Source organism: Salmo salar, chromosome 29, assembly GCF_965601325.2.
Source record: "Salmo salar chromosome 29, fSalSal1, whole genome shotgun sequence".
Lineage (NCBI taxonomy): Eukaryota > Metazoa > Chordata > Actinopteri > Salmoniformes > Salmonidae > Salmo > Salmo salar.
This window is the reverse complement of record NC_138319.1, coordinates 15,582,383-15,654,471: the sequence shown is the minus strand read 5'-3', so window position 1 is coordinate 15,654,471 and position 72,089 is coordinate 15,582,383. Positions and strand designations below refer to the sequence as shown.

At 42.9% G+C, this 72,089-nt stretch overlaps 1 protein-coding gene across 1 annotated transcript; it reads right to left on the bottom strand.

The window, feature by feature from the left end:
• Nucleotides 1-11,912: 11,912 nt before the first annotated feature.
• Nucleotides 11,913-17,202, bottom strand: LOC106590194 (dermatan-sulfate epimerase-like protein). Its single transcript, XM_014180933.2, has one exon. It carries the CDS (start codon nucleotides 16,068-16,070, stop codon nucleotides 12,411-12,413), a length of 3,660 nt encoding a protein of 1,219 aa, XP_014036408.1. The 5' UTR covers nucleotides 16,071-17,202; the 3' UTR covers nucleotides 11,913-12,410.
• Nucleotides 17,203-72,089: the final 54,887 nt, after the last annotated feature.

The window sequence follows — 72,089 nt, the reverse complement described above, 5'->3', positions numbered from 1 at the left end:
TGGGTACACTGCAGCATCCACCGAGAGGCTCTTGCTGCCAAGGGAATGCCTGACAGATTGAAATACGTTTTGGACACTACAGTGAAAATTGTTAATTTTGTTAAAAGTATGGACCCTGAACTCTCGTGTATTTTCTGCACTATGCAATGGTATGGGCAGCGACCATGTAACACTTTTACAACATACAGAAGTGCGCTGGTTATCATGGGGCAAAGTATTGACACATTTTTTTAAATTGAGAGATAAGCTTAAAGTTTTCTTTACTGAGCATAATTTTCACTTGTCTAACCGCTTGCATGATGACGAGTTTCTCACACAACTAGCCTAACTGGGTGATGTTTTTTCTCGCCTGAATAAACTGAATCTAAGATTACAGAGACTCTCCGCAACTATATTCAATGTGCGGGACAAAATTGAGGCTATGATTAAGAAGTTGGAGCTCTTCTCTGTCTTCATTAACAAGGACAACTCACAGGTCTTTCCATCATTGTAATATTTTTTGTGTGCAAATGAACTCAAGCTTACGGACAATGTCAAATGTGATATCGCGAAGCACCTGAGTGAGTTGGGTGGGCAATTACGCAGGTACTTTCCCGAACGGATGACACAAACAACTGGATTCGTTATTTCTTTCATGTCCTGCCTCCAGTCCACTAACCAATATCTGAACAAGAGAGCCTCATTGAAATTGCAACAAGCGGTTCTGTAAAAATTGAACAGAAGCCACTGCCAGATTTCTGGATTATCCTGCCATGGCAAACCACGCTGTTAAGACACTGATGCCCTTTGCAACAACGTACCTATGTGAGAGTGGATTCTCAGCCCTCACTAGCATGAAAACTAAATACAGGCACAGACTGTGTGTGTAAAATGATTTAAGACTGAGACTCTCTCCAATACAACCCAACATTGCGGAGTCAAGCGCACCCTTCTCATTAACCTGTGGTGAGTTATTCACAATTTTCGATGAACAAATAACATTTTATATGTAAGATGGCTAAATAAAGAGCAAAATTATTGATTATTGTTATTTATGCCCTGGTCCTATAAGAGCTCTTTATCACTTCCAATGAGCCAGGTTGTGATAAAAACTCCCATTCTTATGTTTAATTAATGTATCGTATAGTGTGTGTGTGGCAGGCTTACAATGACGGCAAAAAACATTTGAGAATGCGCTGACCCTGGTGCTAGAGGGGGTACGCAGCTGGAGGTTGAATGTTTGAAGGGGTACGAGACTATAAAAAGTTTGGGAACCACTGCTCTACACTATACCTGCTTGTTGTCTCACAAACTGAAATTAGGCAAACTATTCGAATTTTAGCAATCAGGAAATAGCTGAGCGATTTCTGCATAGTCCATCTTCAAGACAATACATGACCAAAAGTATGGGACACCTGCTCGTCGAACATCTCATTCCAAAATCATGGGCATTAATATGGAGTTGGTCCCCCATTTGCTGCTATAACAGCCTCCACTCTACTGGGAAGGTTTTCCACTAGATGTTGGAACATTGGTGTTGGGACTTGCTTCCATTCAGCCACAGAAGCATTAGTGAGGTCGTCAATGATGTTCGATGGGGTTGAGGTCAGGGCTCTGCGCAGGCAAGTCAAGTTCTTCCACACCTATCTCAACAAACCATTTCTGTATGGACCTCGCGTTTGTACACAGGGGCATTGTCATACTGAAGCAGGAAAGGGCCTTCCCCAAACTGTTGCCACAAAGTTGGAAGCACAGAATCATCAAGAATGTCATTGTATGCTATAGCGTTAAAATTTCCCTTCACTGGAACTAAGGGGCCTAGCCCGAACCATGAAAAACACCCCCAGACCATTATTCCTCTTCCCCCAAACTGTACAGTGGGCACTATGCATTCGGGCAGGTAGTGTTCTCCTGGCATCCACCAAACCCAGATTAGTCCGTTGGACAGCCAGATGGTGAAGCGTGATTCATCACTCCAATGGCGGCGAGCTTTACACCATTCCAGCCGACGCTTGGCATTGTGCATGGTGATCTTAGGCTTGTATGTTCGGCCATGGAAACCCATTTCATGAAGCTCCTGACAGTTATTGTGCTGAACTTGCTTCCAGAGGCAGATTGGAACTCAGTAGTGAGTTTTGCAACTGAGGACAGTCAATTTTTACTCGCTACGCGATTCAGCACTCGGGTAGTCCCATTCTGTTAACTTTGTGTGGCCTACCACTGCACGGCTAAGCCGTTGTTGCTCCTAGATGTTTTCACTTTACAATAACAGCACTTACAGTTGACCATGGCAGCTTTAGCAGGGCAGATATTTTACAAACTGACTTGTTGGAAAGGTGGCACGTTGAAAGTCACTGAGCTCTTTCTTCAGTAAGGCCAATCTACTGTCAATGTTTGTCTATGGAGATTGCATGACTGTGTGCTCGATTGTATACGCTGACAGGTGTGGCTGAAAGAGCCAAATCTACTGATTTGAAGTGGTGGCCACATACTTTTATATATACAGTATATATACAGTATAGCGTATTTCTTAAGTCCATTATTTGAGGGCCTAGTTTTACCCAATACAGTGGCCTGAAACTCATATTTTCCAGGTCACATCAGGCCTGCAAGTGCATTATGCTGGCTTGCAAAGTGATGTGTAATTCCTATTGGAATCCAGCCAGAATGGGATTACCCAACATTTAGAAGTTTTATTCACCCGTAACCTGCAATCAGAATGACTGCTAGGGTTGAGAAGACTAAGATATGAGACTGCCTTAAACAGGAACCACCATTTAAGTAACAGGTTAAATGTAGAAGTAACAGATTGGAATAGTTTAGATAAATGTACAGTTGAAGTCGAAAGTTTACATACACCTTAACCAAATACATTGAAACTCAGTTTTCACAATTCCTGACATTTAGAACGCGTCTCCTTCCTGAGCAGTATGACGGCTGAGTAGTCCTATGGCGTTTATACTTGTGTACTATTGTTTGTACAGATTAATGTGGTACCTTCAGGCGTTTGGAAATTGCTCCCAAGGATGAACCAGACTTGTGGAGGTGTACAATTTTTTTTCTGAGGTCTTGGCTGATTTCTTTTCATTTTCTCATGATGTCAAGCAAAGAGACACTGAGTTTGAAGGTAGGCCTTGAAATACATCCACAGGTACACCTCCAATTGACTCAAATGATGTCAATTAACCTATCAGAAGCTTCTAAAGCCATGTCATCATTTTATGGAATTTTCCAAGCTGTTTAAAGGCACAGTCAACTTAGTGTATGTAAACTTCTGACTCACTGGAATTGTGATACAGTGAATGTTAAGTAAAATAATCTGTCTGCAAACAATTGTTGGAAAAATTACTGGTGTCATGCACAAAGTAGATATCCTAACCGACTTGCCAAAACTATAGTTTGTTAACAAGACATTTGTGGAGTGGTTGAAAAACGAGTTTTAATGACTCCAACCTAAGTGTATGTAAACTTCCGACTTCAACTGTATGTTATTTATATTTGAGTAGCTTGAGATTAATAAAAAAAAACATAGCATACTCTACCTGCAGTAGAGTATGTTGGGAAATATGATAATGATGGGCATGGTTTTGGTTCAACTCTAGTTATTATTTTACACCACTGAGTGTTAATTTAACTCTTTCCATTGTTAATTTTACTCTTGAATCAACACTGAAAAATCAACACTCGTTAACACTGGCCAATTTAATGGGTGCTATGACAGGGACACATCTGCAGGCTTCCATACATTTAAAGAACCTTTTAGAATTCTGAAGAACCGTAGATGCCACATCAAGAACCCGACATTTAACTCAAAGTTTATTTATTGGGCAAGAGTTCTCCAAGGAACCTTTGGAGCTGAGGAAGAACCATTTAAGAATGTTGATTTTTTCCAGCGTAGGCATCTGCACCTGCACTGTACTTGACAGTGGAAACCACAAAATGTGGAAACCACAAAATGAAAAAGACAAATTCTCCAATGGCAGGTTCATAGATACACTTCTGTGCTGAGTGGGATTTTCCTGGCCGCTTGTCTCTTTCAATATAGATTTCTTTACTCATAATTTCTCACCACTCTTGCATATGGAGCCAGGGGACGGGAGAGGTGGTGTCGGAGGAACAGAAGCAGATGACTGCAGAATTCGACCATCTGGCTTCTTCTGCTGCTGTATATAGCAGGGGAGTAGGGGAGAGTGATGAACGTCCCTCCATCCCTCGTCTCTCACCAGCCTGGCTGTCAGTGGCACGACGTCTCTTTCACTATAACATAGTGCTGTTACTAGACTTGTTTGGGAACATGGCTACATCCGTTTAGATGAGCTTTGAAACGGATGCAGCATCTCCACCTGTCTTTATGAGTATGCCAAGTCCTGTCATGTGTAACTGTCACCCAAGGATATTAGATACATTTTTAGAGTAATACAAAAAAAATATGTTGTGGTCAGGTGGTTGTTTACTCTAAAATCAAGCGTCTTGTCCAATGTGTATTCTTTCCATTGGACCCGACAAACATCAGTTTGTATAGAAGGCAGTGGTGTCTGGTGTACGCAACAATAAAGGTGTGCAAGTGCCCTTACCTATAATCATATTTAGAAGGCCAAAAGCAGAACCAGCCTTGTCACTGCAAGAAACAATGCCCTTGTTAAAAGTTAAAAGTTTTTCCACAGAAAGTCACCACAGTGTCTCGAAAGTCGAGAAAAAAGTAATCTTAAGCTGAAAAGTGCCTTTGCACTGTGCCAGAGGTGTAGATAGCACGAGCTGGGTGGGAGGGTTAGAGGATGGATAAGAGAAAGTCTATGGTACAGTATAATGATTGGCTTATCTGAAATACTCATAGGGCAAGGATTCCTCTGCCACTCTGGTCTCCTGTCAATTTCTTATCAGGCAAAGTACCCTTAGCAGTATCCTCGAGACAGTGATATGGGGATATTTGAGGTGATAGAAAAAATGTAATGACTCTTAAGCTTCACATTGGTTATATCTAGCTTCTTTACAACAGCCTTTTATGGTATTGCCAGTTCCACGGCTCAGTTGGTAGGGCATGGCACTTGCAACACCAGGATTGTGGGTTTGATTCCTGGGGCAAACCATACATAAATGTAATGTCGCTTTAGATTAAAGCGCCTGCTAAATTACATATATTATTATGTCACACAGGCCATTATAGTTACTACATCTAAATAACACTAATGAGAATCAAAGATTTGTGTTTGAGCAAATCAACCCAGGATGGGGCTCCTCCGCAAGACAATAGAGCTTGTTTTCTCTGTCTGTCGGTCTCTGTTTATCTCTCTCTGTCTCTCTCTCTCTCTCTCTCTCTCTCACTCTTGCCAATACTATTGGTCTGACAACTCAACCATGATGGTTGTTTTAAAAGCCTTCAAATGTCTTCCAGACATGAAACCAAAGTGGTCGTCGTAGTAGCCATATGACAGCGCGTCGTTATGGTTTCCTAAATCCTCATAATGAAAGACTACTGAGTCTGTCGTCCAGGAACGGCCTCTCCCCGTCCCGTCCCTTCTGTCTGTCTGTTGGCTAGCCAGCTGGCCAGTTTCCCTCACTCCGGAAAAACAACACAAGCTCTGAGGTCTCGCTACTGTAGTATGGCAGGCCCTTAATGGGCAGAAACACCTCATTAGGTTACGCTATTGGCTCGTCCCGTTAAACAACTCCATTTCGCCCAGAATGGGGTCAAGTCCAGTTTAGGCTGACATTGCCATGTTGTGTAGTTAAATCAGTCAGTTGCCAGCACAGTAAATGCTTTCAGTTGAAAATCTTTTTTTCATTTTCATTTCTAAACACGTCATCCTGCTTCGTTTGTGCTTGGTTAGCAATTGAGGACAAGCCACAAGGGTTGAAACATGAGGAACAGGCTTCAGACAGACATACCACCACTCTGTTTCCTAGAGTCACAGAAGTGCAGCTAGCTTGCAAGCTTCGCCAGCTACACAAACGAACGAAGCAAGAAAGAGGATTTAACACGACTGCACAGACAGACAGGTTAAGCTGACAGGCCGCTGACAGGAACTATAAGGTTTCACTTTCAAAGTCAAAAAGTCATCAGCTCTTAAAAGCATATATGTCCTGATTTATATACCGCATGTGTATTGCTCCCAAGAGGAAGATATTTTTATTTACTTTAGAGTTAGAGACGCATTCATGATAGGAGGGTCAGAGATACTGTAGGCTTTCAGGTTTCATGGGGAAAATACATTTCTCTATGGCTTTTAAATTGGTGATCCTCTCGGAATGTAAACAAATGGAAGAAAGGGAAATTATGCTAATGAAGGCACTGAGTGGCCTCTTCCATTAGGGCTGTTGAGATAAAAGGCAAACCACTTTGAGCACAGCCACAAACACAAACCCCATAGACAGGGATATGTAGTACTGTTTGTCCACTTCACCAATTAGAATGGCAGTCATGTTCACGTTTAGACTCAAAAGCAACTCCGTGTCAACCATATTTAGATTTAACTACAGTACAGAAAAGAAAAAGGCATTTTTTTTTTCAGATAGAAAAATATCAACATGCATTTTAGACTTTTTAGACCAAAACATTCTAATGTGCATCATCCTCTCTCACTTTTATATGAGCAATACTGTAATGCTCAGCTCAAATGAGTGGTGGTGTGAATATAGTTTACATTTTAGTGCTATATTCTGTGTGATTCAGCGATCATGCCTGAGTCTTGTGGTCTTATCTTGATTAGTGACTGCCGCTCTGCTTTATTGGCATGAAGGATTTCATTTTCACCGCAGACGTGACTTGTCCTCAGGCGTAAATTGACAATGCCCCCTCATTTCCTCTCCAGTCAAGTTCCATTAATACCAATCGGAATGATCCATGCCGCCCCATATCCAAACAGAGAGCGGCTCGCTTACTCTATCACCAGTGGGTAAATATGAACAACGACAGCCGCCGAGGAGGAATCTGATGGCCGGGTATTATTCTGCCAAGGTGAAAGTGACCCATTGGGAACAATAGGTATGCCATCAGCTTTACACCTTGTCAATAGATAATGAACATTTAATTTAAATTACCTTTTTTGTCCCTGTATCCTCTGTACCCTTGTCTGTTCAAGGACACCCATGCAAAGATTTTGATTTGTGTGGTTGTTGGTTTAGCTTTCTGTAACTTTGTAGCAAGTACGGTCTGCATTATGTACAGTAGGTGCATATTGTGTCATGATTGCAAGGTGTCCCGATATATTTTCCAACAGTCCATTATCTGGTTTTAATGTCCATTCTAAAATGCCCTTCCAGCCAATCAGAAACGAGTATTCAACAATGTAAGACTATAATAATTGCTATATTATCTCTCTATACTGTAGCACACAGCTATAGCAAACACACTACATAACAGTGATCCAGCTCCCCACTAGAATAGTTCCTAACTGATGGCGGCTGAAGTAAAGGTTAATTAATGAGTGTTGGCAGGGCTGGTGGCTGCCAGGAGAGAGAGGACCCCCTGGGACCAATACTGGGCTGGTGGAGGATACGGAGGATACAGATAGCAAGGAGAAGAGTACAGCTATAGTCGGTTACTCAGCTGAAATTGAGTCCCTCGACCGTTCCATTTGGTTAACCTCTGCTTAGTGTGATACAGTGGATCACTTACTCATACTGCATTATAGGGCCGCAATCACATTATATCAGTGTATCTGGTCTCCTGGACTACATTGAGATTTAATATGATGAATAAGGTATGCCTTAGCCCACACAATACGAGCTGAAGTTGAGCAGAATGCTTTTCAGTTATATTATTTATCACTGTCCTCACACTATTTTCACTGCAATCAGACATCAAAGGATTTTGCATAATATAATTTGGCTTGGTATAAATATGAGAGGATAGGTGTGGGAATTGAATGAGTCAGAAATAAATACTTTAGGGATTCTCCATCAAATAAGAACTGTTTGAGATACTGACTTGACTTAGACAAGGAAGTAATTCCTTCTTATATAATATGCATAGTTGAACTAATTGGCTTTGATTTTGAATATTTCATTTTCATTGGTTGACATTAAATGTTTATTCCTTCGCTACACACGATCAGCATCAAAACACTGTGTTTTGATTTTAATGTAAATCGTAAGTTCTCAAGATACAATATCAAAGCAAAAATATTCATTTTATGGGAACATTTATTAGCCTAATAATCATAGTATTTCCTTGACTAAAATGTGTGTGTGTGGGGGGGGGGGGGGGGGGTAATCAGCATAAGTACAATTAGGAATAGCTAACTTTGTTTGATAGCATTTACTATATAGATGTTTGTTCTATATTAAGGTTGCTTCTTTAACAGAAGGGGGATTATGAGCAGAAGGCTTTGCCAGTACCTCAGTGTTAGTAGAGGATGGAGTGTCATGGAGACGGAGTAAGAATAAGGAATGCTAGCAGGCTAACTACACAGCTCCAGTTAAGACATGTTTTATGTGGCTCAGGGCTCGTTAAGGCAAAGAGGTGACAAGAGCATTTCTTTACAGGATTTTAATGGCTGTTCCATGTCATGCATGGCGCACATACAGGCAGTTAGGTTTCTGTCACCAATTTCCTAGAAAGAGCTATAATAGACCTTGATTACCATATATAGTGATGAAGCAGCCTCCGTTTTTGGAACTACAAAAGAGAACCACAAAGTGAATCAATGATGCAATGGATCAGATTAGTCACTGGTTGTCAATGTACTGTATTTATGAATGTATTATTTTCTTTTACATTGTCTCAGCATCCTGCTCTGGAGCCCATTAAAACCAGATGTAGAGAAGTATGTTTGTAATTCAAGGCCACAGAAGCAAGGAAACACATCCCCACAAGCAAATACAAAACAGAGTTGGTAACAGGATTGCAACACCAAAGAGAGAGCATGGCTGCCAAGTTACACACAGTCAAAGACCACAACATCAAACAGGTTTTCCAAGCAATCACAGGTTTCAGTGTTCATAGTGGAAAACCAAGACAGTTTCTGGCTGAGAAAGGACTGATATTTCCGTAAGATATGATACGTATATTTCTTTACATACACAATGGCAGTTTTTGAGTGTGTATTTTTTCCATGTTGTTAAATATCCAATTATTTAAATGTATATTAAGCATAAAACATAAACTCAAAAAGACTCATACATTTTGTCCACACTGGTGGCTTATAGAATAGAACATAATGACCAAGAAAACTAAAACTTCTAGACTTCCTTTTAATACACATTTAATATTCATAACCAGTGGAGGCTGCTGTCTAGTGAACTGTTTAAGGACAAAGTCCTGAAAGATCATTAGATATCTGATTGAGCGCGACAGGAAATGGAAACTTGTGTTGTTTGCATTTCCTCTAGGGCCTAGTGAAGATAACGCAGCAACAGAAACAGAGGACAGAGCCCCAGTTATGGTGTTTTGCAGATTAATATAGGAAGCTGGGGGCATGCTTTGGAATAGCTCAGACTGAAACTGTGTCAGGGCTGTCGTTTAGCCCAGTTTGATCTCTATGGAGCTGACCCTCTTTGGATTTAACTCAATCGATGCCATGAAAGGGTTAAACATCATGTCATGATCATGGTAATAATTTCCATGTTCATTTGTTATAACCTTTGGGGTATGTGTGTTTGTAACAAGGCATTGCTTTTCTTTTCCTCCAGAAAACCGACAACCTAAGATTACCATTTGAATAATTACTTCAACTTGATTTTAAAGGCTTAAAATGTACAGTCTTTCACAGATAATCGGAGGGAATCCCTGCAAAGTGCTAAACCATTAACATGTCATGACATCTTTGAACTTAAAACATTTCCAGTATACATTTTTATGAAAATACAGTCCACATTATTCATAAACATATTTATATAAGCACTAGGAACACATTATTCATATATATATATATATATATATATATACAGTTGAACTCAGAAGTTTACATACACTTAGGTTGGAGTCATTAAAACTCGTTTTTCAACCACTCCACAAATTTCTTGTTAACAAACTATAGTATTGGCAAGTCGGTTAGGACATCTACTTTGTGCATGACATAAGTAATTTTTCCAACAATTGTTTACAGACAGATTATTTCACTTATAATTCACTGCATCACAATTCCAGTGGGTCAGAAGTTTACATACACTAAGTTGACTGTGCCTTTAAACAGCTTGGAAAATTCCATAAAATGATGTCATGGCTTTAGAAGCTTCTGATAGGCTAATTGACATCATTTGAGTCAATTGGAGGTGTACCTGTGGATGTATTTCAAGGCCTACCTTAAAACTCAGTGCCTCTTTGCTTGGCATCATGGGAAAATCAAAAGAAATCAGCCAAGACCTCAGAAAGAAATTGTAGACCTCCACAAGTCTGATTCATCCTTGGGAGCAATTTCCAAACGCCTGAAGGTACCACGTTTATCTGTACAAACAATAGTATGCAAGTGTAAACACCATGGGACCACGCAGCCATCATACCGCTCAGGAAGGAGACATGTTCCGTCTCCTAGAGATGAACATATTTTGGTGCGAAAAGTGAAAATCAATCCCAGAACGACAGCAAAGGGCCTTGTGAAGATGCTGGAGGAAACAGGTACAAAAGTATATATATATATATATCCACAGTAAAACGAGTCCTATATTGACATAACCTGAAAGGCTGCTCAGCAAGGAAGAAGCAGCATCATGTTGTGGGGGTGCTTTGCTGCAGGAGGGACTGGTGCACTTCACAAAATAGATGGCATCATGAGGACGGAAAATTAGGTGTATATATTGAAGCAACATCTCAAGACATCAGTCAGGAAGTTAAAGCTTGGTCGCAAATGGGTCTTCCAAATGGACAACAACCCCAAGCATATTTCCAAAGTTGTGGCAAAATGGCTTAAGGACAACAAAGTCAAGGTATTGGAGTGGCCATCACAAAGCCCTGACCTCAATCCTATAGAACATTTGTGGGCAGAACAGAAAAAGCATGTGCGAGCAAGGAGGCCTACAAACCTGACTCAGTTACACCAGCTCTGTCAAGAGGAATGGACAAAATTCACTCAACTTATTGTGGGAAGCTTGTGGAAGGCTACCCCAAACGTTTGACCCAAGTTAAACAATTTAAAGGCAATGTTAACAAATACTAATTGAGTGTATGTAAACTTCTAACCCACTGGGAATGGGATGAAAGAAATAAAAGCTGAAATCAACCATTCTCTCTACTATTATTCTGATATTTCACATTCTTAAAATAAAGTGGTGATCCCAACTGACCATAAGACAGGTAATTTTTACTAGGATTAAATGTCAGGAATTGGGAAAAACTGAGTTTAAATGTATTTGGCTAAGCTGTATGTAAACTTCCGACTTCAACTGTACATATATTTATATATATATATACATATACTACCGTTCAAAAGTTTAGGGTCACTTAGAACTCTCCTTGTTTTTGAAAGAACAGCAATTTTTTGTCCATTAAAATAACATCAAATTGATCAGAAATACAGTGTAGACATTGTTAATGTTTATTTCAAATTGTTTAACTTGGGACAAATGCTGATGCTCCAGACACTCCATTAGTCTAAAGGCCAGTTTTATTGCTTCTTTAATCAGAACAACAGTTTTCAGCTATGCTAACATAATTGCAAATGGGTTTCCTAATGATCAATTAGCCTTTTAAAATGATCAACTTGAATTAGCTAACACAACGTGCCATTGGAACACAGGAGTGACGCTTGCTGATAATGGGCCTCTGTACGCCTATGTAGATATTCCCTAGAAAATCAGCTGTTTCCAGCTACAATAGTCATTTACAGCATTAACAATGTCTACACTGTATTTCTGTTATTTTAATGGGCAAAAAATGTGCTTTTCTTTCAAAAACAAGGACAGTTCTAAGTGACACCAAACTTTTGTAAGGTAGTGTGTGTGTATATATATATATATATATATATATATATATATATATATATATATATATTAAAAAGCAATTAAGCACTAGGAACATATTGTATTTCTAAGCTCCAAACAGCTTTACAAAAATAATCTGTTTAGACATTGCCGTTTTTTGGGAGACTTTTTAAGAGACAACACATCAAAGGGTGGAAATCTCACTCCAGCAAAGAGTGTTTAAAGTAATTGTCCAGGGATAATAGGGAGAAAACACAATCAAATACTTTCACTTTTAAAGTTCCCCTTCAACTAATTTTAATGTAAAACATCCCTCACTTGCAAACACAAGGTATCATGTGTGAGTAGAACCGCCCACGTATAATGTAACAGAGTAAAACCCAGAACACAGTTAAATAATTGGGCTTAAATAATTGTTTTTGTCCCGTGTTACTACTTCCCATCAGTGACTCAGTGATGATATCACTTCCATTACCGGTCAGTGCAAAATACAACATTAGAGATGATTAAAGTAAAAGATTGACAGCTACAAACAAGACAACTTGATATCAGCTGACCTGCAGCAGTAACATTAACTAGCTGATAAACCTGGAGTACCCAAGTCTTTTCATGACCACCCCACATGTGTCCTCTATCAGTCTGATGTCCTTGCGAGGCATGTTCTGCCTCCATATGTTAATGTTTGCTGGTGATATGTCCCCCTCGTACATCAGGTTGTACAAGTTTGTGGAGGTGGTGAACATGAGCTGGTTGAGGGCCGCCGGTGTGACCGGCACCCCTAGGAACCTGTGGATCCTTTCAGCTGTCTCCTGGGGGAAAGTGACTATGTCCTCAAACCTCACCTGGAGGTAGGCCTCTGCCTGGAGGCTCCCACTAACCCGGAGCACTGCGGCAGTGTGTGCCAGCCACAGGTGAGCCAGCAGGAGGACGGCGCTGGCCTCCGAGTGGGACAAGAGCCTCCGGATCATTCTGAACTCAGGGGCTGAGACTGGGCACCGGTCCCTGGTACTGCTACTGTTACCGTCCTCCTTGAATATCAGGGACAGGTGTTGAGGAATGTTTTTAAGGGAGTAAAAGCTGGGCTTACTGTTATAGAGCATGAGATAGATCCACGCCCGGGGGTCTCTGACTACATTGATGGCCCTCAGGGACGGGCCCACCACCTCCTGAAGGAAGGGGAGTTTGAGCCCCCAGCTTCCACTCCTCATGTTGAGGACCACTCGGGCATTGGGGTACTCACTGACGTGGCGCCTCATCTCCCTGACGTACTCAGCATCCCGGTCAAGGCTGCCCCTCATCTTGCCCCTCAGCTCCGCGGCAGGCTCCTTCCTCCTGGTCCTCTTCCTCCTGTCACTGCCGGGGCCTGGGGCTCTCTGGGGCAGCTTGGCCCTGCTACTCTCCACTAGCTGGATGTTCTGCAAGTGCAGCTTGGTGTTGTGGACCAGAGAGTGCAGCCAGCCCTGGATGATTTTAAAGCGTCCACGCAGGGCGTCCATTCTGGACCACTCACAGGCATCAACCAGCGAGTCAAATTCGAACTCGGTCTCTGGAATGTCTACATGCTCCGTGGGGACCCGAATGTAAACAAAGTCGGAGCTGTTGTCAAAAAGGTTCTTAAGTATTTCAGATCCTGAGCCAGGCAGGGTCGTTATGACAACGGTTGGCAGGGCAAAGCGATGCTGATCATAAAGTCTGATTTGTTTGCTGACCTCTGGGTCAGTGCTGACACCTTTCCATTTGACCCCACATAGGAGTTGATCGCAGGTGTTTGACACGAACAACAACGCAGCTATCCACAGTATGAGCACCGAGAACAGAGCATAGCGCATCAGTCTACTGAAGCACACATAGAACTTTCTCTGCAGGGTCAAAAAAACAATAGCAACACAAAGTATCACCCCCGCTATCACATTGACTGTGAATCCAAAATCAAACAGCTGATTGTCCACTGTGTTTTGTTTCGGAACCAGGTGAGTCCCCAGGCCATATCGAATGATCTGATGTCTGTCCTCCATTTTGGCATAACCCCCAAATCCTAAATAACTTAATCTTGTTCCTATGTCTTTATAGTTTGTAACAACTGAAACTATTTTCTCTGTGTTGTTTACAACTAGAGATAGTCTGACACCATTTTTGCTACTGTCCAGAAATCGACAGTTGGACACTTTGACATAAGGTCCATGCATCACATAGGCCACTCGGCTTACTGTGCCCCTCATGGGGAAAGTGACGTTAACATACTGTGTCCACCTCTTTTTGAACTCCGCAGCCTGCTCGGCCTCCTGTATCCTAGTATCTGGGCTGAGACCCTGACTGTCAAACCAGAACATTTTATAATGAGCATCCCACACATCCATCAACGCCCCATTGTACTTGTCCATGAATTTATAGGGGACATATTTAAAGTCAATGTCGAGGTTGTGGAAGAACGCACTCTGCGAGGTGATGGGCGAATCGTCCAGCTTCTCAACATGGTCCAGTACTAGCAAGGTCTGGGAGTCGAGCAGCACCAGTGCCCTGTACACACTCTTCAGCCGCATGGCAGGAGAGTAAGCTGGGGCTGCCTCCCCGCTTACAAACATAGTGTCTCTATGGGAGGAGGCAGCGATCAGCTCCCCAGCAGCATCCCCTACCCCTTCATCTGTCCAGCGCAGCCATTTAGCACACTCCCCCAGCTGGCCCTCCCATGGAGCGTTACACTGGCTGCTGGGAGAGGGGCCGAACACCAGCACATTGTTCAGATAACTGTACTTAGGCCCATAAAGTGCTTCAGACACAAATACCTGTCCATTAGGGGCAAAAGTGAAGGAGTTTTGGTCCGGGTGCTCATGGCCTGGGTTGAAGCTATTCCAGCCGTCCAGCCATGAATAGGGCTTTGCATGAACGATGTCATACACGGCACGGCCACCCAGCTTCCCGGATTTAAAGGAGACAAATGTGTTTCCCTGACTGTTGGGCAGCCCGGCTCCGTACGTCACCACACCCCAGTTGGAGAAAATATGCATCCTGGCTTTGCCAAAGCCATGGGGAGGTTGTGCCGCGAGATGGGCATTGTACCAGATGTACTCAGTGTGTAGGGTAGTCCAGCGCTGGGCAGAGGACTGACCCATGGGACCGTCCTTGGGCCTGTGCTTTCTAATCTGCTGGGCTAGCCAGTTCCCAGTGCCGTTTCTTATAACAAATGTGTCTAGGAACACCAGCTGGCTCTCTGGGCCATAGAACCAGTTGTAGTTGGAGTCGGCTATGCCCACAGTCCTCTGAAAGCCAGGCAGCAGAGTGGCATAGTAGAACCAGAAGTGTTCCCGCAGCCAGTTGTTCTGTGTGTTGTCAATGTTGAAATGACGTTGCGCTAAGAAAACATACTGCGTGATTGACTTGGCTGTATAGCTCCCGTATGCCACGCCCTCATCTAGTGACCCGTCCACAATGTGGTTTAGGAGAAACATGGTCTTCTCCATATAATTGACTGACACCTGTTTCCAAACCATTGTTTCTGGGTCATCGTGGGTGCCGACCACAATAGCCCCAGTCAAGATGGCTAATATATTAGTGGTTTGATGATTTTGGAGATACTGCTTCCCCCAACCCCTATACTTAGATGTTTCATACAGCTCCTCTGTCTCAGAGAGAATTCTCTTGAGGTAAACATCCCGTCGGTGCTCGTCCAGGAACGAGTAAATAAAGTCATATGCGGTGGCAAACCCAGTAAGTGAGTGTGCCATGGGCACCTCATCATTGGGCGCACTGGTCACCTTCCAGTCCGGGTAATTTGCCATTCGATCCATAAACTTCATAAGAAACTGCAGGGCACCTGAGTCCTCTGGGCACAGCAGGCAATACAGAGCAAGGGGGGGTAGGTTGTTCCCGTAAATCTCATTCCACTTGCTAGTAAACTCCTCATGTTTTGCAGGGGGCATGTAAAGGGGCACATTGGACAGCATGGTCAAGACCGCTGCTCTGATTACTTTGAAAATGTGGCTGTGTGTGCTGGATGATCTTTGCCTCATAAGCTGTACATCAACTTGGTTGAAATACAGGTTGGGGTGAGAATCGGTAGATTGAAGTTTTCGATGCTCTGATGCTTTACCCTGGGTGAGTTTGAGCGGCACCAAATCATCCGTAAAAATATATTTTTCGGACGCGTTGAATACACCCGAAAAAGCCATTCCCACTGCCATGAGTGCCAGTAAAAATATATAGCACCCTATCCACTTTTTTGCCATGGTCCAAGACATCTTGTTGTTGTGTTGTTTATATTATCATCTCTTTTTTGAAGCTGAATGGCAAACGTAAGTATTTTTCAAAAACTTCAGAAATGTATTTTGGAGACATATTCAAATATATATGAGATGTGTTTTCTGACAGTTCAATCTCACATTCTCTATAAAAAAAAAAACGACAGACTATATTCTTTCACAATAAAATAACATGCATTCTACAATACCAGTCAGCGTGAATAATTGCCAGGAGGCCAGAGCTTGACAGCACTAATGTTCTGTCTACTGTATAGGCTACTCCAGTCCAATACCGTACAAAACGCACAATGTCCATCTCCACTTGGAAAGATTTGAAAACGCAGCAGCCAGATAAAGTTGTGGAGGTGTGCACATCTGTTCTAACCCATAAAATAAAAGTACAATCAAACAACAATTTTACATAAATAATTTAGAAAAATTAAACATAGAATTATCCATGAATCTGTTCGTTTTTGCCGGCACGTTTTCAACCCTCACTGGAGTGTGGCGCATGGAGTGACTGGTATCTCTCCTGCTGCGTGCAGCAGCAAACTCCTTTTCATCTCTCCCCAAAAAACATTTCCTCCTGGAAAAACATCAGTCAGCCCCAGTCCGTGTCCGGTCCAATCACAGACACCCAAAGGCTTTTTATTCTCCTCGATCGAGCTGAAATATCCACAAACCAAAGAAAATAGCGCATTTCCGCATTTAACATTGCGAGCTGTCGCGATGATGTACTGTCCCAATCCAAGGTTTAGTCGTTTTCCATTCTAAAATGATGTATTCTCCCCTATTCGCAGTTTGTCTTCTTTCCCAAACCAACGAACGTTAGATTAAGTGGCTAGTTAAAAAGGGAAAGTTGTCGTCACTGCCAAGTATTCAAAAGAGACATAACATTGTCAATAAAAAAATTAAAAATACATTCCCAGAAATAGACAAACGTTCAGGCTGGAAAATCATTGCAGCCTAATCAGCTGCTTTGCGCTCGCTTATGCCACTCCGGCATATATACTGCATCACACAACAATTGCGGTTGAACATGTATGTATCTTGCTGCGTCTGATGTGTCCGTCCTACTTACTGTATTACAGTGTGATATTGTTTTCTAGCAGTCAGTGAAAAATGTACACCTTACTACCTGTAGAGGGAGCCGTGATTTTGGAAGCGCGCTCTCAGATTTCCCTGCGCGAGAATGCAGCTGTGAAATGTGAAGTTCAATGAGTTGCAGATTATTGTGTAAAAAAACAACAGCACAACGGCCGCAAATTGGAATTACTCTATCGTGAGTTAATACTTTTAGCCTACATCAAATTAGTAGAAAACCTATATGTCCAAAAACCTGTTGATGGATCTTGCCAATAATGAATGTCAATCACACCGACAATAGTGTGTAAATGTTTAATTACAGCGTCATTGAAGTCTAATAACAATCAGCATTATCTAATTACTCTGCCACTGCATGGGCACCTTAATCAGTGCCGGGATGCCATGTACTTTAGAAAATCAGAAAAGTAATTAGCCTACTGAAAGGACCATAACAGTAAACAACACGTGAGAATATGAGACATGTATTCACTGTAGGAAATTTTGTGTTTTTATTTCACTGTGGCTGCCTTTTACTTTTTACTCATTGCCAGACTCATACAAGCTCATAGTGTCTACATGGAAGATATTCTGTGGGAACCACCTCACTGAGTTGCACTTTCAGACTACATGTAAAAAAAAATGGACCAACAGTTACCCTTATCAGCCCCTTTGCAGGAGTCATGCATCTAGATCTCCCCAAGGACACAACTCTCCTCTTCCAGCAGGGAGAGAGAGAGAGATGGAGGCTCCTGTGCCACATCCACTTCCCTTCCTTGCCTTTCAATACCATTAATTGTCCATCTGTTCAGGTTCCAGGTCTCTCAACAGTATACCGGTGACTCATTTAATCTCCATTAAGCGTCCCCCTCCTCCTTCCTTATTATAATTTTTTTTTTCTCAAGAGAATTCGTCTTCAAAGATGGCTAAATGAAAGTGAAAAGCTAGATTTCTCTTGCTTCTGATACGCAAGGATAAACGTAATCCCTTGTGTTTGCTACAAACACTTCCCACTGGGCAGAAACGTCAATTCAATGTCTATTCCATGTTGGTTCAACAAAAATGACGTGAAATAACGTTGATTCAACTAGTGTGTGCCCAGTGGGTTTTGCCTTACAGAACACGCCTTGAGGGAGAAACAAATAACATTCTTAAAATGAGATGAAAGGCAACAACTTACAAATGTCAGATATGTATTTTAGACGGAGCAACATTGGATCGACTGAGCTGCCTAATTGCAAGAGTCTTCTGCATACTGTGATGATGGAGTCCCATTACCACGAGATAAAAACACTCTAATCACTATTATCCACAGCTGTCGGTGCCTACGGCCCTGAACAGGAGGTCTTGAGGTTGTTGCTTGGCACGCGTTGCCTAGTGACGTTTCAAACACATCAGATCAGAAGAGGTTGAATGCTATAGCTCTTTGTTGCCAAAGATGTGTCAAACATGGCAACATGGCATCCACACACAGAGAGAGACAGATTCTTGACTGACAAGCGATAGGTGGCCCTTTGCCATTCACTACTGTTCGTAGTGGTTGTTTGAAGTATCAGAAAGCTCAGGGTTTGGCTGGGGTTGGGGTAAAAAAGGTCTGGTCATGCATATTGAACAGGGAGGTGTGAACAAACAGCCGGTGCCCTTATTAAAACCGTGGCATGCTGGGAGCAAAGGGAGGAGTGAACCAGGGTCCTATGAAAGACTCCTCTCAGTCCCTGCAGAGAATATCAATTCCTCCCCCAGAGTCTCGGGGTAACACAGCATGCCAGCGTCCTGCATGATGGCCTCTGGGTAGAGTCTGACTGAAAAAATGTGTCTGTTTCACTTTTTTAAGAGCGTTGCAACACTTTACCTTACCATGAGGTCTGGCTGTCAATCATGTCGGTCTGAGAACTCGTCTCTAGGGTGGTTTCTCTAGCTAATAACACATACTCTCTCCAAATGATCTGTTGGCTGTCAAACCATCAGCCGTAATGTTTAGTAGCCTACTATCAGCGTAAGAGTTTCGTTTATTATTATAATAACTAATTGAAACCAAAGCCATTAAAGCAGAGACTGCCATTGTACTCTGCAGAAATTGAATTAGGAAATACACTGAGTTTACCAAACATTAGGAGCACCTTCCGAATATTGAGTTGCACCCCCTCTTTTGTCATAAGAGCAGCCACAATTCGTCAGGGCATGGACTCTATAAGATGTCGAAAACGTTCAACAGAGATGTTGGCCCATGTTGACATCAATGCTTCCCACAGTTGTGTCATGTTGGCTGGATGTCCTTTGGGTGGTGGACCATTCTTGATACACATGGTGAACTGTTGAGCGTGAAAAACCCAGCAGTGTTGCACGTCTTGACACAACCACCTGGCACCTACTACCATACCCTGTTCAAAGTCACTTAAATATTTTGTCTTGCCCATTCATCCTCTGAATTCCACACATACACAATCCATGTCTCAATTGCCTCAAGGTTTAAAAATCCTTCTTTAAGCTGTATCCTACCCTTCATCTACATTGATTGAAGTGGATTTAACAAGTGACATCAATAAGGGATCATAGCTTTCAAGTGGATTCACCTGGTCAGTCGATGTCATGGAAAGAGCAGATGTTCCTAACGTTTTGTACACTCATTCATTGGACACACAATATCTTAAATACATTATTGAACTACATGGAGGCCTAAACCAATTCAAGTGTTACCTATTGTGAGTAAAATCTTTTGTCAAACTCTCAGTGTACATGATTAACCACTGCACCAAAATGATCTAACGGTGATATAATGTTATTCTAATGACCTTGAAAGCAGTCTTCTGTAACAGCTGAAGGTATGAGAGGAAAATGTTCCCTAGAAAAGATTCAGTTATATGTATTTCAGTACATGAAATCCCTTTCCAAGTCAAAAGTGCCCCTTTCAAACTAGTTCTTTCCTCCACTCCATACGTTCTTTTGGTGACTCGCTGTCAAACTTCTACATCCGTTAAACAACGCGAGACTGCTGCGTTTGACATAGCATTCAAAGAAGATAAATAGGAGGATGATTGAGAACAAACACATTCTGATAGCGGGATCAACCTAGCAGACCTTGAGTGAAGGAGACTGATGTGATGTGCCAGGCAGGCAGCCTTTAATGTGGGAGACGTTCTGAGCTGGGAATACGCCGGGCTGTGATCATGAAACATTTACCACACATGCTGCGTTGATACCTGTTCTACTATGAGGAAGTGCATGGTACAACCCTGCTCCTAAAACCCCCATGAATATTTCAAGATGCAAATTTCATAGTCCCCCAGGGTAATTTGGTGCTGAGAAAAAAACTAAAAGGAAAAAGAATGAATGCTTTTAAGTGAGAAGGTGGCAGAAAATAGATGGAGATATTATGAAAGAGTGTGAGCGAAACAGGCACACTACCAATTAAGATCTGTGGGAATATGGCTATGTTTCAAAGGTCCCTGTCACCACCGTGTCTGCACCCATGATACAGTATAGTGCTTCTACTAGAACTGATTGTATTTTGTTGCTTAATGCTCCTCCCTTTGCTCACATTGCTTATGCAGATGATTGGTTTGTATTATATCATACATGACATAATCGTACTGTGTGGACAAGAAAACACAGTTCCCAGATGTAATTCCAATTTCGTCGTATGACATCTGATGTTCTCCCAGTGGTGTAAATGAAACCTTTCTGTGTGATTGATATTGCAACAACTGGTTGTGATGTGATTTGGCTCTGTGCACTGCAAGATTAGAACTCACAGTGTTTCTGTTGCTTCTACCCCTCCCCACTTTCAGAGACAGAGGTTTAATTTGACACTGTCAGGAGTCGTCTCTTTGCCGCACACACTTCAAACGGTCTGGTAAGGAAATCTGTGTTCTCCAAGGCTCACATTATTCAAATGGGCCCGGCTTCCATCTCGCAAATTTGGATTCTTTGCATCCTCCTCTGCTTTGACAGTATTAATGTTGCCACCGCAAAGTGGGGGAGAACCTTCCAAAGCAACTCACTGCAATGTCCGCTGGGAAAGTGACAGGCTTCTGTTGAAATGGGACTGAAGCAGAAATGAGCAGTGATGCACAACTGACTGAGTCCAACGTCCATCATAACAGATTTTGGCATGAGAAAACATGAACTACTCCCTCCCTGCACAAAGCTTGCATCACTGGGCTGGGCTGGCCCTCCCCCCTAGGCCACTGTGACGTATGAAGGCATTACATAAATGAATTAATTCACCCTAATTAAAATCATGCTGTGTATTAATTCTCTGAAGAGTAAGTTCATTAACAGTTCACAGCAAAATGCCTCATTGATTTCCCATTGCTGTGTAATAGACATATGAGGATTCCCTATAAATCCCAAATGAGAATCCTAACCAATATCATTTCAGATGTGATTTTCCTCTAGAATGTGCATTCAAACTTACTGTGTGTTGCCTATCATTCATATGTGTCTTCTTGTTTCGGTATGTGTGGTCTTACAGTTTTGCTGCCTGCAGTCTGCCAACTAAACCTTGATTATTGGTGTTTGTTTGTTGCACCTTAGGCAATGTCATACTTGAATAAGCTGTCAAACAAAGCAAACCTAACCTCCTCTGTGGCTCAGTTGGTAGAGCATGGCGCTCACAAAGCCAGGGTTTTGGGTTTGATTCCTACAGAGGAAAGGTATTAAAATCAATGCACTCTAAGAGTCTGCTAAATTTCCAAAATGTAATCAAGTAGGTTAGCTGTGCCTTCAATTGATTTGAGATGGAAAGGCATAAGAATGTATTTTCCTGGTCAAATTCAATATGGAAAATCATCTCCTACATTTTCAGTCTTTCTTCATTGCCAGGAATGTCTTAACAGAAGGACCACATTTCTTGCCTTGCAGGCAAAGCATGGCACAGGGATCCTCCAGGTATACAGTAGCCTGAGGGCTAAACCAAGCAGGCAACATAGATATGGCTTCTAAGAGTGGCAGTGTTGGATGCCTCCACTGCCATATCCTGCTGTGTTCAACCCTCTAGCACCAGGCAATTTGTACCTTATTTGACTCTAGCTAGACCTGAGCCTCTCTACCTCGACAAGGAACTGTTATTAGAAGGCTTACCCCCAAAGTGGCCGTAGTCTGCAGCGAAGAGGCATGTCACAAGAATCATGAGACAGACATGTACAAAATAGGGATGTAACGATTCACCAATATGCATCAGATCAAATGTAAGTTAAGAGTGCAATGTTCAGGTTCACCATCAGCAATAGTTTTGGGAGTTTTGCTTTTCGCAATCAGAGCATATGGTCATTTTTAGATGTACATGGCAAAGTTGATAATTTCATAACGAGGACAGCAATCACTTTTGCGAGCAGCACTGCGTGGCCCGAAGCGAGAAGAGAAGAGTAGCTCACTCTGGTTGTGTTCCCCTGCTCAGACCTTGCATGCATCAACCAATGGTTGCGTGCGACATCATCGACAGTGTCATTGACTGACAGATTGCTAAAACATATCATGTGGTTAGCTGATATGTAAAATACCTATCCAGGCGTTGTAAGATCTGGCATGCGTCAGCAACGCCTGGGCAGAGGAACGTAAAAACGTCCAAACAATCACAACCATTTGATTTTAACACGGTAGTGAAGTCCAAAGTGCTATATATCATATTTTTTTTTTAAAGATAATTATTGATACATTACTAGCACAAAACACTTATAATCTACAAAAATGGGTGGGTGATGGAGTTTTCAGATCAAAAGTGGGGGGACAAAAAGCATACATGCATTGAAATATCACATTTACATAAGTATTCAGACCCTTTACTCAGTACTTTGCTGAAGTACCTCGGGCAGTGATTACAGCCTCGAGTCAAATCAAATCAAATCAAATGTTATTAGTCACATGCACCGAATACAACAGGTGTAGCTAGACCCTACCGTGAAATGCTTACTTACGAGCCCCTAACCAACAGTGCAGGTTAAAAAAATAGGGATAAGAATAAGAGATCAAAGTAACAAGTAATTAAAGAGCAGCAGTAAAAAATAACAATATATACCGGGGGGTGCCGGTACAGAGTCAATGTGTGGGGGCACCGGTTAAGTGAGATAGTATGTACACGTAGGTAGAGTTAATTAAAGTGACTATGCATAGATGACAATAGAGAGTGGCGGTGGTGTGGAGAGGGGGGGCAATGCAAATAGTCTGGGTAGCCATTTGACTAGATGTTAAGTAGTATGGCTTGGGAGGTAGAAGCTGTTTAGAAGCCTCTTGGACCAAGACTTGGCGCTCCGGTACCACTTTCCATGTGTTAGCAGAGAGAACAATCTATGACTAGAATGGCTGGAGTCTTTGACCATTTTTAGGTTCTTCCTCTGAGACCGCCTGGTATAGAGGTCCTGGATGGCAGGAAGCTTGGCCCCAGTGATGTACTGGGCTGTTCAGACTACCCTCTGTAGTGCCTTTCGGTCAGAGGCCGAGCAGTTGCCATACCAGACAGTGATGCAACCAGTCAGGATGCTCTTGATGGTGCAGCTGTAGAACCTTTTGAGGATCTGAGGAACCATGCCAAATCTTTTCAGTCTCCTGAGGGAGAATAGGTTTGTCATGTCCGCTTCACGACTGTCTTGGTGTGTTTGGACCATGTTAGTTTGTTGGTGATGTGGACACCAAGGAACTCGAAGCTCTCAACCCGCTCCACTGCAGCCCCGTCGATGAGAATGGGGGCGTGCTCGGTCCTCTTTTTCCTGTAGTCCACAATCATCTCCTTTGTCTTGATCACGCTGAAGGAGAGGTTGTTGTCCAGGCATCACACGGCCAGGTCTCTGACCTCCTCCCTATAGGCTGTCTCGTTGTTGTCTCAAAGTGTACAGCACTTTGAGATATCAGCTGATGTACGAAGGGCTATATAAATACATTTGATTTGATTTGATTTACCACTGTTCTGTCATCGGCAAATTTAATGATGGTGTTGGAGTCGTGCCTGGCCGTGCAGTCATGAGTGAACAGGGAGTACAGGAGGGGGCTGAGCACGCACCCCTGACGGGCCCCTGTGTTGAGGATCAGTGTGGCAGATGTGCTGTTACCTACCCTTACCACCTGGGGACGGCCCGTCAGGAAGTCCAGGATCCAGTTGCAGAGGGAGGTGTTTAGTCCCAGGGTCCTTAGCTTATTGATAAGCTTTGAGGGCACTATGGTGTTGAATGTCGACCTGTAGTCAATGAATAGCATTCTCACATAGGTGTTCCTTTTGTCTACAGACAAATTGGCTACAGACGTCAGTGCTACGGGTCGGTAGTCATTTAGGCAGGTTACCTTAGTGTTCTTGGGCACAGGCACTATGGTGGTCTGCTTAAAACATGTTGGTATTACAGACTCGGACAGGGAGCGGTTGCAAATGTCAGTGAAGACACTGGCTAGTTGGTCAGCGCATGCTCGCAGTACACGTCCTGGTAATCCATCTGGTCCTGCGGCCTTGTGAATGTTGACCTGTTCAAAGGTCTTACTCACATCGGCTGCGGAGAGCGTGATCACACAGCCTTATGGTACAGCTGGTGCTCTCATGCATGTTTCAGTGTTATTTGCCTCGAAGCGTGCATAGAAGTAGTTTAGCTCGTCCGGTAGGCTCGTGTCACCGGGCAGCTCTCGGCTGTGCTTCCCTTTGTAGTCTGTAATGGTTTGCAGGCCCTGCCACATCCGACGAGCGTCAGAGCCGGTGTAATATGACTCAATCTTAGTCCCGTATTGACTGTTTGACTGCTTTGCCTGTTTGATGGTTTGTCGGAGGGCATAGCAGGATTTCTTATAAGCTTCCGGGTTAGAGTCACGCTCCTTGAAAGTGGCAGCTCTAGCCTTTAGCTCAGTGTGGATGGTGCCTGTAATCCAAGGTTTCTGGTTTGGGTATGTACGTACGGTCACTGTGGGGACTACGTCATCGATGCACTTATTGATGAAGCCAATGACAGATGTGGTGTACTCCTCAATGCCATTGGAGGAATCCCAGAACATATTCCAGTCTGTGCTAGCAAAACAGCCCTGTAGCTTAGCATCTGCTTCATCTGACCACTTTTTTATTGATCTAGTCACTGGTGCTTCCTGCTTTAATTTTTACTTGTAAGCAGGAATCAGGAGGATGGAATTATAGTCAGATTTACCAAATGGAGGGCGAGGGAGAGCTTTGTATGCATCTCTGTGTGTGAAGTATGTGTCCAGAGTTCTTTTCCTTCTGGTTGCACATTTAACATGCTGAAAGAAATTTGGTAAAACTGATTCAAGTTTCCCTGTATTCAAGTCCCCGGCTACTAGGAGCGCCGCCTCTGGGTGAACGTTTTCTTGTTTGCTTATAGTGGAATACAGCTCATTCAATCCTATCTTAGTGCCAGCCTCTGACTGTGGTGGTATGTAACAGCTACAAAGAATATAGATGAAAACTCTCGGTAGGTAGTGTGGTCTACAGCTTATCATGAGAATCTCTACCTCAGGCGAGCAATAGTTTCAGACTTCCTTTGATATCGTGCACCAGCTGTTGTTAACAAAAATAAATAGACCACCCCTTGTCTTACCAGTCGCCGCTGTTCTATCCTGCCGGTACATCGTATAACCAGCCAGCTTTATGTTGATATTGTCGTCGTTCAGCCACAACTCTGTGAAGCATAAGATGTTACAATTTTTAATGTCCCGTTGGTATTTTAATCTTCCCAGTAACTCGTCCATTTTATTGTCCTAAGATTGCATGTTTGCTAGCAGAATTTAGGGAAGTGGGGGTTTATTCGATCACCTCCGACTTCTCAGAAGGCAGCCCGCTCTCCAGCCTCTCTTTCTTCGCCTCCTCTTCACGCAGATCACTGGGGTCGGGGCCTGTTCCCGAGGGAGCTGTATATCCTCCACCTCAGTGTCACGACACCGACGGAAGGTGGCGCCCCTCCTCACCCGGGCGGTGCTCGGCAGTCGTCGTTGCCGGCCTACTAGCTGCCACCGATCCTCTGTTTCACTTTCTGTTGGTTAGGTCTAGGTTAGGCACGCACCTGTTTTGTATTAGTTGTTAGTGGGGGGGGGGGGGGGGGGGGGTATTTAGTCTAGCTAGGTAGGTTTGTGTTTTGTGCGTGATTGTTCTGTGTCAGGACTTAGGTCGTTTGAGGAACGAGTGTTTCCCTCTGCCTCTGTTTTTTTTGAACGCAGAGGTTATTGTGGGCTGCGTCACTGCTTTGTGTTTGAGCTGGGGTTTTGGAGCATTTGTTTTATACGCCCTGCCCTACCGTGTTCGTACGTTGTGGATGCTCATTAAAAGTGTATTCACGGATTTTCTGTCTCCTGCGCTTGACTCTACCTCTCCTGCTTCCTTGAGACAACCCTGACACTCAGGCTCTGAGGAATCGGGAGAGAAGTCTTCTTGGGTATGACGCTACAAGCTTGGCACACCTGTATTTGGGGAGTTTCTCCTATTCTTCTCTGCAGATGCTCTCAATCTCTGTCATGCTGGATGGGGAGCGGCGTTGCACAGCTTTTTTCAGGTCACTCCAGAGGTCACTCCAGAGATCGGGTTCAAGTCACGGCTCTGGCTGGGCCACTCAAGGACATTCAGAGACTTGTCCTGAAGCCACTCCTACATTGTCTTGGCTGTGTGCTTAGGGTCATTGTCCTGTTGGAAGGTGAACCTTCGCCCCAGTCTGAGGTCCTGAGCGCTCTGGAGCAGGTTTTCATCAAGGATCTCTCTGTACTTTGCTCCGTTCATCTTTCCCTCAATCCTGACTAGTCTCCCAGTCCCTGCCACTGAAAAACATGCCCACAGAATGATGCTGCCACCACCATTCTTCATCGTAGGGATGGTGCCAGAATTCCTCCAGACGTGACGCTTGGCATTCAGGCCAATTAGTTCAATCTTGGTTTCATCAGACCAGATAATCTTGTTTCTCATGGTCTGAGAGTCCTTCAGGTGCCTTTTGGCATACTTGAAGGGGGCTGGCATGTGCCATTTACTGAGGAGTGACTCCTGTCTGGCCACTCTACCATAAAGGCCCCGATTGGTGGAGTGCTGCAGAGTTGGTTGTCCTTCTGGAAGGTTATCCTATCTCCACAGAGGAACTCTGGAGCTCTGTCAGAGTGACCATTGAGTTATTGGTCACCTCCCTGACCAAGGCCCTTCTCTCCCGATTGCTCACTTTGGCCGCTGTGGTGCTGGGGACCTTCAATTACATATTTGGTACCTTTCCCCAGATCTGTGCCTCGACACAATCCTGTTTCAGAGCTCTACGTCTGAATACTTTCCAAATGCACTGTATATCATTTACACACACACACACACACACACACACACACACACACACACACACACACACACACACACACACACAAACATTTGCATTGACCCCCCTTTTTTTTTACACTGCTGCTACTCGTTGTTCATTATCTATGCCTAGTTACTTTACCCCTACCCTGTATATGTAACGGCTGTCTGAAGAGAGAGTGGACCAAAACGCAGCGGAGTTAGTGTTCATCATATTTAATTAAGAATGAACACTATACAAACAAAACAAGAAAAAACCGACAGCCAAACAGTCCTGCCAGGTGTAACACAATGACAGAAACAATTACCCACAAAACCCCAACGGAAAAACATGCACTTATGTGTGACTCCCAATCAACAACAACAAACTTCAGCTGTGCCTGATTGGGAGCCACACACGGCCCAAAACAAAGAAATACAAAAACATAGAAACAGAACATAGAACGCCCACCCAATGTAACACCCTGGCCTAACCAAAATAAAGAACAAAAAACCCCTCTCTGTGGCCAGGGCGTTACAGTATATAGCCTCGTTATTGTTATTTTATTGTGTTACTTTTTAAACTTTAGTTTATTTAGTAAATATTTTCTTTACTGTCATTTTCTTAAAACTGCATTGCCAGTTAAGCGCTTGTAAGTAAGCATTTCACGGTAAGGTCTACTCCTATTGTATTTGGCACATGTCACAAATAAAATTTGATTGGATTTTGAAACACACAGAGAGAAAGATAAGTCATCCCAGACAGATCCAGCTCACGGAGGCACAGCTCATCATCTCCATCAGCAGCAGATTTTAATTTCGAATGGACAATGAATGTGTTTATGCAACAAATGTTCGTGCATCAAATCGTATCTCATCGAATGGAATCGAATCAATTCGTTCCTCTAATCAAACCGAATCGCACTGAATCATTTCAAACTAAAATGCATCATTCCTGTATCATATCGTTGCCCATGTACTCTATCTAGTTATGCATTTCCCTAGTACAAAATTATTGGTTCTTGACATACACAGTACGTATTGAATGACAAAGAAGCATTATGAATGAGCATCCAAGTGAAAACAAGGTTAAGATATGCTGTGCGGGAAGGAAAAGTGTTGAATGAAATGTTCTCACTATTTTCAAAGCTTTGTAACCACCTAAAATATCAAAATGGAGATAAAACAGAATATCAATTGGAGATGTCAGTGTAAAGCACACAATTATCCTGTAAATGCTCTGTAATTAATATTTATGATCTAGAAATAAAGTATTTTTCTTAGGCACTCTGCTGCATGTGGCCCAAGATATATACTTTGCCTTTCATATTTAATGTGTCATTAATAATGTAAACTATTTTTGAATGGCTTTGTCACATCAAAAAAACAAAAGTCATACCTAATCTTACCCCCTCGCAACCAAAAAGACTTACAACAAACCAGGTCATGAAAATACATTTTCTAAAATAATAATGTCACTGACTGCAGCAATGGCAAACACAGCCCCATTGCACTTTGATTGCTGAAATATAATATTATTTTTTCCAGATTAAATGACTTGTACTAGACCAATGGGGGGGAAGAGAGAGAGAGAGAGAGAGAGAGAGAGAGAGAGAGAGAGAGAGAGAGAGAGAGAGAGAGAGAGAGAGAGAGAGAGAGAGAGAGAGAGAGAGAGAGAGAGAGAGATAAGGGCGGTGTATTCCCCGTTAAAATGGGTACACAGCCGACTGAGAATGTTGAGACTGAACACACACTTTGATGAAAAAAAGGAATTACGAACACAGGCTTGTCCTCGCTGAAGGATGCAGCACTAGAAAAGGTTTGCCTTTCCTGAGCCTTGAAGTATATCCTTTGACATTTCCTGATGTGATTTTTTTTAATTAATTCTGAACTTTCTCACAAAAAAAGGACAGGTTTTCCTCTGAAGAGACTTCCTTTTGATCCATGGGTTTGGCATGACATTGAAGGGCATCTCCTAATTCAATCACAAGGTACTACTGTATTAAATGACATCCCACTGTGGTAGTGTATACTTGGAGAATGCTCCTATCATTGTGCTTCAAAGTTTAAAGCAGGAGACAGAATTAGTAGTAAAGTGGTGTGGTTGTGAACCAGCGAAGATGGAATTCCACATCCAAACACAGAAAGAGAAGTAGCGATATTCCCTGTTCTAGACAGCTGACCTTTGGATGGACAATAACAGGGGACAACCTTTTTTTCACCATATAGCATGCTACTGAGGCAGAGCACTCCCAAATTCATTTGAAATGTGACATGAACGTTTATAACAAACACTGACCATGAGAGGCCTCATGTCCTTCAGACAACCAGATATGTAATTATCCCTCTTGTCCAGAGCTAAATTGGCCGTGCATGAGAGATAGCATATAGCAGAAGGAGTACATGAGTGTTATTGTTTGTTATGAGTAAATCCCCATGTCGTCTGCAGCACTGTGCCGTCTATTTTAACTCTCTCTTTCGTTTCATCAATAATCCTACAGTACCTTCAGAAAGTTTTCATACCCCTTGACTTATTGCACATTTTGTTATGTTTCAGCCTGAATTCAAAATGGATTTAATAGATTTTTTTTCCTTTTTCCTTCCTCTCCAGCAACTGAGTTAGGAAGGACGACTGTATCTTTGTAGTGACTAGGTGTATTGATACACCATCCAAGTGTAATTAATAACTTCCCCATGCTCAAAGGGATTTATTCAATGTCTGCTTTTTGAATTTTTACACATCTACCAATAGGTGTGCTTCTTTGCGAGGCATTGGAAAACCTCCCTGGTCTTTTGGTTGAATCTGTGTTTGAAATTTACTGCTCGTCTGAGGGACCTTACAGATAATTGTATGTGTGGGGTACAGAGATGAGGTAGTCATTAAAACATGTAAATATAATTGCGCACAGAGTGAGTCCATGCAACTTATTATGTGGCTTGTAAAGGACATTTTTACTCCTGAACTTATTTAGGCTTGCCATTACAAAGGGGTTGAATACTTATTGACTCAAGACATTTCAGCTTTTCAATTTGTATTAATTTGTAAACATTTCTAAAAACATCATTCCACTTTGACATTATGGGGTATTGTGTGTAGGCCAGTGACACACAATCTCAATGTAATCAATTTTAAATTCAGGCTGTCACACAGCAAAATGTGGAAAAAGTCAAGGGGTGTGAATACTTTCTGAAGGGACTCTATGTGCTCATTAGAGCATAATAGTCGGCGTGTACAATACACTAATCAGTTTCCTCAATATTCCAATTGAAAGTAACATAACTCTTTAGTCTACTTCAGTATCAGAAAGCTCAGCGATCCAAGGAAAATATTCCCCAGTAATTAAAATAGTCTTCCCACCAGCCCACCCTCAATTCAAACTGTCAATGTTGTCGTTTGGGGACTGACAGCCATGGCTCTTCTTTTATGTAAATGAACTGGTGGAAGAGAGGAATATAGATAGGAGCAGCGGGGTGGCATTGTGGTGATGACGCTAGCCAGCCACTTACCCCTCAGCCCACTCAACCACTGAGAGGCAGAAATCACCAGCCTGCATGCCACATTGGAATTGATTAGCTTGGGGCTCCTGATTGTTGATTGTCAGTCTCTGTCCTGTTGAGCTCAGTGGTATATGACTCAATGTCAACCTACTCCTGTGGTTGTGGCTCTGGCTCTGCTCTGATGAGTGGCATAGAGCAGACAGGTAAAAGTTCCCAATCATAAAGGACAGCTCAATAGATCTGCAGTCGATCATGACCAGGGTTGGGTAGGTTACTTTCTAAATGTAATCAGTTACAGTTAGTAGTTACCTGTCCAAAGCTGTAATCATTAATGCAACTTTTGGATTACCCAAACTCAGTAACGTAATCAGATTCATTTTTGTTACATTTGGATTACATCCCCCTTAAGAGGCATTAAAAAAATACAAAAACGATCCATCAAACGCATTTGGTGTGTCATCATAGTGGTCTCTGACTTGTGGTCAGACTTACATAGATGAAACCAACTTAAATTTGCACCTTTTTTCAGTGCTGAATTGAATATCATTGAGAAAACAGAAAGGTGTCATAATATTTTTTTTACACACATTCTTTTTTTATTTAAAAGTAATCCAATAAGTAATTATCTCATTTTTCAAAAGTATCTGTAATCCGATTACAATATTTTTGCTGGTAACGTAACTGATTACAGTGACATTTTTTTAAATATCAGATTACATGTAATCAGTTACTCCCCAACCCTGATCATGACTCATGATGAGCTGAGAGTGAACTCAAATGAAGATGCATAAAAAAGTTAAGGAATTGTGTCAACCATTTACTTCAATTTGCCTTTCATGAAGGTCAAAAGGTTTTCACAGTACAAGCTTCAGGTGAGCTTCACTGTAGTGTTCACAGTCCAATAAAAGGAAGCATAGAGCAAAATACAATGAGAGGGAGTCTTACTTATATGGCAGTCAGAGCATGGAAAGATTTGAAAGAGTATTCACAGTACTTACATTTACATTACATTACATTTAAGTCATTTAGCAGACGCTCTTATCCAGAGCGACTTACAAATTGGTGCATTCACCTTATGATATCCAGTGGAACAACCACTTTACAATAGTGCATCTAAATCTTTTAAGGGGGGGGGGGGGGTTAGAAGGATTACTTTATCCTATCCTAGGTATTCCTTAAAGAGGTGGGGTTTCAGGTGTCTCCGGAAGGTGGTGATTGACTCCGCTGTCCTGGCGTCGTGAGGGAGCTTGTTCCACCATTGGGGTGCCAGAGCAGCGAACAGTTTTGACTGGGCTGAGCGGGAACTGTGCTTCCTCAGAGGTAGGGGGGCCAGCAGGCCAGAGGTGGATGAACGCAGTGCCCTTGTTTGGGTGTAGGGCCTGATCAGAGCCTGAAGGTATGGACTTAAGGCCAGTTGTATTTAAGGTCCGCTATTCACACTTTTCAGTCAACATTCAATTCATGTTTTTGTTTTGGACATACAGTACATGCTGTGCATCCTTGTTCCTATTGAGCAGTTGCTTTCATAAATGTCTGGGCCACCCCTGCTTGGTGATCGTGTCCTTCCGCTCTCCCTCCTACTGATCTGTCTAATCAACACTATTAGAGCAGCTTAGGCCTTGCCCTTAGGGATATCCCACTAAAGGCCTTCTTTAACGTTTCTCTGAGCGATTACTCTCAGATCCATCGGCTATACTCCAACCCACATTATGAAAATCTGAATCAATTACAGAATACAGACATTTATCTGGAGGTTGCTGAGGCACTTCATCCTGGAAATATTTTAATTCCTGTCAAATAGAAGTTATTTTTTTCCGGTACTACTTTCAGTGACAGATCACTACAGTAGTGAGAATCTGCATGGTACTGTAGAGATGTTGCAGAGGCAGTGGAGCCACATTTGTCTTAATCAGGCAATCAAGGAGACTAGGGGGTTGAGCCATTTATCAAGGTCTTAGGGCAGAAAAATACTTTAAATCAATCTCAACATCTAGATGACTGCACTTTACCTCAGAGATACAAGTTTAGGTATCTGTAGGTTTACCACTTCAAATGAAGTTAATATGGAACAGAATGATCTATTATAGGTTTGTAACAGCTCTTCTGGGTTCAAATACTATTTAATATAATTTAATATACGTCAGCTGGGCTTGATTGAGCATGCCAGTTGCAAATTAACCAATGGAATACTTGCAAAACTGCAAAACCCTCCCATCTGACACTCCAGGCAGACTAAAGTAAATGTTTTATATTTCAAATAGTATTTGAACCCAGTTCTGGGCCTTGTAGACTAACACAGCCTTTGGAGCTATATTACATTTAAAATATTTTGCTGATGTGTATCACTTTATTGACCCCTATTTGGGGTCATTCAAGACCCATAGGGATAGTTTGGTGATCAATATTAACATACTGAGAGGATGTCTGATCACGTGTCTAGACTCTAGAGAAATGGTTTATTGACATTTAATGCAGATCCATACATTGGCAGTATTCCCAAAAAACGTCTCAATAACGATGCTAAGAAATTATTTATTGAACATAATACATATAAGGTATGAACTTACTAACCAACTAGTGAAGTAGCTTCTCAGACAGCAATATGAATGGGAAGGTAGCTTAGGAATACCAAGTTTTATTTTTCTGTGCTCGCAATCTTGGCTGTATGTGACATTCTTCTTTCACCCATTGTTTTAAAACATCTCCTTCTCCAACCAATCAGTCAAGAGCTGGAAGAACCCTGTGATGTCACTTACCCTTCATTTTACTCTGATTTACAGACTTCTACTGGCAGATAGATGAAAACCACTGCTAGATAGAATTTGCCGGGGCATATACTGCACGGGGGGGGATTTTTAATGCTGTAAGCATCAGTCAGACAGACGCACCTATACGGGCTGCATATTAGGACAGCCTCAGTCCAGCTGAAATTGAAAGAGGCTCTCCTAATATGGACACCATACACATGTACCGGTTTCAAGATCCTTTATGGAAGCAATTTATATTTTTCAAGTAAAGAAATACAGTGCATTTGGACCCCTTGACCTTTTCCAGATTTTGATATATTTCAACCTTATACCAAAATTGATTAAATGTAAAAAAAAAAATCTATCTACACACAAGAACCCTTAATGACAAAGCAAAAACAGGTTTTTTAAAATGTTTGCAAAATGTACAAAAATGTCAAATGAAAAATCACATTTACATAAGTATTCAGACCCTTTACTCAGTACTTTGAAGCACCTTTGGCAGCGATTACAGCCTCCAGTCTTCTTGGGTATGACGCTATAGTACAAGCTTGGCACACCTGTATTTGTGGAGTTTCTCCCGTTGTTCTCTGCAGATCCTCTCAAGCTCTGTCAGGTTGGAATGGGAGCATTGCTGCCCAGCTATTTTCAGGTCTCTCCAGAGATGTTCGGTTAGGTTCAAGTCACGGCTCTGGCTGGGCCACTCAAGGATATTCAGAGACTTGTCCCGAAGCCAATCCTGCGCGTTGTTTTGACTGTGTGCTTAGGGTCGTTGTCCTGTTGGAAGGTGAACCTTTGTCCCCAGTCTGAGGTCCTGAGCACTCTGGAGCAGGTTTTCATCAAGGATCTCTCTGTACTTTGCTCCATTCATCTTTCCCTCGATCCTGACTAGTCTCCCAGTCCCTGCCACTGAAAAACATCCCCACAGAATGATGCTGCCACCACCATGCTTCACCGTGGGGATGGTGCCTGGTTTCCTCCAGACGTGACGCTTGGCATTCAGGCCAAAGAGTTCAATCTTGGTTTCATCAGACCAGATAATCTTGTTTCTCATGGTCTGAGAGTCCTTTACGTGCATTTTGGCAAACTCCACTGTGGCTGTCATGTGCCTTTTACTGAGGAGTGGCTTCCATCTGGCCACTCTACCATAAAGGCCTGATTGGTGCAGACATTTGTTTTTGTTGGTACCCTTCCCCATATTTGTGCTTCGACACAATCCTGTCTCGGAGCTCTACGGACAATTACTTCGACCTCGTGGCTTGGTTTTTGCTCTGACATGCACTGTCAACTGTGGGACCTTATATAGACAGGTGTGTGCCTTTCCAAATCATGTCCAATAAACTGAATTTACCACAGGTAGACTCCAATCAAGTTGTAGAAACATCTCAAGCATGATCAATGGAAACAGGATGCACCTGAGCTCAATTTCGAGTATCATAGCAAAGGATCTGAATACTTATGTAAATAAGGTATTTCAGTTTTTTATACTCAATGAATTAGCAATAATGTGTCTTTTGGGGTATTGTGTGTAGATTGATGAGGGAAGAAATTCATTTAATTCATTTTAGAATAAGCCTGTAACGTAATAACATTTGGAAAAATGAAAGGGGTCTGAATACTTTCTGAATGCAGTATATGGAATGATGTGCCCCAGAAGGCTCGTCTATCTGGTCTGTTGAAGCTTTTCATCAGTGTTCCACGATTTCCCCAATGACACGAGAGGCACACCAACCAATGCATTCCCTATCATCATCTGTACAGACAGGAACTGCAGCTCTCGAATAGATGGCATATGTCAATACAGTTGGCGCTCCACTGTCCAGGAAAACTGGGTGTAGGGAGTGGAGAGGAAGTAGACTATGTGGGAGTGCTCAAGCCAAAAAACGGGAGATCAACTGTGTGTTTGATACATTAAAGTGGCTCAGGTTCAGCTACACCGCAGCAGCAGCCAGTCAGTCAGCCAGGCAGCTCTTCCTTGGGTCCCCTCCTCATCCCTCGTCACAATCAATCCACCACAGACCCACGACCGTAATCGTATTTGTTCAAATAAATAATGAAATAGCAGCAGCCCCACACAGAGGCACACAGAGGGTGGTAATTGCTGCGTTTCGCCTCGGATCAGATGGGCTCTGTGGGAGACTGGCTCAGCTCCACTGTGACCTTGTGTGTTTGTAATTTTCCACAAGCTTAGTGGATATGCACCAGGCAGGGGCTCTCGGTGGGTGCAAGCAACCAGGGACCGCGCCAAGGCCAAGCCCAGTGAACTGCCCTGGTGTGATGGAGTTCTCAACACAGACTCGAAAGTACTAATGAAAAGCTTGGGAGGAGAGAAGGAATCATTGACATGACAGCTATTAGTGGGCCGCCAGGATTAACAGGGCGATGCTATGTACTCGGCGGTGCACGGCCTGTTCAATTTGTTTTCCTCGAAATATTGAGATGCATCGATGCATCACAAGAGCACCTTAGACTAAAGCACCATCAAATACCATTACAACCAAGTTTCTAGCCTTCATTTGAACTCTCAACTACTGTAGTACATGTTTCCTCAGATGAACCTAGTACAGCACTAGATCTGCTTTACAATTATTGTTCATCCACCTCCTGTGGCTGTTATCACATTTGTGCTTTTAATTATATTATACTCCTGATTCAATCTCTCTGTTGTTTACAATCTTTTTTTAGGGAGGGCTGTCCACATGGGATTGGCTCATCCTTGGTCGCCGCAACAACAATCAGCGCAGGTATACACTGATGGTGGGGTATTATTTTGAAAAGTGACATATTGATAGTGCTGAGGGTTTCCCAATTGGGTGTGAATGGCAGGCCATTCCTTGAAGTTATTTCCCAAGGCTGACAGTAAGGTGTGATTGCAGTGACTCTTATGGGCCATCTCTCTGCATTGTTAGGGCATTATGCCGAGTCATCTAAAGGTCAAGCTAGGGAAATGTCGTTAGGGGTACGAGTACAATCGGTACGATCTCATAGAGACCTTCATTGAACAGTTCAATCTCACTATTCCCTTTAGAATGGGCCGGGTTCTTCGTCTTCTTCCCAGGAGCCATATGTGGCCCCTGTGAAATCGGTAATCTGATTCCCCACCACATATTATGTGGCACAACAGATGGCTTCTCACGAAAATGAAATGCATAGTGATGTAAACTGTCGTAAACTCTACTACAGTGTCTTAAGAAGGTATTCACACACCTTGACTTTTTCCACATTTTGTTGTGTTACAAAGTGGGATTCAAGTGGATTTAATTGTACATTTTTTGTCAACAATCTTCACAAAATACTCTATAATGTCAAAGTGGAAGAAAATTATAACATTTGTAAAAAATATCATGTGTTTTAGGTTATTGTCCTGCTGAAAGTTGAATTAATCTCCCAGTGTCTGGTGGAAAGCAGACTGAACCAGGTTTTCCTGTAAGATCTTGCCTGTGCTTAGCTCCATTATGTTTACTTGTTAGCCTAAAAAACTCCCCAGTCTTTAACGATAACAAGCATACCCATAACATGATGCAGCCGACACTATGCTTGAAAATATGGAGAGTGGTACTCATAAATGTACTTTTTGGGATTTTCCCCAAACATAACACTTAATAAAAAAGTTAATTGCCTTGACACATTTTTTTTGAGGATTACTTTAGTGCCTTGTTTTGGAATATTTTTATTCTGTACAGGCTTCCTTCTTTTCACTCAATTAGGTTAGTGTTTTGGAATAACTACAATGTTGATCCATCCTCAGTTTTCTCCTATCATAGCCATTAAACTATATAACTGTTTTAAAGTCACCCTTGGCCTCATGGTGAACTCCCTGAGCGGTTTCCTTCCTCTCCGACAACGGAGTTAGGACACCAGTATATTTGTAGTGACTGAGTTTGTGTTGTTACACCATCCAAAGTTTAATTAATAACTTCACCATGCTCAAACGGATATTCAATGTCTTGTTTGCGAGGCATTTGAAAACCTCTCTGGTGTTTGTGGTTGAATATGTGTTTGAAATTCACTGCTCGATTGACAGACCTTACAGATACTGTAATTGTATGTGTGAGATATAGTCATTAAAAAATCATGTTAAACACTTTTATTGCACACAGAGGGAGTCCATGCAACTTATTATTTGACTTGTTAAGCACATTTTTACTTCTGAATTTATTTAGGCTTGCCATAACGAAGGAGTTGAATACTTAGTGACTCAATACATTTCAGCCTTTAATTCTGTATTAATTTATAATACATTTGAAAAACATAATTCATATGGGGTATTGTGTGTAGGCCAGTAACCAAACAAATCTCAATGTAATACATTTTAAATTCAGGCAAAATGTGGAAAAAGTCAAGGGGTGTGAATACTTTCTGAAGGCACTGTATGTTGTGTCTGCGCGATTCGTCTCAATCTCGAAATTAGGTAACACTTTATTTGGATAGTCCATCTGTAGATGCTCTACAGGCTGTCTACAGACTATCACTAACATGTCAACTAACTATCTCATAACCCTAGCTCTAATCCTAACCTTAACTCTTATCCTAACCTTAACCTTAGCAAGCAGTTGCTTATCAACATTTAGTTTGTTGATAGTATGACCAGGTAAAATATGGACTATCCAAATAAAGTGTGACCCTAAGTTATTATCCTGACATGGGAAACAATCAATTATTACCCCCATTCATTTTTTAAACTGAGCTTTTGTCACTACATCATTACAATAGGAGATGTGTCTAGACAATATTGAGTAGAACAACAATCCATTTCATTAGGCTCAGAATGGTGCTTTGTAGTGATGTGAGTGACAAATACTCACACTAACACACTAACCCTTCAGAGCTTATTAATAATAATTTGAGTGCCTATCTACCTTGGCCGGTTTACATTCCTAGTTTACAGCAGGCTGCAGGTGGCAGGTATTATTCGGGATTAGCAGCAGGAATTTAGGATTTGTGTCCTCATGTTCCATCCCAATGTTGCTCATTAATCATATTAATTAGGACACTGACAGTGTGCGGCCTTGTGTCATCATAACAGCAGCCTCCCAGCCACAGATCTATAATAAGGTATTGTCAGTCAGTTTCAATGTAGACCATACGTGTTGCCAGCTGGTTCCTTGACCACTCAGAAGGATTGAGTTGTCTGTGGGTGGTCAAAGATGGCAGGTTTTCAATCATGATTAACACTGCAACACGTAGAGAATTTTCACTTCAAAGGAGCGGTTTTAAATTAAATTGTTTTTGAATGTTTGGATGTTGTGTTGTTTTAGGAAAGAGAACATGTTAGATGGTAACAATTATGTTCCTCGCATTTGATTTGTTTTGCAATTCTATCACTCCCGTGCCTCCAACATAATCTTGGGTTAACAGAAAGACATGGATGTGATTGCTGCCCAACACCGGAGCAATTCAACTAGGTTCCACAAGGCCACTCATAGAGCTGTTGACTTGAAAATCAATACGCAATAGCAGTTTTTTTTGTCATGGTACAGGACATAGACCTGGCTCAACCATGTCAAGATCACAGCCCCTTTCAATCTCCCACAGGTTCAAAATTGTAATCTTTGATTCATCACTACCGTTCACCTTTCTTTCATAGACAAAGCCTGCCGCTCCCAAACCATTAATCATTCATTGCTCTACCAGTGTCTCCAGGGCAGGCTACACCAGGACCCTTACGATCTGAGTTAGGGAAGCTTATACATACTGAGGGAAGGGTGGTTGTAAATTGATTTAACCATTGAAGACCATATGTGACCTGTCACTTCAAAGAGTTGTGTTTATTTCATTGTATGTCCACCCTCTACCTCAATTAGGTCTTGACTGGAACTAACTGGTTCCTTGGGTATGAGGAACAAGAACATGTGTGATGTGTCATTCAGGGCACGTGGGTTACAGGAAGGAGATATCTGTCCAAAAACATAATTGTACATTAATAACAGCAACCATGAACATGTGAAGGGGTCGAAATGATATTGTGCCATTTACTTAGGTAGATGAGAAAGGCAAGAATTGGAATATCCAAATGAGAGTTTGCCTCCTACATGATCGTCCCCAGCCAATAGCCTTCCTATCAGCTCTCAAACAGAGCTAGGTGATGGATGTTGGCCAAGTTTCTCATTCCCAACCAGTGACAGGGGCGTCATGTACCCTACAAATCTGAGGGGGCACAAATGTGAGGATATCTGGGGGGTGGTCGTAGGGGTGTTCGGCCCCCCATCAGGAGAATTTAGCAGTTTTCAAACACCTGAATCAGCTTTTTCCTGCAATCTACAGTCGTGGCCAAAAGTTTTGAGAAGGACACAAATAATAATTTCCACAAAGTTTGCTGCTTCAGTGTCTTTAGATATTTTTGTCAGATGTTACTATGGAAGTACAAGCATTTCATAAGTGTCAAAGGCTTTTATTGACAATTACCTGAAGTTGATGCAAAGAGTCAATATTTGCCGTGTTGACCCTTCTTTTTCAAGACCACTGCAATCCACTCTGGCATGCTGTCAATTAACTTCTGGGCCACATCCTGACTGATGGCAGCCCATTCTTGCATAATTAATGCTTGGAGTTTGTCAGCATTTGTGGGTTTTTGTTTGTCCACCCTCCTCTTGAGGATTGACCACAAGTTCTCAATGGGATTAAGGTCTGGGAAGTTTCCTGGCCATGGACCCAAAATATCGATGTTTTGTTCCCCGAGCCACTTAGTTATCACTTTTGCCTTATGGCAAGGTGCTCCATCATGCTGGAAAAGGCATTGTTCGTCACCAAACTGTTCCTGGATGATTGCGAGAAGTTGCTCTCCGAGGATGTATTGGAACCATTCTTTATTCATGGCTGTGTTCTTAGGCAAAATTGTGAGTGAGCCCACTCCCTTGGCTGAGAAGCAACCCCACACATGAATGGTCTCAGGATGCTTTACTGTTGGCATGACACAGGACTGATGGTAGCGCTCACCTTGTCTTCTCCGGACAAGCTTTTTTCCGGATGCCCCAAACAATCAGAGAAAATGACTTCATCCCAGTCCTCAGCAGTCCAATCCCTGTACCTTTTGCAGAATATCAGTCTGTCGACTGATGTTTTTCTTGGAGAGAAGTAGCTTTTTTTTTTAGGATGGCCCTTCTTGACACCAGGCCATCCTCAAAAAGTATTCGCCTCACTGTGCGTGCAGATGCACTCACACCTGCCTACTGCCATTCCTGAGCAAGCTCTGTACTGGTGGTGCCCCAATCCCGCAGCTGAATCAACTTTAGGAGACGGTCCTTGCGCTTGCTGGACTTTCTTGGGTGCCCTGAAGCCTTCTTCACAACAATTGAAGCCCTCCTTGAAGTTCTTGATGATCCGATAAATGGTTGATTTAGGTGCAATCTTACTGGCAGCAATATCCTTGCCTGTGAAGCCCTTTTTTGCAAAGCAATGATGACGGAACGTGTTTCCTTGCAGATAAGCATGGTTGACAGAGGAAGAACAATGATTCCAAGCACCACCCTCCTTTTGAAGCTTCCAGTCTGTTATTCGAACTCAATCAGCATGACAGAGTGATCTCCAGCCTTGTCCTCGTCAACACTCACACCTGTGTTAATGAGAGAATCACTGACATGATGTCAGCTGGTCCTTTTGTGGCAGGGCTGAAATGCAGTGGAAATGTTTTGGGGGGGATTCAGTTCATTTGGATGGCAGAGAGGGACTTTGCAATTAATTGCAATTCATCTGATCACTCTTCATAACATTCTGGAGTATATGCAAATTGCCATCACACAAACTGAGGCGGCAGACTCTGTGAAAATGAATATTTGTGTCATTCTCAAAACTTTTGGCCACGACTGTAGATGCATAATCATTATGCTTAATTTTATGTAAAACATATGTTTATTTTTCTGCATATCTTCAGTTTTGAGCTGTCTGTATCCTCCTGAATGGTGCTTTTTTAAAGAAATGAAATATGCTTCTCTGCATCTCGGCTAAAATCTGGGTAAAAAAAATGCAAGTGATATTCATGACATTTAGTAATTGCTTGTTTTTCTAAAGTAGTATTACAGAGAAACAACAACAACAAAAAGTATGTTTTATGTGAGGGGGCACCTGCCCCCTATGGGCATGACGCCTTTGACCAGTGACTAAAAGAAAACTGCCAAGATGTGTGTACTGTACTGTCCCTTCACAAGCCCCACCTCACAGCTGCATGGGGTAGAAATGTACTGTATGTGTGGAGTTGATTTAGTCATCCATTGCAGGGAAGGGAAGGGAGGTTCACGGTTGAATAGGCCACGTTGACCTGAGGGATGGAGGCCTGGCTGCTGAGTGGGCAGATCGGTGTGCAGCACTCTGCAAGGCAACTGATAAGCATCCATCCAGGCCGGGTCCCTGTTGACTCAGAGTGGGCAACATGCAGAACGCCTCCAGTTTGGTCACTATAGGATTTAACGGTCAGTGTTCATCGTGCATCTGTTGACTAGCATCAGTAGTCTTCTGGAATAATTTTTTCTCTGGTTGAGAATGTGTCAAAACACACATGAGCACACAGGGTCTTTATTATATAATTCCCCTGAATTGTAATTCTGGCATTTTAGCAGATAGCTGTTATTCTTTAATTCTTTATAGAAAATATTTTTTGTTACCTACCTTTAGTTTCTGCTTCGTGAGTCACTTTGGTGAGCCGTGTAGGAAAATACATACGATGAAAACACACGCTAGCTACTGTTGTGAAACCCTACCTTCTGACTGTCGTTAATCCAGCCGAGTTGGAGAGAGATAGCCTTCTGGGAGCTTCCTAATTGTAATATTTATTGAAACTTTATCAAATCCACTCAGAGCAACGCATGGCAATCAATGCTGTTTAAACTCGTCGCAGAAAGCGCTGTGCTCTGTGTTCTACCCATTCACTCTTATCTGTTCGTAAGGGACGACGGGAGAGTCACAACTCTGTAATTCCAGCCCCAAGGAGTGGTTTGGTTTAAATTGCAGTCTGGCTGAGCACAATACCTTTTAATTGGCAGAGCGTATCATTTCACATGAGAGACAGGGAAGGCACAGGAGCATGTGAAGAGAGCAGGAAACCGTATGTTGCACAGACGGCACGCGCTATGAGGCACACGCTATGCTCTTTTCCAACTGCCTGCTCCAATTTCCTCCTAAACTGTTTGAGAGCAACATCCAATAGTTCACCTTTTTCCGACAATCTTTCAGAAAAGTTATTCTTTACCACATTTTTGTTCCCGAAACTAAAAATGGAGATTCAGCAACAAGCCTTACTACACCATTACAGTGACGCTGGTATTACAGTGAGTCACGCCATGGATGATAAATGTTGAATGACATACAATAACTCCATTTGGTCACAGTGTTCGTAGGAACAAGAGTAAGTACTCTTTCCAACACAGTCTTGCATTGTCAGCAGTGAGCATGAAAGGGAAGTTTTCACTGCGCTTGGCCAAGGACAAAATGTTCTAAGTGACCAACATGTCCTGGTATTTCTGAGCTGTAAGGAGGAGAAGTGAGGGAGAATAGATTTTCCTTTTCAGGGCATAAGTGGTCATAGTAGGGATGGATTAAAGAATCATGAGATGAACAACTCACAGGCTGTACGGATCCAGAACCACCATGTTCCATCAGACCACCAACTCTCCTCATACAGTTAAATGGATTTATAGGGTTTCCATTGCATTGGATAAACATACACTTTGTTTTACGGCGTGCAGAAACATATATTTTGAGAGTTTGTGCAAATGGCCATGTAGTGATTCGCTGAAAGTGTACATCGACTATCCATCAAGTTTCCGGCTTTCTTTCATAAATAAGTGAACGAACTTCTCTTTAAAAAGTTTGACTTGGAGGATCATTCGACCCTTTGTGCCTGCAGTGTGCTCGGGGAAATCTATGCCCTTTATCAGCACTATAGATCAACATGCAGGTGTGGTCTTCTCTCAAGATAAAAAATATGTTGTCCACTTCTTTATCGCAATGTTAGAAGATTGAGCAGGGTATCCATCTGGTCGTTCACTCCCCCGACCTACCATGCTGTTCAAGCTTGGGTAGCTCTGGATGTTGTCCCAACATATAAACCTGGGCCTATAATCATAAAAACTACTACAGCAAGAGGGATTACATGGGTTACTGTGCTGTTTGCAGTATGTCCATTAGCACGAGAGCACTCTCTTCCAGTTTTAGGGGTCACCTGGGTTGTTCAGGTTTTTATCTTTAATAGTGCTTCAGTGTCTATCAGTTCTTTTAACTCTGTAAAAGAACTGATAACATCCTCACAGTTTCCCTCATAACTGGCAGACTGGCAGACTCTTTGAATTGTTTTCATCCAATCCAGAGGGATAGCAGGCACATATGTTGTTGTTTGATTAATTCTTTCTATCTTCCTGTTTTTGGAGCTTTTCCCTGTCCTTGTTAGAATTTCTTGGAAGCATTTTCTACCCTTCTGTGATTGCATTGTCAGCGTAAGGGTTTTGTTTATCGTTATGGTAACTAATTGAAACCAAAGTCATTAATGCAAAGACTTTTGCCAATGTACTCTGCAGAAATTGAATTATGAAATACACTGAGTATATAAAACATTAGGAATGACTTCCTAATATTGAGTTGCACCTCCCCTTTTGCCCTCAGAACAGCCTCAATTCGTCAGGGCATGGACTCTACAAGGTGTCAAAAGTGTTCCACAGGGATGCTGGCCCATGTTGACTCCAATACTTCCCAGAGTTGTGTCAATTTGGCTGAATGTCCTTTGGGTGGTGGACCATTCTTGACATACACGGGACACTGTTGAGTGTGAAAAACCCAGCAGCATTGCAGTTCTTCACACAAAACAGTGCAGCTGGCACCTACTACCATACCCCATTCAAAGGCACTTCAATCTTTTGTCTTGCCCATTTACCCTCTGAATGGCACAATCCATGTCTCAATTGTCTCAAGGCTTACAGATCCTTCTTTATGTTGTCTCCTCCCATTCATCTACACTGATTGAAGTGGGTTTCATAAGTGACATCAATAAGGGATCATAGCTTTCCCCTGGATTCCCCTGGTCAGTCTATGTCATGGAAAGAGCAGGTGTCCTTAATGTTTTGTATACTCAGTGTCTGTACTCATGTAGAGCCTTGTGTAGGCTATTCTACTGTATATATAAATAGATTCACCAGAAACGCTGTACCATAATGAAACAATCTGTCATAGGCAACAATATACAATGATATTGCAGAGGTCATACCAACAGTATATCAATGCCTTCTACTGTACAGATATGCAGTACTTTAGCCAGACAGCTGACGTATTTACTAGCCAGGGATCCCACAGGACTGGGAAGCAGATGGCCTAACTACACCATCAGCACTTTTCCCCTAGCAACCTGAGATACTGGTTGTGGTCAAATGAAACTGTAGACATAGCAGACACCTTCAAGCCCTATTTATATGTCCTGTTGAGGAGAATGTGAAACACTGCATTATGTCATGGTGTTCCATGATTACCGAAAGTTGTAAATTGTGCACAAAACCAGAAACATTAAACATAATGGATGCTAGGCTGTAGAGTCACTGTGCATAACTCGTTCAGAAACATACAACATTTAATTACTTCTCAAAGAGGAAATGTGTATCACTGTAGTCAGAGGCTATAAATTATACAACCATGATGTCTATGAGAGGAAAGGTTTATCAATACAGACCAAGTCACAAAATATGTTTGGCCAAGTAGTCGTTGAGAGAGAGGGATTGTTATCTCTAAACCATACTGATCTGTTCTCCCATGAATCCTGTCCTGTCCCCTATATCCTGGAGTAACCTAGCCACACGACCACCACCATCCTGATCCATCACACGCTGCAAATGGATCACATAAAAATAAAACAACTGTTTACTGTTGTTCAGCTTAATTCCGATCTTGTTGAAGTGCATTGATCTATAAAGCAACCCGGGGTCTCTGGTCCCCAATGTTCGGCCGCGCTGAGAAATGATTGGGTCTGATCTCTGGCCAAGCAATGCCAAGCATCAAGTGTAATTATTGAGATGGGATTTGGCCTGTCAGCATGATAAATGGTCGTTTGACTTTATTTGTCTCAGCTCCAGATCAGTTTGCAGCAATACCTGTCACCAAGGTATTCTATTTCCTTTACTCAGCATCACCAACACAGACACATATTGAATAGCTACTCCATCACATGAACAGAAAATCTTTCAATAATAACATAGGCCTCCATAGCTTTTCTGAAAGAAAAAAAATGCATGCAACAGCAAAATAGTTTGGTTTTGACAAGAGGACAAGAGGAAAAGTAAAGCCTGTTTGTTTTCTGTGGATGGTCTGTTTTGTTGCAGCTGTCAAAAAACGTAGTTACCGGCACTTAACTGGGCTTTTCTCCTCATCCACAAAGCCTCCCGAAATTGACTTTTATTTTGCGGCAAATCATTATGTTTGATAGCAGTGAGAACTCAACCTCACAGGGGACATGCTTGCAGGTGCAGGTCCCCTGTGCAGGTCCCCTAAGCTGTTGTTGTCCATCGGTGAAATACTGCTTCTAGCCAGTGTAACCAAATCGATTGTGTATGCAAACTCTGCAACTGTTGTCTGCCTTGCAGGTATCAATAATAAAAAGGAAAACAGTAAATGCTATAACCTTATTATGCTCTACTGACAATGCGTATTGCTTATAAATGTTTGTGTTCCCCAAAATACCTATGATTGAAATGAGCGGATAAGTAAGCTAGACTTCCCATGTCATTCAAATGAATGGAATAAGGATTGGAGTAATTTTATACATTGGAAGTCAAACAAGCAAAATAACTAAGGTCCTTTCGGATAAATGTAACAACCTTCAAACTACAGGTTGGTCTCACACCAACCCTTCATTTTGTCCTAACTCCACCATTCTCTCTGTGATGGGCGATAGAGGTCAATACAGAACAGTCACAGTGGCATCTGATGCCATCGGATAATGGCAACACTTTCTCTCCTTTTTCTCTCTGTGGAGAATTCCGTTGCTGCATAGCGGCATAGCACGCTCCTCTCTTTCCCGATCAATTATTCCCACCAAAATAAGTACGAGAGGAGGCCATGAAATATTTACGGTGAGGCTGAGCGGGGGTCTTGTAGCTCTTTTATTTTTCATGATGATGGAGGGACTGCGGCGGCGAAGCGAGGAGGCGCGGGAGTCGCTTGGGGCCATTTCCATGTAACTCATTCGGTCAGCGGTCCAAACCAACCCCGAGAACGGTCTGTCCAAGCCTCACTTAGGAGGTCCCTTGTGGCCCTTCTCCCTCCCTCCATTCCCACCATCCTCAACGCTTACTTATATTTTGGTTGTCATTTAATGGGTCTGCAATGTCAACTGATGCCTCTTACTGGGGATTGAGACACACAAAGTGAGGAGATTGTCCTCCCTACTGTTTGTTTTCTTTTTATGCCTTTCAGTATTATTGGTGTTTTGCAGTGTACATTTTACCCGATTGAAATGCTTGTTTTGAGAACTATGTTCCCCATTTGACCCCAAACTTTTGCTTACACAAGAGGTTTATTTTATGTTTTTTATAGAGTTTGTTTAGAATGGACAGGAGAACGTGAATGTAGTTGTAGAATTTATACATAGGTCTACATCCAGCCCTGAGCTATTCACCATCATGCAACAGCCTTGGGATACAGTGAAGGACACAATGTTGCTCTCTTGTTGCAAATGTGTGTGTATTGTCAATGTATGTGTGGGAGTACCTTCACAGTATGTCCACGATATTGCATTAAGAATTTCAAGATTTCATCAAACTATTCAGTACAACTACTGGTGACTGATGTGCTTGCAGCATGACACCATTGTTTTCCCTTGTCGTCATGTCTTCCATGTTTACAATCGTCCGTTTCAATTCTCTCCAATTTGCATCAAAATGAAGATGATAAGAGCACTGTCAAAATGGCTGTGTGTGTGTGTGTGTGTGTGTGTGTGTGTGTGTGTGTGTGTGTGTGTGTGTGTGTGTGTGTGTGTGTGTGTGTGTGTGTGTGTGTGTGTGTGTGTGTGTGTGTGTGTGTGTGTGTGTGTGTGTGTGTGTGTGTGTGTGTGTGTGTGTGTCACAAAAACTGGGACAGTTAATGACCAGACACACCTCTTTTGTGGAGGCGCATTGGTATTATTGTACGTTGACTGAACATCGCTGTGTCCTCAGATCAAACATTCCATCTGTCATTCTGAATCGCTTGCAGAGGATGGGAATCTGCCTCATCAATCCCACAGAACACCTGGTTATTGTCAATACCATGGTTCATTGCTCCACTGGAACATGCTGCAAGAATGAAACACAAGAATGATGCAAAATCACAAGGCTGTTCGCTATGGACAAAGCAGCAAGATTAGTTCCGTTGCAGTGAATCGCAAGGAATACAAGTCATAGATTACCAGTGAAACTGGTTGACCTTGAATGACTCACAATTGTAGCCTTGAATAGATGTGGCCATATTCTGTGGACATACACAGTGTACATACACATAATAACATAATTTATATATTTATTGTATGAATTCAGGACCTAATCGTCCAGGAGGATTTTTGTCTGTTTACTCCTAAACCCACCGAGTAAGACTTGCCGAAATAATTACATTTGTATGGGAAGCTGAGTGATGAGATATCATCAAAGATTATAAGGAATTTCAACAGGTTGTTTCTTACTTTTATTGCCATTTTTACAAAAATATAAATGCAAAATATAAAGTGATGGTCCCATGTTTCATGAGCTGAAATAAAAGATGACAGAAATGTTCCATATGCACAAAAAGCTTATTTCTCTCAAATTCTGTGCACAAATTTGTTTACATCCCTGATAGTGAGCATTTCTCTTTTGCCAAGATAATCCATCCACCTGACAGGTGTGGCATATCAAGAAGCTGATTAAATATCATGATCATTACACAGGTGCACCTTGTGCTGGGGAAAATAAAAGGCCACTCTAAAATGTGCAGTTTTGCCACACAACATGATGCCACAGATGTCTCAAGTTTTTTGAGGGAGCGTGCAATTGGCATGCTGACTGCAGAAATGTCAACCAGAGCTGTTGCTAGAGAATTTCATTTAAATTTCTCTACCATAAGCCGCCTCCAACGTCATTTTAGAGAATTTGACAGTTCGTCCAACTGGCCTCACAACCGTAGACCACGTGTATGGCGTCGTGTGGGTAAGCGGTTTGCTGATGTCAACGTTGTGAACAGAGTGCACCACGGTAGCGGTGGGGTTACAATATGGGCAGGCTTAATAAGCTGCGAACAATTAAGAAAATTGCATTTTATCAATGGCAATTTGAATGCACAGCGATACCGTGATGAGATCCTGAGGCCCATGGTAGTGCCATTCATCCGCCGTATCACCTCATGTTTCAGCATGACCCCATGTCGCAAGGACCTGTACACAATTCCTGGAAGCTGAAAATGTCCCAATTCTTCCATGGCCTGCATACTCACCAGACATGTCACTCATTGAGCAAGTGTGGAATGCTCTGGATCGATGTGTACGACAGAGTGTTGCAGTTTCCACCAATATCCAGAAACTTCACACAGCCATTGAAGAGGAGTGAGACATCATTCCACAGGCCACAATCAACAGCAACAGCAACTCTATACGAAGGAGATGTGTTGCGCTGCATGAGCCAAGTGGTGGTCACACCAGATACTGACTGGTTTTCTGATCCACACCCCTATATTTTTTTAAGGTATCTGTGAGCAACATATGCATACCTGTATTCCCAGTCATGTGAAATTCATAGATTGGAGGCTAATTTCAATTGACTGATTTCCTGATATGAACTGTCTTGCTTGATTATGAAAGCAATAATGTTTCATGTGTTGCTGTTCAATTGACAAAATCAATCAAGTGTGTCTGGCATGCACATAGAGACCTGGCCGGCTGGTGCCAGAATAAGAACCTCTCCCTCAACGTAACCAAGACTAAGGAGATGATTGTGGACTACAGGAAAAGGAGGACCGAGCACGCCCCCATTCTCATCGACGGGGCTGTAGTGGAGCAGGTTGAGAGCTTCAAGTTCCTTGGTGTCCACATCACCAACAAACTAGAATGGCCCAAACACACGAAGACAGTCGTGAAGAAGGCACGACAAAGCCTATTCCCCCTCAGGAAACTAAAAAGATTTGGCTTGGGTCCTGAGATCCTCAAAAGGTTCTACAACAGCAACATCGAGAGCATCCTGACTGGTTGCATCACTGCCTGGTACGGCAATTGCTTGGCCTCCGACCGCAAGGCACTACAGAGGGTAGTGCGTACGGCCCAGTACATCACTGGGGCTAAGCTGCCTGCCATCCAGGACCTCTACACCAGGCGGTGTCAGAGGAAGGCCCTAAAAATTGTCAAAGACCCCAGCCACCCCAGTCATAGACTGTTCACTCTACTGCCGCATGGCAAGCGGTACCGGAGTGCCAAGTCTATGACCAAAAGGCTGTTTTTACCCCCAAGCCATAAGACTCCTGAACAGGTAATCAAATGGCTACCCAGAATATCTGCATTGTGTGCCCCCCCAACACCTCTTTTACGCTGCTGCTACTCTATGTTTATCATATATGCATAGTCTCTTTAACTATACATTCACGTACATACTCAATTGGCCGGACCAACCAGTGCTCCCGCACTTTGGCTAACCGGGCTATCTGCATTGTGTCCCGCAACCCACCACCCTCCAACCACTCTTTTACACTACTGCTACTCTCTGTTCATCATATATGCATAGTCACTTTAACCATATCTACATGTACATACTACCTCAATCAGCCCAACTAATCGGTGTCTGTATGTAGCCTCGCTACTTTTATAGCCTCGCTACTGTATATAGCCCCACTGCTGTTATTCTTCACTCTTTTTACTGTTGTTTTTATTTCTTTACTTACCTATTGTTCACCTAATACCTTTTTTCCACTATTGGTTGGAGCCTGTAAGTAAGCATTTCACTGTAAGGTCAACACCTGTTGTACTCGGCGCACGTGACAAATAAACCTTGATTTGATTTGACATACACACAAGTACAGGTATGTGGGCACTACACACACATAAAAACACAATCAGTGCTGCCTTTTATCATTTTTTTGCTTGTTGTGTTTGCTTCTCATGATTTACAAATCCCCCTGGCACTCAAATCCCCCTGGCACTCAGAAACTCTTGCTACAACATATGCCCTATGCGTTCTGAAGAGAATGACACTCTGTTGACGTACACACGGCAGCTAGCCTAGCAGTTAGAGAGGCTGAGCCGGTGACGTTGCCAGTTCAAATCCTGGGTCTGACGGGAAAAAAATCTGTTGGGAAGAGAGCTGGCAAACAGAGGGTTGCTGGAAACAAGTCATAAATGCTGTTGTGCTCTTAAGCACCCCGTGTGGCAGCCCCCTGGACCTTTCCGAAATGTGTTTGTCTTTTGGAGGGGTTGGGTTAAAAGCAGGAGTAACATTTCAGTTGGATCATGTGTGCAATTGACCAATAAAGGGATCTTATCTTAAAACCCACCCTCACATACAGTATGTTAGTACATGTTAGAATCTATCCTTAACGGAGTCTATATGCAGTCATCCACCTCCTCTCCAATTCATTTCCTTTATTCTAATCTCAGGGGCTCCACAGCAAATTAGAGCCTAGCGTTGATTAATTATGGCATCCATCCACCACCGTGCCCTTCAGAGCCCCAGATCAATTTAAGTGACTTTCCCCTCTCAGCAAGAGTAAGACTTTTTGTTCAATGACTTCATGAGAAAAAATTATGGCATTAATTTTGTTCCCCAGACCAGCTGTTATGAAGATTCATGGCCATACTTAATGTTAATACACCTCTCTGCCCTGTCATATCTGATGTTAAAACTACCTCCAGGTCGACAAATGGGGGCTCTGGCATCCTTGTTATTTCCTGAGCTGTGTATGTGGCTTAAAGTACTAACATAGCAAAATCATTTCTGGAAAGCAAGTTGTGGCAATTTATAGATTACGTTTGGGGAGCTTGGATGGTTCAAATAAAATGATGACTTTTCATTTTTTATAAATCTCTCTTTCTCAATGGATTGTGATATAACAAAATATTTACATTCAAATAAATGTATAGCATCGATAGGTATAGTTACATGTAATTTTTTTCTGCAATCCCTTGCGATTCAGAAATACGCACTTACGGTGGCCAAGATGGTTACTCAGCTCATGCTAATCAATGCAACATTTAAACATGTGGTAACATGGAACTACACGTGACAACATGTGAAAACATAATCTCATGAAATAAATGTGACAACAAAGGGATGCAAAATTTCAACATGTGATACCATGACACTACATGTGACAACATTTGTGCACATCTGAAAACCCATAATTTACATGAATTACATTTAAACAGTCATGGTCCTCTGCAGGTTTTGTCTAGTTCCAGGGATGTTCTTAGAATGTTTTTTCATGGTCCCCTTGAAGTTTTTGTCTAGTTGAGGTGAACATACAGTTAATCTACAACTAGTTACTGTATTTTAACATCTAAATTGAAGTATTAATGTTAATGGACATGTATGCTGCTAAATGATGATTACTTAGCCTCACTTGGGATTTGAACTCACAACCTCTTGGTTGCTAGCTACCTGAATTGCCTGCTGCACCACCAGGTCTGTGGACATAACGAAGATTGGCAAGAATACATTTCTGCACATTGCTTAATGTTGCAGTAAAAATATATACCAACTTCAAGGTGTTATTTCTATAGAGTGACAGTATGCTGTTGATTTTAACGCACAACCTTTCTTATCACAAGTCCTTAAAATGATTGCTGAATTGAACATGTAAAAAAGGAAAAAAAGAGGTGCTCAACCTTCATTAGCATAATGATAAAACCCCTTAAACTGGTACAACATTTCCACTGACAGTTGGCACAAATACAACATATTTTAGACCATGCCCCCAAATATGCTAATGAGTCCCTGCCAGCACATATCCCCCACCTACATTTCAAAGTGCACTAATGATTGTACATAATGCTGTATCGTAACCAAGTGGAAAGTGGGAATTTAACCCATGCGACTGGATAAAATTCCTGAGCTCCGACTTCTCCCACATATTGACCTCTGACGCTACCTACTAAGGAAATTACCTCGCAATTAAATTAACATTATTTACAAAAAGTTATCTATTTATGGTTGACGCAGCTTGTTGGCCATTAGGCAACTGGCATTTCCCAAAAATTTCAAAGCACGTGAATGCATCCAACTGGTATTTAAGTTTTCACAACTGGTAAATTCCCACCTCAGACATGGTTATGAACGTAGCTTTATATGCAATATATTGGGTAGAAAAATTTACCATTATACTAGATTATCCGCACATGTACCCTAAAAGGTATCGATCAGTACCATGTGAGTTCCTATGAGTACCTCTGAAGGTACCGTATGTGTACCTGTGAACTTTTTTGCACTCCAGGGAATAACACTGTACCATAACCGTACTCTTATATTTCAGAGTGCGTGGATATATGTTCTTGGTAACAAATAACAATCTGGTGACACTGCTGAGACATTAATGCACTCTGGGCCAAATGTTGCAAGTTCAAATCTCGAGAGCATTTATGCACACTTAGGGCTAGATTCTAACAGATCTGTGCTAATTTTGTCGGAGGTGGAACTGAGTTAGTGGTGTCAAATCCACAAGCGTCTCTGGCATTATACCTGGCATGGAAATGGCCATTGCCTGGATGGGACTGCATTAAGAGAAATACAGTGCATTCGGAAAGTATTCAGACCCTTTCCCTTTTTCCACATTTTGTTACGTTACAACCTTATTCTAAAATGGATTAAATAAAACATTTTCCTTATCAATCTACACACAATACCCAATAATGACAAAGCGAAAACAGGTTTTTAGAAATGTTTCCAAAAAAAAACTGAAATAGCTTATTTACATGAGTATTCAGACCCTTTGCCATGAGACTCGAAATTGAGCTCAGGTGCATCCTGTTTCCATTGATAATCCTTGAGATGTTTCTACAACTTGATTGGAGTCCACCTGTGGTAAATTCAATTGATTGGACATGATTTGGAAAGGCACACACTTGTCTACATAAGGCCCCACAGTTGACGCTGCATGTAAGAACAAAAACCAAGCCATGAGGTCGAAGTAATTGTCCGTAGAGCTCCGAGACAGGATTGTGTCGAGGCACAGATTTGGGGAAGGGTACCAAAAACATTCTGCAGCATTGAAGGTCCCCAAAAACACAGCGGCTTCCATCATTCTTAAATGGAAGACGTTTGGAACCTCAAAGACTCTTCCTAGAGCTGGCCACCTGGCCAAACTGAGCAATTGGGGGAGAAGGGTCAGGGAGGTGACCAAGAACCCAATGGTCACTCTGGCAGAGCTCCAGAGTTCCTCTGTGGAGTTGGGAGAACATTCCAGAAGGATAACCATCTCTGTAGCACTCCACCAATCAGGCCTTTAGGGTAGAGTGGCCAAACGGAAGCCACTCCTCAGTAAAAGGCACCTGACAGCCCATTTGGAGTTTGCCAAAAGGCACCTAAAGGATTCTTAGACTATTAGAAACAAGATTCCCTGGTCTGGTGAAAACAAGATTGAACTCTTTGGCCTGAACACCAAGCGTCATGTCTGGAGGAAACCTGGCACCATCCCCACGGTGAAGAATGGTGGTGGCAGCATCATTCTGTGGGGATGTTTTTCAGTGGCAGGGACTGGGAGACTAGTCAGGATCAAGGGAAAGATGGATGGAGGAAAGTATAGAGAGATCCTCCTCCTAAGCACACAGCCAAGACAACACAAGAGTGGCTTTGGGAGAAGTCTCTGAATGTCCTTGAGCGACCCAGCCGGAGCCTGGACTTGAACCTGACCGAACATCTCTGGAGAGACCTGAAAATAGCTGTGCAGTGACGTTCCCCATCCAACCTGACAGAGCTGGAGAGGATCTGCAAAGAAGAATGGGAAAAACTCCCCAAATACAGGTGTGCCGAGCTTGTAGCGTCATACCCAATAAGACTCAAGGCTGTAATCGCTGCCAAATGTGGTTCAACAAAGGACTAAGTAAAGGGTTTGAATACTTATGTAAATGTGATATTTCTGTTTGTTATTTTTAATACATTTTCACAAATTTCTAAAAACCTGTTTTTACTTCGTCATTATGGGGTATTGTGTGTAGATTGATGAGGGAAAAAGTCAAGGGGTCTGAATACTTTCCAAATGCACTGTATGTGTTAACAGCACTGTGTGTGTGTGTATCATAAGGACACATTTTTGTTTGCAGGGCATCACCTGTGAAATCGCATGTGAAAATTTGAATCCACATGTGAAAGGTTATGTGATCATGTGAAAATCCCCATGTGAAACTTCATGTGAAATATCATCAAATGTGAAGTGCTCCAAAAACATGGTTAACATTATTTCACATGTGCAAAACATTTGGAAATGTCACATGAAATCATGTGATTTTCCACATGTGAAATCATGTGGTTTTTCCAGAAGGGGATCCTGTCTCTCTTCCTATATACTGTAGCTCAATGCTTTCTTCTTGGCTAAACTAGGCTTATAATTTAACATTTGTATTCATATTTACGGATCCCATACAAGTTTGTAATTAAGGCACATGGAAGTTCACATGTTCAAGAACGCATTTCTGCAAAACGCCCTACTGTGAAGTAGGAACTAGCGTCATCCGCCCCCGTTGGGCTGGTGTTTCACATATACTTGAGAGTGCACTGTAGGCAGCCAGGCCCTCTTCATTATAAAACTTCTTAAGATCATCAGAGCACTCTGCCAGGAGCAACAAGATGGATACCGTCTAATTGAACTCTGCATGGTTCTTTCTCAAGGGCTCTCCTCGGCTCTCTCATTACCGTACCCTTGTCCTAATGAAGAACAAATGAGTTTGCTTTCACTTTGTACCCCTCTTCACCAAACAAGTCATTGGACTTTACCAGTTTCTCTTTGTCCTTTCATCTTTCACTTTTCATTTCTCTAAACAAGCCAGTCTGCTTTCTTCACCCTCAGGGCACGGTTGCGTTACCAGAATTCGACTCCTGAAGTGCCACAGATGACGGTGTAGTCAGTGGCAGCTTCACATGTTGAGATATATTTTGGCCAGAGAACTGAAGACAGTTTTGCCATACAATGTAAAGGGGTAGTCATGAATTTGACAGTATCTGGGTTACAGGGTTCTGTATTTCATATTACAGTAGACCTGCAAAACAGACCGAAAGGATATAGCAAAATGCTCAATCATTTAAGGTTTAAGGAACAGTCATTTTGAAAAGTATTTTTTTTTACTTGGCTAACCACCAGGAAGCATGAAAAGAACTGAGTGGGCGGGGGAGCTTATATTCATGAGTTCGCCTTGACTGACAGCTCTTTGAGAATGCCTATGTCAAGCAACTTGGATGCAGTGAGCAGTGTTGCCGTAAAACCATCTCCAGTAAATTTGGTGATACACAAAGCAACTCAAGAAACATTGAAATGACATCAATGTCGCCCCAGTCTGAAGTCCTCAGCGCTCTGGAATAGGTTTTCATCAAGGATCTTTCTGTTCTTTGCTCCATTCATCTTTTCTTCGATCCTGAGTAGTCTCCCAGTCCCTGCCGCTGAAAAACATACCTACAGCATGATGCTGCCACCACCTTGCTTCACCGTAGGGATGGTGCCAGGTTTCTTCCAGACATGACGCTTGGCATTCAGGTCAAAGAGTTCCATTTTGGTTTCATCATACAAGAGAATCTTGTTTCTCATGGTCTGAGAGTCCTTTAGGTGCCCTTTGGAAAATCTCCAAGCGGGCTGTCATTTGCCTTTTACAGAGGAGTGGCTCCTGTCTGACCACTCTACCGTAAAGGCCTGATTGGTGGAGTGCTGTAGAGATGGTTGTCCTTCTGGAAGGTTATCCCATCTCCACAGAGGAACTATGGAGCTCTGTCAAAGTGACCATCAGGTTCTTGGTCACCTCCCTGACCAAGGCCCTTCACCCCCGATTGCTCAGTTTTCCAGGCGGCCAGCACTCTAAAGGACTCTCAGACCATTAATAACAAGATTCTCTGGTCTGATGAAACCAAGATTGAACTCGTTGGCCTGACTGCCAAGCGTCACGTCTGGAGAAAACCTGGCACCATCCCTACACTGAAGCATGGTGGTGGCAGCATCATGCTGTGGGGATGTTTGTCAGTGGCAGGGACTGGGAGACTAGTCAGGATCGAGGGAAAGCTGAACGGAGCAAAGTACAGAGATATCCTTGATAAAAACTTGTTCCAAAAACTCAAAGCCTCAGACTGGGGCGAAGGTCCACCTTCCAACAGGACAACGACCCTAAGCACACAGCCAAGACAACACAGGAGTGGCTTCGGGACAAGTCTCTGAATGTCCTTGAGTGGCCCAACCAGAGCCCAGACTGGAACCTAATCTAATATGATCTAAACCTGATCTAAAACCTGAAAATAGCTGTGCAGCGAAGCTCCCCATCCATCCGTGAAGAGAAGAATGAGAGAAACTGCCCAAATACAGGTGTGCCAAGCTTTTAGTGTCATACTCAAGGCGTAATAGCTGCCAAAGGCGCTTCAACAAAGTACTGAGTAAAGGGTCTGAATACTTATGTAAATGTGATTTTTTTTTAATACATTTGCAAACATTTCTAAAAACCTTTTTTCGCTTTGTCATTTTGGGGCATTGTGTGTAGACTGATGAAGAAAAAAACAATTTAATCAATTTAAGAATAAAAATGTAACGTAACAAAATGTGGAAAAAGTCAAGGGGTCTGAATACTTTCTGAATGCACTGTACATCTCCCATTTGGTATGTCTCTTGTTACATTTACATTTTAGTAATTTAGCAAACGCTCTTATCCAGAGCGACTTACAGTAGTGAATGCATACATTTCATTTCATTTCATGCATTTTTTTTCTTGTGATGCAGTTCACAGCAGCACTGACGGATGTGTTGACTTGACAACTGCATCAGAGTTTTGAACGGCCCTTCCCCCACTTTTGTTCCATTTTGGCTGAAGACCTAGCTAGCTAGTAAGTAGCTAACATGTACAAAACATTAAGAACACTTTCCTAATATTGAGTTGCACCCACCGCCCTCAGGACATTCTCGACCAACCAGTGCCCCCGCACATTGGCTAACCGGGCTATCTGCATTGTGTCCCGCCACCCTCCAACCACTCTTTTACGCTACTGCTACTCTCTGTTTATCATATATGCATAGTCACTTTAACCATATCTACATGTACATACTACCTCAATCAGTCCGACTAACCGGTGTCTGTATGTAGCCTCGCTACTGTTATAGCCTCGCTATTGTATATAGCCTCGCTACTGTTATTTTTCAGTCTTTTTACTGTTGTTTTTATTTATTTACTTACCTATTGTTCACCTAATACCTTTTTTGCACTGTTGGTTAGAGCCTGTAAGTAAGCATTTCACCTGTTGTATTCGGCGCACGAGACAAATAAACTTTGATTTGATTTATTACTGTACCAGTAAGACTACAGCACTTACAGTTACTTACCGGTTCTCATTTCCAAATATCCGGATGATACCTGCAACAGTATAGCGGCTCAGATTTGGTTGAACTTGTTACCCAGCCTCCCTCATGCTCATCCCATGGTTGACAACATGGTCTTCCACAGTTGCTCTGATTTCATCAGTTATTGTGTTCCTGACTCCCCTTCCTCTTCCACGTCCTCTCCTTCTCCCCGTCCTACTTCCTCTTCCTTCTCCTCCTCCTCTTACTTCTTCACCTCCTCATCCTCCTCTAGTTCTCACCCCTCTTACTCTCTGTCCAATATTGGCCTCCATTGTTGTCCAAACCAAATGTTTACCTGTGGCCTATTTATAGTGCTCAAGCTCTGATTTGTAAGAGAACTCATTATATAAAAGTGTTTTCACGTGCCAATGTGTAAAGGCAATTGGTGAAATAGTGTAGCAATGTAGAGACCAATGTTTACAGTTTTTCTAGAAGTGTGTTATTAAATTGCAAACTGAGTGTAAAGCAGAGAACGGGCATTCAGTTTGGCAGACTTGGTAAATGCATTGGCTACAAGTGTCAATGGTTTCAGAGATAGTGCTTCAAGAATCACTGTTAACATTCATAAAAAACTGTAATACATTTTGAAGTTCATAACTGTGCACTCTCCTCAAACAATAGCATGGTATTATTTCACTGTAATAGCTACTGTAAATTGGACAGTTCAGTTAGATTAACAGGAATTTAAGCTTTCTGCCCATATCAGATAGGTCTATGTCCTGGGAAATGTTCTTGTTACTGTCAACCTCATGCTAATCACATTAGCCTACATTAGCTCAACCGTCCCGTGGGGGGGACACCAATCCCATAGAGGTTGAAATGAGAGTTAAGGAGATGTCACCATGTCCCTTTAATAATGAATTAAAGTGTTTGACTAGGGGAGGGAACCAGTAACTTTATGATCAAACTTTATCAATGTAAAAGGAACAGTAAAGGTTAATACTTTGGTCATCATACCTTTATCTGGTTTCTTTCAATTATCATCCAATTTCATGAAAAACATGATTTTGACTGTTCTTGATCTTTAAGACTTGCTGCGACTCTAATCTGTCCCATATACATTTTAAAGTTGCACTATGCAAAAATCGCTCCGCCATTTCCTGGTTGCTAAAACGCTAATAGTTAGCCTAATTTCAGTTTATGTGACAAAATAAGATAGTATAGTGGTAGAGCATACTTGTACCATCTAAACAGCGGTGAAATATATTTTCCATAACCAAAAATATTGTTGCTTCAGCTGTTTGAAGCTTGTGAATACAACCGAAAGTATAAGACGCAAGAACAAAACTCAAGAATGGGAGGCATAGAAATAGCACACATAGAACAAATATACTGCTTCTTAGACTTTCTTTCAAGTAACATTATAGATCTTTAACTCACATTTCTATGTGAACTTGGTCTTGCTGTGGTCCAACATATAACAAAGAATACATTACAGTTTACATGTGTTAAGTCTGTTTGTCTGTCCGTGCGTGCGTCCATCCGTGCGTTAAATGGCAGCACATACACACAACAAACAGGTCACATGGCACACAATAACCACATAGGAGTTAACCTGTTAGGGCTAGGGGGCAGTATTGACACGGCTGGATAAAAAACATACCCGATTTAATCTGGTTACCACTCCTACCCAGTAACTAGAATATGCATATACTTATTACATATGGATAGAAAACACCCTAAATTTTCTAAAACTGTTTGAATGGTGTCTGTGAGTATAACAGAACTCAAATGGCAGGTCAAAACCTGAGAGATTCCTTTACAGGAAGTGGCCTGTCTGACCATTTCTTGAACTTCTTTTCCATCTCTATCATTTACTAAGGATCTCTGCTCTAACGTGACACTTCCCACGTCGTCCATAGGCGCTCAGAGCCCGGGAAAAAACAGAATGTCGTCATTCCAGCCCCAGGCTGAAACACATTATCGCCTTTCTCAAGTGGCCGATCAAGGGACACGGGCTTATGCGCGTGACCCCGACCGCCCCCGCCTTTGGGATTTTTTCCTCTGTTTGCCGAAAAGGAGATTCCCTGTCGGAATATTATCGCTTTTCTACGAGAAAAGTGTCGTAAAAATTGATTTTAAACAGCGGTTGACATGCTTCGAAGTACGGTAATGGAATATTTAGAATTTTATTGTCACGAATTGCGCCATGCGCGTGACACTTCTTTACTATTTCGGATAGTGTCTGGAACGCACGAACAAAACGCCGCTATTCGGATATAACGATGGATTATTTTGGACCAAACCAACATTTGTTATTGAAGTAGCAGTCCTGGGTGTGCATTCTGACGAAGACAACAAAAGGTAATCAAACTTTTATAATAGTAAATATGATTATGGTGAGTGCTAAACTTGCCGGGTGTCTAAATAGCGAGCCCGTGAAGCCTGGGCTATGTACTTAGAATATTGCAAAATGTGCTTTCACCAAAAAGCTATTTTAAAATCGGACATATCGAGTGCATAGAGGAGGTCTGTATCTATAATTCTTAAAATAATTGTTATGCTTTTTGTGAACGTTTATCGTGAGTAATTTAGTAAAATGTTAGCGAATTCCCCGGAAGTTTGCGGGGGGGGGGGGGTATGCTAGTTCTGAACGTCACATGCTAATGTAAAAAGCTGGTTTTTGATATAAATATGAACTTGATTGAACAAAACATGCATGTATTGTATAACATAATGTCCTAGGGTTGTCATCTGATGAAGATCATCAAAGGTGAGTGCTGCATTTAGCTGTCTTCTGGGTTTTGGTGACATTATATGCTGGCTTGAAAAATGGGTGTCTGATTATTTCTGGCTTGGTACTCTGCTGACATAATCTAATGTTTTGCTTTCGTTGTAAAGCCTTTTTGAAATCGGACAGTGTGGTTAGATTAACGAGAGTCTTGTCTTTAAATGGCTGTAAAATAGTCATATGTTTGAGAAATTGAAGTAATAGGATTTTTAAGGTTTTGAATATCGCGCCACAGGCTGGCAGTGGCTGTTACGTAGGTCCCACCTAGCCCATAGAGGTTAAACTGGTACAGCTTTCTCACTCACGGGTACAACAAAAGGCCTCTGACAAGGCATGCCTCAAAATATGTTAAAGAGCCAGAAACAACAATACCATGCACCCACTCGTGGTCAAAGGTTTTTGGCGATCCGAAGACACCATATGGCACTATATTCTGTGTGGTGGAATTACAGTACCATTAGAAAAACAGCAATTTTCCCACAATGCACCATAATTTACAGTATGCTGCATTTAAACGTTTCAGAATGTTTTACTGTTGATAATAGCCTACCTAAAATTACTATAAATTACAGTTTTCTGTTACAGTGTGCTAATGAGGGGATTTATCACAGGAGTGAAATCAACAAACTGTTTGTAGAATCAGATAAGCAGTAACATTTCTAATCTATTATGCACCTTCTCCAGCTGTCTTATGTCATCATAAGATACAGAATATGTCTGCATTACTACGTATGGGTTTTGACAAGGAGTGGGGTGCTAATTGGCAAAGGTTTGGTCGTTTGGTTTTTGTATTGAGGGCAACAGCATGTTGCTATTGTTGCTGCCATCACCTCCGGGGAGCTTATAATGTTGATCCTTAGTGTTCGTACACCCACTTAGCCAGTCACTCTGTATTATCTGTAAATAAATAACAAAACACCACATCAACTTTGACTTTCCATCACAATAACAGCACCTTGGTGCTAATGTTGCACTGAAAAAGGCCACTGAAAAGTTTTTGGTTTGTTTGCCTGCGTCTTCCTGTTAGTCGTTTGTGTCGTTTGAGCTCTGTGTCAAGGACCTTCTTACAGCTGCTTTTCTTCCATACTCCTTTCAACCGGCTCAGTTCACGGGCTCTGCTATCCCGAGCCCCCACCGTGCCCCTCTATGGTGAAGACTTCAATACTACAGGCCTTCGCTGGTCCTTAACCAAAGGCTTTGAAGTGAGTTTCAAAGGTACATCAAAGAAAGCCGGCTAGAGATACATGATTGTCATATCTCATTTGGTTATGCAGTGATTTCACAAATCATACCATCTGATCCATGAAATAGACCTCAAGACTTAGCCTACAATATGCAGGTATATATTGTGTGTAGACCTAGCAACACAATGTTATGTAGACATGGCCCTCATAATAATTCTGGTAATCAATTCTGAGAATGAGGTTTCAAAATGCATTCTATGTACCTGAGAATTATGAGAAAAGTTACCAATCCTAATTGACGCATAGGCCAATGTATATGTAGTAACACCATTTGTGTATTGTCATCATGTATTGTCATCATGGCCATCGTCATACTCTGGCAATAACTAATCCTGAGAATGAGGTTTCGAGATACATTTCTGAGAAGAGGTGGAAGGGGCTAGGCTGTTGAAAGTGAACGACCAGAGTCTGTAGAGCTAATCAGCTATTCTGAGCACGCAAGCATTACACTGTCATTTAATTGTAACATATTTTCATACGAAAACTCATTCTCATTACCTGCCCTCTCACTCATCAAAAACACCCCTTCACAGCATCTGTGGTCTCTCACAACGCTGTCACTCTTCTGTCGCGTACATGCGTCAAACCCATTCGCCACCCAATATGATGAAACAAGTTAATTAAGTTGTCAGCCACGGAATGGGCTGACAGGCAATTACATTGAGTTTAAATATACATGAACGCAGGTTCAAATGTAAACTCTGTATCTTAGATAACCCATCTATATATAAGTGCGAGGGGAGTTTTAAGTGCGATCAGTTATGACGTTTGTTGCTCGAACAAGAAAAGCAATTGATCAATTATGAATATGAAATCATTAAATATGTTATGAATATCAGACATGTGGTTCTCCCATTCTCAAGTAAGCCAGATACTGCTATTTGCAAGAGGCTTGAACCAATGAAGTCACTGTAATTAATTTCATGATGGCCCCATGCTATTATGTCTGTTTTTTCGCATTGTTCGTAACTTGTTTTGTACATAATGTTGCTGCTATCGTCTCTTATGACCGAAAAGAGCTTCTGGACATCAGAACTGAGACATCAATGAGTCGGACAGGAGGGATATACTACAGAAACCCGGCTAGGACCAGATCACCGTCATTCGGCAGGTAGCTTAGTGGTTAGAGGGTGAGGCTAGTAACTGAAAGGTTGCTAGATTGAATCCCTGAGCTGACAAGGTAAACATCTGTTGTTCTGCCCTTGAACAAGGCAGTTAACCCACTGTTCCCAGGCTGTCACTGTAAATAAGAATTTGTTCTTAACTGAAATGCCTAGTTAAATAAAGGTTAATATATATATATATATATATATATAGCGAGAGAGAGTTGAAGTCAGAAGTTTACATACACTTAGGTTGGCGTCATTAAAACTCATTTTTCAGCCTCTCCACAAATGTCTTGTTACAAACTATAGTTTTGGCAAGTCGGTTAGGACATCTACTTTGTGGATGACACAAGTAATTTTTCCAACAATTGTTAACAGACATATTATTTCACTTATAATTCACTGTATCACAATTCCAGTGGGTCAGAAGTTTACATACACTAGTTGACTGTGCCTTTAAACAGCTTGGAAAATTCCAGAAAATTATGTCATGGCTTTAGAAGCTTCTAATAGGCTAATTGACATCATTTGAGTCAATTGGAGGTGTATCTGTGGATGTATTTCAAGGCCAACCTTCAAACTCAGTGCCTCTTTGCTTGACATCATGGGAAAATCAAAATAAATCAGAAAAAAAGGGACCTCCACAAGTCTGGTTCATCCTTGGATTCCAAATGCCTGAACTTACCATGTTCATCTGTACAAACAATAGTATGCAAGTATAAACACCATGGGACCACGCAGCCGTCATACCGCTCAGGAAGGAGACGCGTTCTGTCTCCTAGAGATGAACGTACTTTGGTGTGAAAAGTGCAAACCAATCCCAGAACAACAACAAAGGACCTTGTGAAGATGCTGGTAGAAACAGGTACAAAAGTATCTAGATCCACAGTAAAACAAGTCCTATATCGACATAACCTGAAAAGCCGCTCAGCAAGGAAGAAGCCACTGCTCCAAAACCGCCATTAAAAAAAACAGACTACGGTTTGCAACTGCACATGGGAACAAAGATTGTACTTTTTGGAGAAATGTCCTCTGGTCTGATGAAACAAAAATAGCACTGTTTGGCCATAATGACCATCGTTATGTTTGGAGGAAAAGGGGGGAGGCTTGCAAGCTGAAGAACACCATCCCAACCGTGAAGCACGGGGGTGACAGCATCATGTTGTGGAGGTGCTTTGCTGCAGGAGGGACTGGTGCACTTCACAAAATAGATGGCATCATGAAGATGGAAAATTATGTGGATATATTGAAGCAACATCTCAAGACATCAGTTAGGAAGTTAACACTTGGTCAGAAATGGGTCTTTCAAATGGACAATGACCTCAAGCATACTTCCAAAGTTGTGGCAAAATGGCTTAAGGACAACAAAGTCAAGGTTTTGGAGAGGCCATCACAAAGCCCTGACCTCAAGCTTATAGAACATTTGTGGGCAGAACGGAAAAAGCGTGTGCGAGCAAGGAGTCCTACAAACCTGACTCAGTTACACCAGCTCTGTCAGGAGGAATTCATCCAACTTACTGTGGGAAGCTTGTGGAAGGCTACCTGAAACGTTTGACCCAAGTTAAACATTTTAAAGGCAACGCTACCAAATACTAATTGAGAGTATGTAAACTATTGACCCACTGGGAATGTGATGAAAGAAATAAAAGCTGAAATAAATCATTCTCTCTAATGTTATTCTGACATTTCACATTCTTAAAACCTGTTATGGCTAAGCGTCCCGCTAGCGGCACACCTCGACAACATCCGGTGAAATTGCAGAGCACGAAATTCAAATGACAGAAATATAAATATTTTACATTCATGAAAATACAAGTGTTATACATCAAAATAAATCTTATCTTCTTGTTAATCCAGCCGCTGTGTCAGATTTCAAAAAGGCTTTACGGTGAAAGCACACTATGCGATTATCTGAGGACAGCGCCCCGCATACAAAAGCATGAAAAACATATTTTAACCAGGCAGGTGCGCCACGAAAGTCAGAAATAGTGGTATAATAAATGCCTTACCTTTGATGATCTTCTTCTGTTGGCACTTCAAAAGGTCCCAGATACATCAGAAATGGTCCTTTTGTTCCATAATGTCCTTCTTTATATCCCCAAAAACTCAGTTTAGCTGGCGCACTTCAGTCAATAATCCACCGGTTTCCCTCCATCAAAATGCATACAAAATGAATCCCAAACGTTACTAATAAACTTCTCCAAACAAGTCAAACAATGTTTATAATCAAATCTCAGGTACCCTAATACAGAAATAAATGATCAAATATAAGACGGAGAATTGTTATTGTCTTTACCGGAGATAAACAACAAAGAACACGTTCTCATCCACGCATATGAAAACCCTACAGCCAAAATGGGAGCCACCTAGAAAAACTACAACTTATAGCTAATTTTTCCAAAATCAAGCCTGTAACTCTTTCTAAAGACTGTTGACATCTAGTGGAAGCCCTAGGAACTGCAATCTAGGAGGATTTTCGCCTCATAATAAAAATGACAGCCATTGGAAACAGTGGGAGGCTGAATTTATTTTTTTGGGGGGGGTGGTTTGTCCTCAGAGTTTCGCCTGCCATATCAGTTCTGTTATACTCACAGACATTATTTTAACAGTTTTAGAAACTTTAGAGTGTTTTCTATCCGAATCTACCAATATATATATATTGTGGCAAAGAAGGGGGTAGAGTGATAAATGGCAGATATGTGAGGGCAGAACTAATAAACGGGCTCTGCCCGATCACTAAAATGGCCACCCCGATCAGAACTACAGATCACAAAATGGCCGACTGCCAAAACTACAATTCCCAGAAGCAAGGGGAACCCTCAGAAGGTGGAGCCGACCCACAGATAAAAGGTCAAGAAAAACCAGGAAGAGAGAGAGAGGGCGGGAAGGATCTATGAACCATAGAGAAAGAGACAATCTACATTGGCTGGATTTACCGTGTACGAGCTGGACTGTTTTGGACTTACCTGTTGGCGTTTAGACCTGGACCTACCGAGAACCAGATTTGTGTACCGAACCCTGCTATCATTGACCTTACCTGTGGCCTGGGTGGACCAGGACAGCGAAACACACACACAGGTACTGTCATGTTCGAAATAACTTTCATTCTGGGCTGACTTTGGTGACAGTTTCCCACTTAATTTGTGACAAACGCTCCTAACTTTGAAGAGGTTTGCCACCATATATATATATATATATATATATATATATATATATATATATATATATATATATACTGCTCAAAAAAATAAAGGGAACACTTAAACAACACAATGTAACTCCAAGTCAATCACACTTCTGTGAAATCAAACTGTCCACTTAGGAACTAACACTGATTGACAATAAATTTCACATGCTGTTGTGCAAATGGAATAGACAACAGGTGGAAATTATAGGCAATTAGCAAGACACCCCCAATAAAGGAGTGGTTCTGCAGGTGGGGACCACAGACCACTTCTCAGTTCCTATGCTTCCTGGCTGATGTTTTGGTCACTTTTGAATGCTGGCGGTGCTTTCACTCTAGTGGTAGCATGAGACGGAGTCTACAACCCACACAAGTGGCTCAGGTAGTGCAGCTCATCCAGGATGGCACATCAATGCGAGCTGTGGCAAGAAGGTTTGCTGTGTCTGTCAGCGTAGTGTCCAGAGCATGTAGGCGCTACCAGGAGACAGGCCAGTACATCAGGAGACGTGGAGGAGGCCGTAGGAGGGCAACAACCCAGCAGCAGGACCGCTACCTCCGCCTTTGTGCAAGGAGGAGCAGGAGGAGCACTGCCAGAGCCCTGCAAAATGACCTCCAGCAGGCCACAAATGTGCATGTGTCTGCTCAAACGGTCAGAAACAGACTCCATGAGGGTGGTATGAGGGCCCGACGTCCACAGGTGGGGGTTGTGCTTACAGCCCAACACCGTGCAGGACGTTTGGCATTTGCCAGAGAACACCAAGATTGGCAAATTCGCCATTGGCGCCCTGTGCTCTTCACAGATGAAAGCAGGTTCACACTGAGCACGTGACAGAGGTGACAGAGTCTGGAGATGCCGTGGAGAACGTTCTGCTGCCTGCAACATCCTCCAGCATGACCGGTTTGGCGGTGGGTCAGTCATGGTGTAGGGTGGCATTTCTTTGGGGGGCCGCACAGCCCTCCATGTGCTCGCCAGAGGTAGCCTGACTGCCATTACGTACCGAGATGAGATCCTCAGACCCTTTGTGAGACTATATGCTGGTGCGGTTGGCCCTAGGTTCCTCCTAATGCAAGACAATGCTAGACCTCATGTGGCTGGCCTGTGTCAGCAGTTCCTGCAAGAGGAAGGCATTGATGCTATGGACTGGCCCGCCCGTTCCCCAGACCTGAATCCAATTGAGCACATCTGGGACATCATGTCTCGCTCCATCCACCAACGCCACGTTGCACCACAGACTGTCCAGGAGTTGGCGGATGCTTTAGTCCAGGTCTGGGAGGAGATCCCTCAGGAGACCATCCGCCACCTCATCAGGAGCATGCCCAGGCGTTGTAGGGAGGTCATACAGGCACGTGGAGGCCACACACACTACTGAGCCTCATTTTGACTTGTTTTAAGGACATTACATCAAAGTTGGATCAACCTGTAGTGTGGTTTTCCACTTTAATTTTGAGCGTGACTCCAAATCCAGACCTCCATGGGTTGATAAATTGGATTTCCAATTATTATTTTTGTGTGATTTTGTTGTCAGCACATTCAACTATGTAAAGAAAAAAGTATTTAATAAGATTATTTCTTTCATTCAGATCTAGGATTTGTTTAAGTGTTCCCTTTATTTTTTTGAGCCGTATATATATATATATATATATATATATATATATATAATATATATATATATATATATCCTAGCTTCTGGGCCTGAGTAACAGGCAGTTTACTTTGGGCATGCTTTTCATCCGGACGTCAAAATACTGCCCCCTAGCCCAAAGAGGTTTTAAAATAAAGTGGTGATCTTAACTGACCTAAGACAGGGCATTTTAATAGGATTAAATGTCAGGAATTGTGAAAAACTGAATTTAAATGTATTTGGCTAAGGTGTATATAAACTTCTGACTTCAACAGTATAATTCGCTGTAGATGGAAACAGATATTTTACGGATCAGGGTGCCTTGTTTAGATCAGGCAACGAGTGGCTAATCTGCCTTTGCCTTCCTTCCTGCTAACTAACGTTCAATCACTGGAAAATAAATGGCATGAACTGAAAGCACGTATATCCTACCAACGGGACATTAAAAACTGTAATATCTTATGTTTCACCGATTCGTGGCTGAAGGATGACATTAAGAACATACAGCTGGAGGGTTATACAGTGGCAATTTCTGCATAAATTGGTCATCAAATTTGATCTCATCTTCATCTAAGTCACAACAATAGACAAACATAGTGTGCCTTTGTCACGACTTCTGCCGAAGTCGATGCCCCTCCTTGTTCAGGCGGTGCTCGGCGGTCGACGTCACCGGTCTTCTAGACATCATTGATCCATTTTTCATTTTACATTGGTTTTGTCTTGTCTTCCTACACACCTGGTTCCAATCCCATTCATTACATGTTGTGTATTTAACCCTTTGTTTCCCCTCATGTCCTTGTCAAAGATTGTTTGTTGTTTTGCGCGTGTTGTCATTTTTGGTGCGCAACAGGGTTTTGTACCCATGTTTCTTTTTTATTGTACTTTGGTTTTGGAGTTTGTTTTACTTTATTAAACTACTCCAGTTCCACCAAGCTTGTTTCTCCTGCGCTTGACTTCTCTGCCACCTACACACACGAAGTGACAGAATCTCTGACCCAAAAATGAAGTCAGCAGGAGAAGGTACCCCGGGCATGGAGGTGGAGGAGCGCGTCCAGGAGCATGCGGAGAAGCTTCACCATCTGTGCGCCGCCATGGATCGCGTTGTCCAGAATATGGACCGCTGGGAGAGACAGGGAGTTCTTCCAGCGCCTCCACCAGCCCAACCGGGGTCTATCCTGAGCGCCCCTTTTCCACCTGAACCCAGTGGGATCCGTCTATCCATGCCACAGGGGTACGACGGAAGTGCTGCCAACTGCCAGGGTTTCCTCCTCCAATTAAACCTTTATCTGGCCACGGTCCACCCAGCTCCATCAGACCGTGAGAAGAGTTTCGCCCTCGTCTCGTGCCTCACCGGAGAGCCCTGGAGTGGGCCAGTGCCGTGTGTGGAGAGGGAGATGCGGCGTTGGACCATTTTGAGGAGTTCACCCACCGTTTTCGGGCAGTCTTCGACCACCCACCCGAGGGCAGAGTGGTGGGTGAGCGCCTCTACCATCTTCGGCAGAAGACGGGGAGCATCCAGGAGTTTGCCCTGGAGTTCAGGACCCTGGCAGCCGGTGCAGGATGGCCCTGATCGACCATTACCGCTGCAGTCTGTGTGAGGACGTCCGTCGGGAGCTGGCCTGCAGAGACACCACCCTCACCTTCGACCAGCTGGTGGATCTGTCCATCCGGCTGGACAACCTGCTGGCTGCTCGCGGACGTCCAGATCGGTGTCTGGTGGTTCCATCCTCCCGCACCCCCTCTCCTATACCCATGGAGCTGGGAGGGAGGGTGCACAGGTAGACCGGAGGGGGTTCCCGCTCGTGCACCATCTGTGGCCGCAGAGGTCACACTGCTGGTCGGTGCCGGGTTGGTTCCTCTGGGAATTTGAGGCAGCAGGCAGGGCGCTCTGGCGCCACCCCAGGTGAGTAGGCACCATTCTCACCCAGAGCCCTCTGTTGCACAGATATTTGTGTCTGTCACTTTTCCTGAATTTCCCCCGCGTTCCCAGCATAAGGCGCTAGTAGATTCAAGCGCGGCTGGGAATTTCATTGATCAAGCGTTTGCTCATAGTTTAGGGATCCCCATTGTACCCGTGGATGTGCCTTTCCCCGTTCACATCTTAGATAGTCAACCATTAGGGTCAGGGTTTATCAGGGAGGCCCCAGCTCCTTTGAGTATGATGACGCAGGGGGGTCACAAGGAAAGAATTAGTCTTTTCCTTATTGACACTCCTGCGTATCCCGTGGTGCTGGGCCTACCTTGGTTAACTTGTCATAACCCCACTTTGTCTTGGCCACAGAGGGCTCTCACGGGGTGCTCGCGAGAGTGCTCAGGTATGTGTTTAGGGGTTTCCGTTGGTGCTACTACGGTGGGAAGTCCAGACCAGGTCTCCACCGTGCGCATTCCCCCCGAATATGCTGATTTGGCTCTCACCTTCTGTAAAAAAAAGGCGACCCAATTACCACCCCATCAACAGGGGGATTGTGCGATAAATCTCATGGTAGACGCTGCACTTCCCAGGAGTCACGTGTATCCCCTGTCACAAGCGGAGACGGTGGCTATGGAGACATATGTCTCCGAATCCCTGCGTCAGGGGTACAGTCGGTCCTCCACTTCACCCGTCTCCTCGAGTTTCTTTTTTGTGAAGAAGAAGGATGGAGGTCTGCGCCCATGCATTGATTATCGAGGTCTCAATCAAATCACGGTGGGGTACAGTTACCCGCTACCTCTGATTGCCACGGCGATTGAGTTAATGCACGGGGCACGCTTTTTCACTAAACTGGATCTCAGGAGTGCGTACAACCTGGTGCGTATCCGAGAGGGAGACGAGTGGAAGACAGCATTTAGTACCACCTCAGGGCATTATGAGTACCTCGTCATGCCGTACGGGTTGAAGAATTCTCCATCACTCTTCCAATCCTTTGTAGATGAGATTTTCAGGGACCTGCACGGGCAGGGTGTAGTGGTGTATATCGATGACATTCTGATATACTCCGCTACACGCGCCGAGCATGTGTCCCTGATGCGCAGAGTGCTTGGTCGCCTGTTGGAGCATGACCTGTATGTCAAGGCTGAGAAATGCCTGTTCTTTCAACAGTCCGTCTCCTTCTTAGGGTATTGCCTTTCCACGTCAGGAGCGGAGATGGAGAGTGACCGCATTGCAGCCGTGCGTAATTGGCCGACTCCCACCACGGTGAAGGAGGTGCAGCGATTTTTAGGGTTTGCCAACTACTATCGGAGGTTTATCCAGGGTTTTGGTCAGGTAGCTGTTCCCATTACCTCACTGCTGAAGGGGGGCCCGGTGCGCTTGCAGTGGTCGGTTGGGGCGGACAGGGCTTTTAGGCACCTGAAGGCTCTGTTTACCTCGGCTCCTGTGTTGGCTCATCCGGATCTCTCTTTGCAATTCATAGTGGAGGTGGACGCGTCTGAGGCTGGGATAGGAGCTGTGCTCTCTCAGCGCTCGGGTACGCCACCTAAGCTCCGCCGCTGTGCCTTCTTCTCTAAGAAGCTCAGCCCGGCGGAGCGAAACTATGATGTGGGGGACCGGGAGCTGTTGGCTGTCATCAAGGCTTTGAAGGCGTGGAGACATTGAGGGCCCTGTCGTTCCAGCCTGCTCCGGCAGCCAAGGTCCGGTATCCCAGGGCGAATTCCATGGTGCTCCTCATCCCCTGCCTCAAATGAAAGAGCTGTTCCCCCGCCGCGCTACCTTATGGTGGATGGTCAAAAATGGCCCGGAAGCAACGGGTGAACTCCCCAAAGTGGTCCAACGCCGCGTCTTCTTCTCCCCACACGGCGTTTGCCCACTCCAGAGCACTCCCAGAGGCATGAGACGAGGGCAGACACTCTCTCCCTTTCCGAAGGAGCTGGGTGCACAGTGGCCAGGTAGAGGTCCAGTTGTAGCAGGACCCCTGGCACTGTGCTGCCATCCCATCATATTCCCTGGGAAGGGAGAGATGCATCCCACTGGGACTGGGTCCGGACGGGATGGGTAGAGGTAACCCCGGTTGCGCTGGTCGAGGCACTGGGGAGACTTCCTGCCTTTCTCAGCAGTCCATAGTCTGGACAACGCGATCCATCATGGTACCAAGATGATGTAACATAGCAGAATGTTCCTGGACGTGCTCCTCGACTC

Excerpts from the sequence above, each read along its gene's own strand:
- LOC106590194 (XM_014180933.2), bottom strand. The coding sequence starts at position 16,070 with ATGTCTTGGACCATGGCAAAAAAGTGGATAGGGTGCTATATATTTTTA.